The sequence below is a fragment of the Lygodium microphyllum genome, chromosome 6 (assembly GCF_053477565.2).
Source record: "Lygodium microphyllum isolate KBCC chromosome 6, Lygodium_microphyllum_v1.1.10, whole genome shotgun sequence".
Classification (NCBI taxonomy): Eukaryota; Viridiplantae; Streptophyta; class Polypodiopsida; order Schizaeales; family Lygodiaceae; genus Lygodium; species Lygodium microphyllum.
Genome location: NC_141140.1, coordinates 140,427,644 through 140,499,732, shown reverse-complemented (window position 1 = coordinate 140,499,732; position 72,089 = coordinate 140,427,644). Strand labels below are relative to the sequence as shown.

General features: G+C 42.1%; 1 pseudogene; it reads right to left on the bottom strand.

Moving 5' to 3' along the window:
- Positions 1-22,422: 22,422 nt before the first annotated feature.
- LOC148035208 (uncharacterized) lies at positions 22,423-53,087 on the bottom strand (annotated as a pseudogene).
- Between the last annotated feature and the right edge of the window lie 19,002 nt (positions 53,088-72,089).

Sequence of the window (72,089 nt, the reverse complement as noted above, 5' to 3'; positions counted from 1 at the left end):
TTGGCAGTCTTAGCTTTAGGCATCCATATCCAGGTATTTCCCTCATAATAGCCTTATGATTGCAATAGGGTTTTGGAAACCCATTACTACTTGACCATGTGTCAATTTCTATAGTGCCTTTTTTTCCTTCAAGGTCTTGAGTATGAGTTTCTAGTATTGCAGGATTGTCTGCGCATTTCTAGGGGGCATTCCTAGGTGTTTAGATACCCATTTGAATTTGGGCTCATTGGCTTTGATTGCACTCTCAATTGCATGATGGCATTGAGGCTTGCTAGGTTGTGATAAGTCATGACCCCCTCCTTAGAATTCGTTGTAGGTTTCTCTATCAGTGGCTTTGCAGGCTTTGGTGTGGTTACAATGTCCTTGCTGAAAGATGTCACCATGTGCACATGGTCAATGGTAAGGTGAATGCGTTGTGACTCATAATCCACAGTGCTATGTGTTTGCTTCTTAAACGCGCACCCTAGCAGTGATTCCTTCTTGGCATCTTTTGTGTTTAGCAATACATAAAAGACCATGGGTATGCTCTTAGACTCGATAGAGACCATGAGTTTGCACTTGCCCTAAAAAAGCATATGATTGACCCCCAAATGGGTTGAGTTTAGCATTCGTGGATTGTAGTTGTGGTTGACTAATTAGAGTCCAATGATAAAGATTTAAGATATTAGAGTCGGCTTCCTCATCAATCAAGGCATAGAAGGTATGTATCTATTAGGCAATGACCATTATGTGTACATAAGCAGGTGCTATTGCTTCCTCATCTTTGTCCTCAATCTTTGTGATTGTGGTATCTCACATGTTTGTGGGGGTTTCGGGACCTAAAATGGGCTCGGCACTGGCTATAGGAACTTTCCATGCCTTTATAACACTCACAAGACATCCCCACACAATCTCGCGGCCAGGAGTGTCCAAGGGACACACTTCCTTAACTACTACGATAGATATTGCATTTGTAGTGAAATGAAGTCCAATGATTGCCCTTCCTTATTCCTTAGAGGGCAATCCCACACATCTTGGTGTAGTACACAAGTGTGATACAAACATAAAGGGGGCACCCCTCTGACTAAATGGCATGGCCCTACTACAGCTCTCCTACACCTTAGGGATTGGCCCCAAGATGCGATGCTCTAACATAAAGCACATATGAACACAGTCTACTATTATTTATTTCAAACATTCTTGGATATAAATTTTTCTCACTTGACAATTTTCCAAAGATTCAATCGTATAAACTATAGCTTAAGTTTCCTCACAACTCCACGTAGTTCATGTGTTTGGCAATCAATTGATATGCATCCAGGAGTTACCATGTGATATGCATAATGCAATTGTGGATGATGCACCTCATGCTCAAGCATTTTATGATAAAAACTAGCAATGTGAGGTGCAAAAACAACCCTTTAATGATTTCCAAGCTACTCGTAATTGTGGCATTGCTAGAGATGAGCACTGAGTTTCCTCGTGCTACTAGTCTCTCTTAAATTTAAATGTGATCGGTTTGCATGCTATGCATAATCAAATAAATTATAATTTAAAATATTTTTAGTGACCACTCACTTTTGCAACCCCTCTTCCCTCCTACCGTTTAGGTTTTGCATTCGTCGAATAAGTGTAATCTTCATTTTTGTGTAGTTTTTCATGTAAAAATCAATAAAAACCATACTTCAACATAGAAACAAGGCTTGATTGAGGCTTATTCCTCATGCTCTAGCCTTGTTATATATCTATGAACATAAAATATATTTTTCCTAAATTTTTAGGCGCCAAAGCTAAATTTTCCCTTATTTTTCCTTTTTTTCTCTTTATTTGTGCATAAAAATATCGTAGTTTATGATTTATGTGTCTTGACTAAGCATATTGACTGAACACTGGTTTTGTCAAAATTTTTTCTCATATGAACTTCATTTCCCAATCCGAAACGAAAGAAACCCTCATTTTCCCTTTTAAAAGACGCATTTCGAGTTTTAAAGTATTAATTATCACCATGTACGACTACAAGTTCTAGTTTTTATCATGTGCAGCCCTCAAACATACTTGAAACATGATTCATACAAATTTTCTTTCCATGCGCACATCATTAAAGTGATCAAACATAAAAACAATGAAAATTTCTTTGTAAAAATTGAGCATACCGCTTACTTGCATGTTGCCTATTATTAAAAATGGTTTTGGGGCAGCCCACTGACCCATCATCAATTCCCACATAGTGCTAGACATCGTCTCTTAGCATCCTTTTGATCTTGGAGCAATCTAGTTCCATGCCGGACAAGCATTCTTTATTCCCCTTTCTTCTTGATTCTCTGTGTGTGATCAACCTCTTAGAGGAGAGAGGAGAGAGGAGAGAGAAATACTAAAAATCAAAATTTTGATTCCCTCCATGAAAATTAGAGTGTTCATGACCAAAACGAAGGCCTCATGGAGTACATTAGGAATGTGTAGTTGGTTCTTGATTATGCCTAGCATCAGAGAGGCACAATTCTCCAAAAAAAAGGGATTTTCTTTCATTAATTAAGGTTAATGTTTTAATGTTTAAAATATCTACTTCATCTCTTTGTGTTCATACTGCACAATCGAAGTGAATTTTTCACTTTTGGAGGGGCAAACGAGCTCGGATTCATCCGTCTAGCCAGATGGCTTCTTGATGTTGAAATCTATAAACCTGGGCCTTCTGATGCACTTTTCGGCTCCCAGATCATGTAGTTGCTCATAATGTGAAACCTTGCGAGGATTAAATGGGGGTTCACATAGAATGTGATCGATGAGCCGAGACTTGTTTTGGGTGCCTGGCATTAAACTCCATCTAGAAAAACTCTAGCTCATCAATCTGCAACCATTCAATTTTGCATGAAAATTTGGTCTTTGACACCTCCACGTGACTTTACTACTCCAAAAATGGGCTCAAATGCTTCAAAAATGGGTCCGAAAATTCAAGTCTCATTGGCAACCATGGGATAGGGCGACTCAGCCCATCAAATTCCACAAATTGATCTACACAAACAACAACCAGAGAAAGTATCAAGTTGCCACAAAAAATATACTTAACAAAGCACAAGAATAGCTCTCACCCTACCCCCTTGATAGAATCAAGGCATCAGAATCCACAAGGGATAGGCCCATCATAATCTAACAGAAATCCAAAGCGAGTCTCTGACCAATTGCTCTAACATGGACTGGCCAAAAAGCCTATCAAAAAGGTCATCCTAGTGGTAGTTCGAACTACCTACCTAACTTAGGACAACTAGACCAAGACCTCCTACTAGGTGAGGACTCCTATAGCTTGGATATCATATTTTTCTTATAACACATTTTCTTCCCAAGGTTTCCATACTCGATCGTGTAAAAAGGATGGACTTGAGTGTAGAGTGACCCAAGGATAATAACAGGGCATCGGTCTTAGGTCTGTCTCGATACCCAAGAGCCTATCAAGCCCTTGCAAGGAGACACTCAATCTTTTTTTTAATGCTCACTTTTATTTTCACTTCAACCTTTCTTTTCTTTTCTTTTCGGTTAGATGCTACCCCTAGGAAAACAAGGCATCAACTCATCCCCAAGAACCTACCAGGCCTTTGCAAGGTGATGAGAAACAGCTCATAACAATTTTCATTTCTGTTCTTTTTTTAAAATAGGGGTTAGAACCCCTTTTTACACACCTCTGTAATTTTTATTTCTTTAAATAGATTAAAAAATTGCTATTCTTTAATACTTTGGCAGGCTTGTCTAATTGCCTCACACAAGGAGGGACACCTAGGACAGCTACCTAGCAAGCAGGAAGGACACGATAACAAGGACTACCCTCTATCATACGTCTTTATTGCCTGACAATGTCCTAATAGGAGGTAGACAACTACTCAAATCTCCCCCAAATATACCTAATCCAACCCTAGGACTTCATGCCTTGATTGCGAGCCCCCAACAAGTGAAGAGAAAATAACCCCCATGTACACATATAACACTATTAACTTAAGGGAAAAACTTGAAAAGGCGACGATACCACTTGAAATGGCCACAAGAAGGTTCTCCGCAGCAAAGGCTCTCTCCATGCACTTCGTCCAACCTATGTGATGCAACCACTAAAATAGAAAACCATTTGAATGTACCTGCACCAAACAGACATATGGCCCTCTTGGCCTAAAGAGATAGAACATTTCACAACCAAAAAAAATGGCCCTCATGGCCTAAGGAAATAAAACATTAGAACTTGACAAAAATGGCCCTCTTGGCCTTATGAAATAAAAAATTTTACTACCATTCAACACAACACGTTGTTAAAACAATCCCTTGCTCCTAACATTACTCTACTAAAGCACAAAACCGACCAAGGATAAGGCCTCATAGACCCTACATTAAGTGCATCAGGTTATTAGCTAGTCCCCCCTGCATACACAGCAAGGGGTGTCCAACGAATATGATGATACACAATCCTATGTGTCCATAATAGAGTAGGAAGGTGCTCACTTGCAACTCATAATTCAAACTAACCATGACATCTGAAATATGACATTGGTAGATGAAAATGAGCGACCAGGGACATGATATTGCATGGAGTCAAGTGGGGTAACACATGCAAATATCATTTTTGCATTTTTCTAACACTTACCCATAGCGGGAGTCAAGTTTATAGATGGAAATCCCAAGTGGTACCATGCATATTCCACATGTGGTTGTGATATTTCAGTTTTGAGACATGTATTCCACATGTGGTGGTGATATTTCAGTTTTGAGACATGTACCTCATGTAGGAAGAGAATGGAACGTGTTCTTGCTTCTGATTTTGAGTCCCCGAGTGGAATTGTACATGGCAAGGGGCATGTTTACCATCTAGCAATTAAGGGGAAGCAAGGGACCACTTAGTAAAATAGGGGAAAAAGCAAAAACTTGAAGAGTTTTTTGGAAAAAGAAGAGAAGGGAAGAAGGGTTTGCCACAAGAGAGAATCAACATGAGAGAGAGAGAGGGAGGGAGGGAGAGGGAGAGAAGAATCTTGTAGCCCGAAGAGAAGGGAGAAATCGAAAGCTCAAAAGAAGAAGAACAATTTTTTGAAGAAAGAGGCCGTGAAGTTGAAGTTATTGGAGCTGTGGAGCATGAAGGCTATTGAAGTCAATGGGCTGATGTGAGTTCTCAGTTTTTAGATTATGGTAATAAGAGTCTTCCTTTTGTCCTGTTTTCTTTTACTACTGCGTGGGGCAGAGAGTATGCAGATCTATTATGATGTATGGATATGAGTGAAAAATAGCATAGGGTTGTTCTTCATCTTGTTGAGAGTGATGTGTGTTAGTTGTTTGCACGAGGCTTCTTGCCAGTAGAGAAGAATGGAAATAAAGGATCTCTACATTTGAAACTGGGTATGTGGCAGAGAATATGTATTATGGACAGATGTTGAATGCATGGACTTGAGTTAGTGGAAATTTGAAAGGTTTTGCAGCCAGAAAAATGACAAGTGAGAGTTCATAAGGTTTGAAAATCCCGTAACTCTTCATCAATGCAAAGTATGCTAAGATGTATCTTTTGGTATGCTAAAAGAACAATCTGAAATCAAAGAAAGTGTCCTCCCATTTCCAAGTTTGGGATTTTTGGAATAGAGAAGTTATGTTTGTTGTATAGAGTAGTAGAAATTTAGGACTGTAGATTGTGGAGAGCTATTTCAGGAAAGTAGATCAAAGATTTTGGCTCTGAGTTGTTCCAGAGATTATAGATTGGAAAGAGAGCTACAACTTTCCTTTTTGAAGCTTGGCGATCCAAGATCTGGTTAGAAAGTTATGATTTGTTATGTGTAGTGCTCTATGAGGCAATTTTTGTGCTCTATGAGGAAACAGGTGAATTCGAAAGCATCTACATCACCAACTTGGTTTCCCATTAAAGTCATCATGATTGTCCATTGCTATATCAATGCAAACTTTTTTTTGATGCAATAATAGAATATCTACAATAGTGAAATGCTTGTAGCCATTGAATTGGCATGAAAATTCACCATATAAAGCTTTGGTTACCTGTGTATTTGGATTGTGTTTATGTGTGCTCTGAGAAAAGAAGAACTGAGAGGATCTACAGCTAGTTCTGCACTACTTGAAGCAACCACACTTTGTGGGGTAGTTGCTATGTGGGGTTTCCATCCCTAAAAAATAGGAGTTATCTAAATCTGAAAGCTTGTGTTGTTAGAGTTTTGGCATCAGATTTTCTTTAAAAATGGTAAAATCTGAGCTTGAAGTTTTGAACTGTTTAAGTGTTGAGTTGAAATCTCAGTGAGGAGTGAGTGATCAGAAATATTTAATCATGTGTTTAATGGTGCTATTGCATGGGTTTTGTTGAGGGAGGATCCTCGGTCTTTACAATGTGGTGTTATCTTGGGAGTTGAGACCGACTACCCAATTCACCTACCATAGATTGGTGCCCGTGCTGAGGACCTCCCATGTTGAAGATCTCTTGCTTATCTTATTAGTTGGGAAGTGTAAGGTTTGGAAACCAACCTATACTACACAAACTCAAGCATGGTGGCTTTTGGATACGAACCCTTTTTTGGTACTCAAAATGAGGATGTTAATCAGTTTATCAAGAGATTGGAGTGGATGGCTTACCAAGATTGAAGGGACACTAATGTAGGTAAGCTTCGAATGATCAACATGCTGCTTGAAGGTTCTACAAGATTATGGTGGAACTCACTGAATGAAGAGACAAGGGCAAATTGGAATAAAGTCAAAAATTAGTTCCTTACAAGGTTTGCAGCTAAGCAAACTCTTGAGTGTTTCAGGGGGAAATGAGGAAGTGTCTAAATTTTCTGCAAGATTTGAAGCAAAATGGATAGAAATTTCATAGAGTATGGAGCAACCTCCCATGATGTTCTTGAAAAAGGACAAGTTTGTTTCATTGCTTAGGCCTAAAATTAGAGAAAAGATTCTGATCAAAGACCCTGATACATATGAAGATGCAATCAAAATAGCCAAAGAAAAGAAAAGGAAAATACAATTGAGGTCGGATCAATCAAGAGGTATTGTTGTGCATACGTTTTTATGACCTAATCAGGTTGACACTGTTGCACGAAGTGCAATACAACAAGCTGTGAATCTTCATGGGGGGCATTTGAAAGAGTGGAGAATGGAACTCAACAACGCCATAGGAAACCTGATGATGATGTGATTTGTAAACTGCAGGAACAGTTGGCAAATCTGAATTTGAATATGAGCCTATTGCATGCAAGGTAGCCTCAAATGCAACCTAGATCTAGAGGACCTCCAAGAAATAGATGGGAAAACTTTGAATGCTTTAATTGCAGGGAGAGAGTTCATATTTCTCCTAATTGCCCTTATCCAAGAACAATAGGAGGGGAGATGTACCTCATGCCACAACGGAATACTAGGCAAGATGCTAGACCTCAACAGAAACAAAGGCCACTTGAACCAACTAGACAAGAATTGGAAAGAAGACTTGGTGAAGGCACATTGGGTATGAACCTAATCGAAACCAGCATGTCTAATGATGGGGAAAATGCAGATGTTCTAGCTAACAAGAGAGTCAGAGAGAGGGATAGTGAAATGGAAACCCACAGGGCAACAAGGATTAAAAAGGGAAAACAGGTTGCAAATGATCCAAAAACCAGCAAGAAAGCTAGACAATGAAGAAAAATTCAAATGGGGGACTTTGCTTTGGGAGTAAATCAAGTTCTACAACTTGCTCAAGGATTTAAAAGGTAAGAAGACTGATGTTACATATGGTCAGCTGCTACAAATGAACTCACCTTTGAGGAGGCAATGGCATGGGTTGGTTAGCATCAAGAAAGAAAAACCCCAAATTGAGCATGTTGAAGTGGTATACCTATCAAGTGTGAAAGACATTATGGTGTGCAAGTTTGCATAATCACTGAAGAAGCAATGCTGAAAATGCATCTTAAAATGACAAGGAAGTCATTGTTTAGGGTTAAAATGGCAAATAGCTCAAAAGTGAAATATTTGGAAGTCATCGAGAACTCAGAAGTCAACATTGGAGGCCAAAGAGCATGTTTGGATTTCCATGTTATGCCTACAAAACTTGGGGCATATCCTCTCATTTTGGGATGATTAATTGGTATGAGGTCTAGACAAGACTGGTATAGATGTCAATTGGAACTCTATCTGGAGAATCCAGCTCATAAGAGGGTGATCTTTGACATGAAAATAGGGTCTGTCATTCAAAATGGACATGAAAGTGATGTTGGAGGTGATGAAAGTAGTGATTTAGAAAGTTCCAACCTTGCTGAGGAAGATAGAGAATGGGAAGCTAGCCTACTCTCTAGGGATGTTGACCTCTTTGGGTTGTCAATCTAGGGTTCTAAAAGAGAGGAAACAATTGTAAATATTGTTGCAGGACGTACATACCTCATGTAGGAAACGTGTGACCAACAACTTGAAATGAATTTTGGACTGTGCAAGCTTATGAATATGCTGGGAAATGACTTGACTAATGATAAAAGAAATGAATATTTAGCCACTTTTTAGAAATATCAGAACTTGTTTGCTACATAATATCACCAACTGAGGGGTACTAACAGCATTGTGCACCATATTAAATTGAAAGAAGGGTATAAACTTGTGGCTCAAAAACTTACGAGACTTGATACAATTTAGGAAAATGTACTTCAAGCTGAAATTCAGAAGTTGCTTGATGTAGGATTTATCTATCCTATTGATGATGCATGGCGGGTATCTCTTGTTGTAATCAAGCCAAAGAAAAATGGAAAGTGGAGAGTATGTGTTGATTTCAAGCCTCTTAATCCAACGACTAAGAGGGACTCCTATCCACTTCCGTTTTAGGATGAGATCTTGGATCAAGTGGCTGGTCGTGAATTTTACAGTGTGTGTGATAGATACTCTGGATATTTCCAGATCAGAATAACAAAAGAAGATCAGAACAAAAAAAATTCATTACCCCATGAGGATGCTTCTGCTATAGAGTAATGCCTTTTCGTCTTGTTAACCATCAAACGAACAAAGTGGAAAATCTGGAAAATCTAAAGCAGAAGACAAAGGCCAATGCAAAAGTGAAACGGAAGACAAAGGTGCGCCAAGAAAAATATGGAAGCATAAGAGATGTGATACATGTGAAAGGCATGACAACAGAGAGAATAGGAAATGCCCACTTATGCCTATCATGGCTATCCTTCCATTTGAGAAGTGGGGCATTGACTTTGTGGGTTCTATCACCCCGTCATCTACTACTCAGAAGAGGTACATTATAGTAGCAACTGATTAGAGAGAATAGGAAAAGCCCACTTATGCCTATCATGGCTATCCTTCCATTTGAGAAGTGGGGCATTGACTTTGTGGGTTCTATCACCCTGTCATCTACTACTCAGAAGAGGTACACTATAGTAGCAATTGATTATTTTACAAAATGGTCAGAAGCGTGAGCAACAAGGTAGGACAATGCAAAAGAGACTGCAAGTTTCCTCTTAGAGCAAATCATTTGCCGTTTTGGTCTACCAAAGGAAATAGTATCGGATCGTGGAACCCATTTTTTAAATAAGGTAATTAGAAGCCTGACTGAAGCTTGGAAAATCAAGCATAAAAATACGACCCCCTATAATCCGCAAGCAAATGGACAAGTCGAAAGTACCAATAAGCAACTTGTGGGTATCCTATCCAAGATAGTCTCTGAAAAGAAGCGAGACTAGGATACAAAATTATATGTGGCGGTTTGGACGTATAATATGACATTCAAACGAGCTACTGGCCACACCCCATTCAAATTAGTTTATGGGGAGGAGTGTGTTTTACCCTTGGAAATTGAGTTGCCGACCATTAGATTTGCAATCAATCATTCTCTGGGTGATGAAGATGCCCTATTTGAGCGGTTTACGACTATAGCCCACTTAGACGAGCTCAAATTGTAGAGCTTGTTGCACCAGGATGTAGCTAAATGTCGGATGAAATGGTTGCATGATCTGAAAGTGAAGAAATATACTTTTAAAAAGGGACAGTTAGTTCTATATTACGATGCGCGTAGGGAGCTATTTCCAGAAAAGTTGGAACCTCAATGGGATGGCCCTTACAAGATAGTTCAGATAGGTAAAAATAAGTCCACAGTTCTATTAGCTGATCTACAAGAGGCGAAATTTAAGAATAAGATTAATCTTAATAAGATTAAACCTTATTATTTCTAGGTATGCTAATGCAAAAAAATGCATTGCAGGTCCATGCTGGGGCTTATTGGAGACATGCAAGAGAGCTTAAATTGGTTGATGGGGCAGTTAATCCCTTATTTGGAGCACCCATATCTCGAGCAAAGATATCATCAAGGGAGGCTTATTTGGTGGAGCAAGGGATATAAAGTGATTGAGCAAGAAGATTGTACCTTTGTGTGGGAAATTAAAGTTTTCTGCCATCACTGTTTACAAATCTTGACAAGTATCCCTGTTGAGTTTAATGAAGAAGGTGTGATGGAGCCGTCAGTTCATCCTCTAAATATATTGAACTTTGACTATCATAATTACGAATAGGGGAGTTCTTGATGGCTGGCTGTGTAAACCCATTATGGACGTATATATTATACTTTGATGGAGTGTCCAGGGGTCCTAATAGAAAAGGAAGTGTTGGAGTAGTTATCCGAGATCTCCGATGTAGAGTTACAATGAAATTAGTTGCTTATCTCGGGGTAGGATTTACTAACAACATGGCCGAGTATAAAGCCCTGATTATGGGATTGAATATTGCTAAGAAAGGTGGTATTATGCGTTTGTTAATAAAAGGGGATTCCCAACTAATTTTAAATCAACTCAATAGGACATATACAGTCCAGAATCCTCTCCTTCGTATGTTTCATCAAACTGCTATAACCCTACTTGATGAATTTGAGAGCATATCTCTTTAGCTGATTCCACGTTATTGGAATCAGTTTGCGGAATTCCTTAGCTAATTTTGCTTATGAAGAGGACCTCTTTTTCAATGTGGTCCTAGTCCGGATGTTGTTATTGATAATGAGACAAGACCTGGTCACTTGTGGGGCATGTTATCCGACCACACGTTATATGGTAGGCGATGGTTGTTATGGGTAATGCAAAGAGTAGCCAAGACCCATCTACCGTTGTTATCTTGGACCCATAGGTTGATCTGACAACATGTTATGCATACGCCTCTTGTTATATATGTAGGAGGTATGGGCCATAATTTGATGCATTTAGTTTAGGGCTGAGAGCCCTATTTTTCCCCTTGGAATGGAGCGTATTTGCCTATATCTACCTTCTTCCAAGGAGGGATCTCTATGGGCTGGTTTGTTTGTTTCATTAGGCCAAGAGGGCCAGTGGCTTTAAGTAGTTAATGATTGATTTCTTTAGGCCAAGAGGACCATTTTTAGGTTTTAATAATCTATCTCTTTAGGCCAAGTGGGCCAATTAGTTTGCAATGAAATGTGCTATTTCTTTAGGCCAAGAGGGCCCTATCTCTGATTGGTGCAGGTATGTTTAATGCTTTGTTGTTTTAGTGATTGCACCATACAGGTTAACGAAGTCGCTGGAGGGAGGCTTTGCTACAAAGAAGCTTCTTGTGGCCATTCCAGGTGGTTTTCGTCCCCTTCTCGAGTTTTTCCCTTAAGCAATTAATGATATATGTGCAGGTGAGGGTTACTTTCTTTTGTTTGTTGGGGACCGGCACTTGAGGCATGAAGTCCCAAGTTTAGGTTCTGTATATATGGGGGAGATCTGAGTAGTCATTGCCTTCTGCAAGGCATTGTCAGGCATTGAAAGACCTGTTTTAGATGGGAGTTCTAGTGACCCTATTCAGCTGACCTGCTTAGACAGCCGTTCTAGGAGTTCTTGCTTAGTTGTGAGGCAGTTAGAGAAGTCTGTGAGAAAAAACTAATGATACTAAAAAGAAGAAATAACCCTGAATATCTCAAAGAAAGTATATATATACGGAGGTCTGTAAAAAGGGATTTTAACCCCTATAAAAATAGAAAAGGTAAGAAAGAAAAATCCTTGAGCTGTTGTTTATCGCCTTGCAAAGGCCTGGTAGGTTCCTGGGGACGAGTTAGACCCGGGGCCAATGCCTTGCCCTTCCTTGGGTGACATCTTACCATTAAACTTAAAAAAAATAAAAGAAGGTTGGAGGGAAAGTAAAATTGAGCGTTAGAAAAGGATTAAGTATCGCCTTGTGAGGGCTTGGTAGGTTCTTGGGTACCGAGACATAACCTGAGGCCGATGCCCTGTTCTCCTTGGGTCACTACGCTCAACTCCCTCCTTTTTACACACTCGAGTATGGAACAATAAAAGCCTAAAAGAAGAAATGCGCTAAAAGAAATATTTCTTGATCAGGCTATAGGAGTCCTCGCCTAGTAGGAGCTCCTGGTTGAGTTGTCCTTAGTTAGGTAGGTAGGTCAGACCACCACGTAGGACGACCTCTTTGATAGTTCTTTTTAGTTTGGTTGTGTTGGAGCAGTCAATTAGTGACTAGCTTCGACCCTTCTATCAGATTATGCTGGGCCTACTCCTCGTGGATTTCATGCCTTGGTTTTGTCAGGGGGTAGGGTATGAGCTATGATGTGTTGTGTTGTGTATTTTTTGTATCAGCTTGATGCTCCTTTTTGTTGTTTATGTGCAGATCTCTTCGTGGGATTCGACGGGTTGAATCGCCTTATCCCATGCTCGCCAATGACAGATGACTTTTGATGCCGAGAAGTGCTTAAAAATAGCCAAAAATTATGAATATCAAGGGAAAAATAGACTTCCTCGAAGGCGACGGTGGCAATCAATATGATTTTAAGCGGCAATGCTCGGAAAGTGCTTAAAAGAGCCATTGGACGGAAGTCGGGGTATTTTCATAACTTTTGGGCATGACAGACGAGACTTTGGGAGATGCCCGGCAGTGGAGGACTTCAAGACAGACGCCCGGGATTTTTCAGACCGCGATTTGAATACTGGACGTGGAAGAGGGAGTGCCCGGAAGGCCAAAGGCCAAAATGCGAAGTGGGAAAGGACTTTAGCAGATCCCAAAGGGTGTGACCCTTTGCCAAAAATCACAAAACATGGGGGGAAGGGGGGGGGGGGGGGGGGGGGGGGGGGTTCGTTTTTTTTCACACAAGCAAGAATGGAGACGCCATGGAGAGAAATGGAGGAGAGATGGGTTATGGGGCTAGAGAACAACCCCCCCAATTGATCTTGGGCCTATTCTTCTTCCTATCTTCACTCTCCATCGCTCCAATGTGCTCCTCCAATGGCTGCCAAGTTGTGGAGATGCAGATCTAGTCTTTCTCTCTCCTCCATCTCTCTCCTCTAAGCGGTGGTTTGCATGCAAGAAATCAAGAAGAAGAGGGGCTGAAGGATGCTTGTCCGGCTGTGATCAGATTGCTTCAAGATGAAGAGCGGGCTGAGGAAAGAGGTTCAGCATTGAAGAATGGTTATTGGTTGGTCCGTGGGCTGCCCGGAATAATTATTAAAAAACCTGCAACACGCAAGACACGTGGTATGCTCCAATTTTATGAAGAAATTTGCTTGTTTCTGTTGTTTCATGGTCCAAATGTTGTTCATATGCGATAAATGTTTGTTTCAATCTTGTTTGCATCATATTTGAGGGCTGCAACTACAAAAATGCAGAACCCATAATGATTTAGAGCCATTATTAATTTCTTGAAATCCGAAAAATGTCATTTTTCAATGGAAATGAGTGGTTTTTTCGATTTTGAGTTGGGAAAAAAGGAGTGAAAATGGAATAAACTCAAAAAAAATGTTAAGTTTCAGTCAAAATAATAAGCTAACACAAAAAATCATAAAATACCTATTTTTTATGAATAATAAATAGGAAAAAATAATTAAAAATAGAGAAAATTAGATTTTTTACACTCAAAAAATATGAAAAAATAAGATTTATGTGTGTGAATATTTGGCAAGGTTAAAGAATGAGGTCAAGCCTCAGTTTGGCCTCATCCTTTGTGTTATAGTATGTGTTTATTATTTTTTACATACAAAAATGACACAAAACAACCATTTACACCTATGCAACGCAGCAACATCTAAATGGTGAGGGGGGGGAGGAAGTTTGTGCAATGATCTAATTGTTGAAAAGATAAAAATTTTGATTTCCCTCTTTGTGCATAGAATTTAGGGATCATTCCATAATTAAATATAGGCGACTAGTAGCATGGAAGTTCCGATGCTAGTCCCTAAAGCAGCGTAGCACGTAACGCTTAGTTAAAATTCATGAAAGGGCTGTTTTTCACACCTCACATGGCAAATCATAAAATGGTTGTGCACAATCATCATAAACCTTGCTTCAAGCATGTCACATGGTATCTCCTGGAATGCATTGCAATTGATTGATAAAATTTGACCAATGCTGAGAAGACAGGAAACCTAAGTCGTAGGTTAGACGGGCGCTTCCATTGGGGAAAGTTTTGTGAGGCAAATCAAAATCTCCTGGAACGCTAAATTACAAAGGAGTGGAGTTTGTGCGAATATTATATGTGTTAGCGACGCATCTTGGGGCCAATCCCCGAGGTGTAGGAGAGTTGTAGTGGAGCCGCAGCAATCAACCGAGAGGTGCTTCCCTATGTGTGTATTACGAGGCATTATGCCTATATGTTATGGGATCTCCCTTTGAGGAGAATGGAAGGTGAACGTTGGACTACATATTGGATACAAACGCAAAATCGTCATAAGCATTTAGTGCAAAGTGAGTTTTAGATGCTCCTGGCCCGCAAGGCCGGGTGGTGGAGTTGTATGTCATATGCATGAGGTCCGGCTAGTGCCATAGCCAATGCCGGTCCATTTTAGGTCCCATGAGTGGTGCGTCTATTAGGAGCCTCCAACAAGTAGTGGTCCTCAAATCTAGGGTTTTTAGGGACCAAATAGTTGGTTTATGTCCTCTCACAAGGATTGTTAAGCCGAAATACAAAAAGCTGAACGTGCTGAGAGGGCTAGACACCAGTTGGAGATTATAAGACATTATTCTCCTCAAAGGAGCAGTCCTTTACGCATAAGTGGCAGTGCTTCTAGTAACCTAGGTGTTACCAGTAGCTCTTGAGTGCAAGTGGAAGTCTTGATACTTCCCTATTTCCAGTTAATCAACCCACAACAAGTGGGGGTATAGTGTTGCCTACACAAACTCCTGTTGTCAATCCTGTTGTAGCCATGGCACAACCTATCGCAATTCTAGCAGGTACATCGGATTTACCGGCATTAGCAGCACCGTTATCCATTTTCCACGGGTTAGTAGAAGAAGATGGAGAACTCCACATTAAGGAGTTTCAAATGCTCATATTCAACTATCGAATCCAAGACGAAGGACACCTAATGATGTTCTTCAACATGACGTTAAAAGGAAGAGCGACAATGTGGTATCACGGACTTGAAGCCGGAACCATAACTAGTAGTGCCCAATTCTTTACGGCTTTCTGTAGAGAGTTTGCCCCTAAGAAGGGTGGGCAATATTGGTTGCGCGTTCTGAATGTAACACGCCAACAGCCAAATGAGAATGTCTAGGCATATGCCAAGAAACTAAAGCAAGTTCTTCGCAAACTTAACGCTTATATTCCCATTCCAACGGCTGCACAGTTGCAATATTTCCTACATGGATTAGATTTTAATATCCAGGTGCAGTTGAGTAGTGTTGCTTTGGCCGATATTGACATTGCCATTACCCAAGCAGAAGGAGTAGAGTCATGCTTGCAAGCGGCTTATGCAGCAAGGATAAATTGGAATGTTAATAATTTGGCCTTGACCAATGGGAGTCAAGGGGACCCCATGTTAAATACGAGTGGCAAAGAGAGTATTATGTCAAATTTGCCTATGTTACCAACTCCTCCTAGCATGACTATGCCTATGGCTAGTCAGGCGGCCTCGCTAAATAGTGGTGGAAACCAAACAATGAATCCTAATGTTGTCCTAGTTGGTCAGCGGCTAATTCCTAATCAAGTGGTTAGGCCCATGGGGCAACAGACTGACGATCGCGGCTATGAGTCGAGTACTTCTAATGTCCTTGGTGAAGTTAAGGATATGATGAAGCACTACACCGATATGATCTCTGAACAGTATCGACAAATAGCTGTGGATATCAATTTTCTTAAGAAGCAACATAATTTGATAGGGAGCCGATGCCCTGAAGAGGGTGGCCCCTCAAGATTCAACTGTAAGTGGTGTGGGGGCCAACATTTCCCTAGGAATTGCTCGAATGTCAAATGTGATATTTGCGGAAAGTCTGGCCACTTAGCTACTACGTGTTGGAGTAAGATTAGTTCTCTCCACAAGGGAGTAAACAACCAGGTCCAGTTAACCATCACGCACAAGGGAATAATCTCCAACAAGATGATGGACCAAGGCAAATACTGCAAAGAGGAAAGGCTGTTGTAGAGGAGTTACCTCATGGCAGTGGAGTTAGCCTTATTGAGGCTGTACCTGTCAATGATGCTAAAACTTCTAATCTACGAGCCATAACAAGAAGTCAAAAGATTAAAGAGGGTGACAAGGGAATTGTAAAACATGTCGAGGAAAGTCTTAAACAAGATGCTAGGGAAAAGCAAGTCCTAAATCCTAATATAAAAGGTGGACCATTAAGACCTGTTGGCAGTAAAGTCGATCCCGAGGACGATAGAGGATTGCAACCCTCTTTCTGGTACACATGTTGGCCATTACTTATTTTTGTGTGTTTGTTGGTTGATTTTTACGCGCTTTTTGTATCTTTTCCATATGAACACACTCTTTTCTCATTGGCATGGCATTCTATTTGGATAGCTTGAGCTATTATTCCCCTCGAATATTTTTCATTTTTATTTTTCCTTATTTAGAATTACCAATTTTTTGTTATTAATTTTTACTTGTAATTTATTGTGTTTTATTTCTTTTTCCATGTGAACGTGCATTTATTCCATCAGAATCATGTTTTGATTGGATTTCCCTATCAAACACCATTCCTTGGACATTTTTCATTTTTGTTTCTCCTTGTTCTGTGCCTGACAGATTGTCTGGAATTAATTTTTGTTAAACTTTTTTGATGTGTTTTTCTCATTTTTTCCATGCGAACCATCCCCTTTATCATTGGAATCATGCTTTGAATTAATACCCTATCTGAATCATTAACCCGCTTGCTACATTCTATTTTGACTTTTTGTTATTAATTTTTAATTATATTTTTGCATTTTATTTTTCTATTTTTTCCATTCGAATAGGTTCTATTCTTGTAAGAACAACATTCTAATGTGATAGACATATCCAACACCTCATTATGGACATTTTTCATTTGTTTCACATTTTGTCCTACTTGATGGACTTTTCAAAATTAATTTTCGTGTACTTTTCCGTGGCCGATGTTTCAATTTTTCCAAGTGAATCCCCCTATTTGCTATCAAACGTGCCAGACGTATTTTCCGTGCCATTCTTCACGTCAACTTCCCTAGTTTTGCCTTTTATCACGTATTCATCCAATGTTTGGATCCTTTTGAATTAATTTTTTCGTAAAAAGTTTGTTCCCTTCTCTCCCCACATGTCATGTGAACAGTCGATTTTCACCTCGTAATGTGTGCCAGGCTTCTCCCTCGCTCTTGTCCATTCCCATTATCGCAAATATTTTTTACCCCCACCTGCGTTGGTGCACGAGACATGCGGGGCACACTTTTTTTTTTTACAAAATTAAAAACAATTTCCTAAAACAAAAAAGGTATATTACCTATGCCCTCAACCGTCCCGTTCTCTCCCTATCTCCGTCTCTCTCTTCCCTCCCTCTTTCTCTCTCCCCCGTCCTTGCGACTCCTCCTTCCTCTACCTCTCCCTCCATCCTCTCATTCCCCCCGCCCCCCCCCCCCCCCCCCCCCCCCCCCCCCCCCAGCAAATCATTTCCTCCTTCTCCTCCCTCCTTCCTTCTCTTCTCCTTCTTCTTCTTTCTCCCCTCCTGCCTCCTCCTTCTCCCTTCCTTCCTCCTTCCCCTCCTCCTTGGCCCGTGCCTGGTGCCAACTTCTCCTCGCTACTCGTCGTCCCCTAGCTAAACACTACTTGTTTGCTGTCATTGTCGCCTAGCATCCATGCCATCACATTGCACCCCTACCAACCAAGCCGTTGCCCTTCAACTGCCAACACGCCGCCCCTTTGCCCTTCAACCCCCCACCCCATCCCCACAACCCGCCCACGCTGTAGCCCCTGCTCACCCCCCTCCCCTCCTAATACCTTGTCCTACCCTTACCCCATTTTCCCCCCTTTCCTACCCAAACCCCTCATCCAGCCCCTATCCCAATTTCCACCCTCCCCTCCCCTCCCCCAATCCCTTGTCCCCCCAACCCCCTTTGTCCCCTCCACTCCAATTTCCTCCCTTCCCACCCAAAACCCCTTTTCTTACCCCCTCCCCTCATTTTTCACCCCCCACCTCACCTTAAACAAATTTGCCCTTTCCCCACCTTCACCATAGGAAAACAAAATTTCCTTTCTTCTGCTTTTGTCATCTTTTGACCCATTTCCCTACATCATGATGTAGGCGTTCGGATATTTTCTCATGCTCGTGCGCGTTTTGATTTCTGATTATTGTGTTCACGTGCGGGGTGTGATTTGTGATCGTCTATGCAATCGTTTACATGCAACAACGCACGTGTGATCTTATCTATGCAACAATGGGATTGTTGCTGTTCATATGCAGTCCAACCCCAAATCACGGATTTTCGTCATTTTTAATCGCAAAAAACACTAAAAATATTTAAAATTTTTAAAAATATAAAAATTTGAAATAAATTATAAAAATTACAAAAAATAGTAAAAAATCTTAAAACTCTAGAAATTTTGATAATGTATATTAGCTGAAAATATTAAAAAAATTGTAAATAAATAAAAATATCAAAAAAACCTAAAAATTTTCTCAAAATTTTCAAAAATAGTAGAGAAACTATCCAAAAAAATACCATGATCAATTTTGAACCTTTGTCTTATTGATTGAATAGCATATATATTTTTTTAAAAATTAAAAATTAAAAAAACTAAACCTAATATATCCAAATATATTTTAAAAAGAAAAAACCATTGAAACAACCAAAATAAATCAAACAAAATACACATGGTATTATGCTATTTTTGCTTACGCTATAAAATTTTCAGCTAACTGAAGTGTATTTTGGATTCAATTGCGGTTATGATCCTTTCTTATCCTATTAGTTGATTTTTATACACATTCAGACACACTTACACTCACACCTTCTCCAAGTATCCCGTTGCTTTCCTTTTTTTTTTGTACCAAACATCACAACTATTTGCTAAAAGAAACTAGTTGATCATATTTTTCACTTGTATTCATGCTACAAACACATATAATTTAATTAAAATAAACCAATCATTCATGTAACATGTGCTTCATGTGCTAAACACACTTTTTAAATTTATAATAAAATAAACTCGCTCTTACAAAGGTACGTGCTAAAAAGAAAGCACTTTACACACATTAAATTTTTAAAAATAAACCTGCATTTAGAGACCTTGAGTTGAGAATGATGTTTGGGAAATATTAAAGCACTATGAAACTTAATAAATTTTCATTAATGGATAAAATGAACCGCTATTTTTTTACTAAGATCTATCACTTAATAAAACTCACCCATTGTTACTTAATTATTAAAATTACACTCAATTAAAATTTCACTTTCGCTCACATTACACAATTCCCTTTTCTAAATGAAGTGCTACATGGGATGGGTGATGTGGTTGTCAGTATCAGTCTTTGTTGACCGTCTTAGTTGGGTGTGGTTTGGTTATTAGTGTATTGCGGTTTTGTTTAGTCTAGTTTTATTTGGTCATGTTGATTTGAGTCATATTTTTGCTTGATTATGAGGATATCGAATGCCTATATGTCTGCATAGCATGAAGTCTTCGGTTGCATAAGTGGAGAGGTCATGTTGAAATTTTTCACAATGTGGATTGCCTGGGATGGTCAATCGATTGTGTCCATGTGAGTCATTTCCTTTATCGATATCTTATATGTTGCTATTATGCTGTTTTGCAAGCATTCCTTGTGATTGTCTGTGTATATGGTATGTGTGATTCATCTGAATAGTGCCTCGTACTCCTCCCCTGGTCCAATATGTTCCATTGATTTCTCATGATTATTCGGATTTGCTCAAATTAGACCTTAATTCTAAGGCCTAACCAGAGCCACTTTTAACTAGATCGCCAAGCCAACTCCTTAGAGTTGTTACAATAGATAGGTGATAAGTGTCACTAATTTCAATAGCTTCATCTAACTTTTCAAGTATTTATGATACTATTTTGCCGTAGTAATCCAACTAATATCATTCAATGCCTAAGAACTAAGCAAATTTACTCAATTATCTTGTTTCTCTTTTCAATAATCACTTCACAGATAGGTATTTAGATTGGGCACTAGAATACTAAACTTATAACAACTATGGTTTCCCCCCATCTTTCAAGGACGGCTTCTCATAATTTTCTCTTGCCATACTCGTGGTGGTTTATCCAGGAATTTTAATTTGTTGAGCTTTAAAGAAGTTTGTTTCTAAATATAGCTATTTCTTATCTATAGTTAATCTCAGTTTAAATTCATTTTATGTCTTTCTCCACATTTGTGTAAATTAATTCTTTTTATTTGTGATTAAAATAAAAACATTTAGAAGAAATTAATCTAACATTCCTTAAAACCCATAAATCTTAATCCTGCTTCCAACACGCAACCCCTCTTCGTATTATGAAATCCATCGCTACTCTTTAATGTTTAAGTAATTAATTCATTTTTTCTCATAATAGCGTCATTGTCTCCTCTCTTTAAACTAAACATCAGACAAGATAAAAACAATTTCCTCCCTTACTCTCACATGTGCACATACACAATTCATTTTAAATCCAAGGTCCCCTCTTAATTAGTAAATTACTTTAGTGGTCCTCCACTCTTTATTTTCTCGAGTACCTTAGCAACATTTATATAAATAAAATGTAGAGTTTCAACATAGATGTTGAGGCTTTCCCTCATGCCATCATGTTAACCAACTGTAAATTTCAGTGTTATTGATGAATTTTTATCATTGTAATTATTTTCTATTAATTATTTTTTAATAAATCATAACAAACTTACCAACCTTAGCAAAAATGGAGAATACTCTTACATTCCCCTCATTACCCATATGACATAAATCAACGTAATGTGTACACTCTTAGTTTGTATAAAATCAGAAACACCATATTTTATATGAATATTTTCTTTCAAAAATAACATTAAATTGGTTTTCTTTCTCTAAACTTTAAAAAATTTCACTAAAACATCACAAATTTTACTCTTAGCTTTCCCCTGAGATATCTTAATTTTTGTTGATACAAAACATATTTTTCTATTAATAAAGACTATAATTTTCACTCAGATTAATAATTTTTTAATTTCAAAGCATATTAAATCTTCTCTAAAATTTATTTTAAAAAATTAGTAAAGTTTCAATAGCATACATAAGCTTCATAATAAAAATATTGTATCAAATAAATAATCATCCATATTTTTAAAAATTATATATGTAATTTTAGAGCCATTTTTAAGTATTTTTAATCTTTTTTATTTTAAAAAATAAAATAAATCATAAATAAATAATAACAACCATTCAAAGTGGAAAAAAAATCTTTAGCACATTAGATAAAAATTCTAAATTAAGAAAATTTTAACATCGCAATACTTATTTTTGTGAAACGAAACAAGTGCTTACTTGGAAATATGCAAGTCGTAATCATGTCTTTGGAAGCGCATTCCATAGTCCACCTAGGAAATTCAGCCCACCTAGTCATCTCGAACACAAGCTCTTCACTTTTCACTTCTCCAAAACTCCTCATTGTGACTAATTAAGTTATGGCAATGTGAATGTCCCTTATGAGTTTATGACATTAAGCTTTAAGTAAAAGCTTAATGTAAATAACTATGGCTTCCAAAGGAAGAGGCGATGACTTCATGAAGGAGGAGAAAACTAATTGAAAATCTGGCTCATCTCTCCACTGATTTGTGCATGAAATAGAGCAATTTGAAGTTGGAAAATTCTTCTACATGCCTGCAATCTCAGTTGACCCAAGTACATTGATGTTCCATATTGATGATTAGAGGAAGATCATGGTGATGGAGGAGAAGAAGAGAAATTAGCTTTGTGTCTAGTTCTTTGGCATTGTTTCTTTGCTTCTCTATTCTTTTCTTTTCTCTCCTTGGATGATTTTGATGAAGAAGAGAAGGCGCCCCATCTCCTCCCTCTCTTTATATCTATTCGACTAGATCATGGCCATGATAATCAAAGGGATAAGAGGATTAAATTTATGGCGATGACCATAAGGAACCTGGTAGTGATCATGAGATCATGGATTGCATTCCCTGTCTGCCAATTAGCAATCGGATTGCCCTCTCTTCCTCTCTTCCCTTTCCTCCAAGAAGATGATGCCTCTCCCCATCTCACGGCCTCCCATCCGGTTGCAACAACCGGCCTCCTATTTTTAATTTTAGCTTTTAATTGTTATTGTCAACCCTTGTTTATTCATTTTCACATCCAAGAAGCCTTTTCTTCATAATGTCTGTAAAACAACTCAAATACAACACAAGAGTTTACTTGCCAATCTTCTCCTCAAAGTCATAAAATTTCTCAAGTGATCGTAGAAATCCATCAATAAGAAAATGCTTGTAACCAGAAGATGGATAACAATGTCCATGATGGTAGTGATTGGAGAGGAGAACTAACTTTCCTTCCTTCATGATCAGCTTCCCTTCTTACCCAAGACTTGTCCCATTCTTTATTTCATTTTGGAGCAAGTTTCCAATAGATATATGTGTGTACCCAAAGTCCCTCATTATTGTTTGCATTGAGTCCCTTTTTCACTACCAGGTGCATCTAAAATAAATGAATGTGCAATGTCTGAATGCAATCATGTTTCTTATGCACCAAAACACTCTTGGTCTCTATACCAAATATCTCCTTAAAATGTATTACAACTTTCAAAAATACCTCCAATTTTGTTATAATGTTCCAACTTTGATCTTCCTAAACCATTGAGGATGTAAAGCCCCAAAGTGTGAAACTACATGAAGATACTCAGAACACGAAAGTATCCAAATCCTTTGGATAGTCTCAAACTTAACATCTACTCTCTCACCTCTTTGTGTATGATATAGAAACCTTTCCTCTGTTTTCTCACTAAGACACTCAAGTTAAACCACCATATCCACAGACCCAACATCTTTCTCAAAACTAATTGCTTGTCAAAATGTCTTAGGATGCCCATCCACTACATCATCGAGTTTAGTTTTTATGTTAGCTTTCAAGAGACTCAAGGGGATGTCTTTTGAAACCAACTTTCCTTCACAAATTCTGACACTTGCTTCCCTATAATAGTATTCTTCTTTACTTCTATTCTAAGTAAATCCCCAATGCCTATATGTAGGGACTCATACTCATCAGTCTTTCTTACACATGAGGAAACTTTCCCAAATCCAAAAATCTAAATTACATTTGCCTCTCATACAATAACTTCCTTTGAACCAACATTTTTCATTTTTCTTGGACTATGAAGACCGTCTTCCAAAGACAACAACTACGACTTCATTTGCATAGAAGTAATATAAAATTTTGGTAATAATGTGCTAATTGTATACAATTTTGTGTTTTTTTTTTGGCAATATTTGGCACGTTTCTAAGGTGTTGTCAAGGTCGGGTTATCCAAATTTTTTGTCCTTCCACTACCACATGTTCCTAATAATCCTGACATGTGTGATCAGTTCTTAACTTCTTACAAGAAGAGGTCTACCTCTGTCCATGACATAGTTATCCTCATGACGCTTAAGAGCCTAGGCAAAGCTCTTTCTTTACCCTACTATGGGGAATCTTATCTTACTGCCCGCGTCAAATTTTCTGAAATGAGGACATTTTGAAGCTTTTGCAAAAGCACACCATGGATGTCTTGGATCTTAAGTGGGTCATTACTACTTCGAGAGTTAGTGTGTCCAAGATTTCTAATCCTTTCTAGAAACAATTGTGCCAATTCCTTTAGGACATGTTTATGCCTGCCAAAACCTCTTGTAATTATCTCTCAAAGGAATTGTTTATAGCTTCCCACATGGTGCTAAAGGGTATCACTATTGATTGGAGTTCATATCTTCTCGCTAAAATGGATCAATATTTTATCCAAGTAATGAGGAGTAATGTGACGAATGTCACATTTGGTTCCTACCTTTATGTTTTCTTGACATATATGCTGCCCCTACTAAGGGAATTCCCTCACTACCGATTGATCCTCCAATGGTTCCTCCTCCTTCTACTGAAGCTCTTGATGTCATCATTGTAGATATTGATCCTCCTCCTTTGGTCATTCAGAGGAAACATCTTAAGCAAATGACTAAATTAGTACTGAGTTCCACTCCTTTAGTTCTAGTTCTTGTCCAATCTTGCAGTACATTGCTTGCTTTCCAACAACACCCAATCTTTTCAAAGCACATAGAGATGGTATTCTAGATATTTCAATTCCTTCTATGCAACATCTAGTGACAAGAGATGCAATTCCATTTCTATGCAAAGTGTAACGTGCCCCCTCCTCAAATCGCGGGACACATCTTAGTAGTCCATCGAGAGATATATCTAGAAGAGGCCACCCGGCATTCCCAAGGAATGATATGGGGTTTGCCAACTAGGGTCTCTCGAGTCTGCCCCAACGGAACTTATCCGGCTATTCCCACTAGGATCAACCTGAGATCCAGGTTCCTAGCCAACATTGTCTAGGGTCATAGACCAACTTCCCTAACATTTCCTTTTAGGAAAGCTCTCGGCTAACCGAGACCACCCTTCCGTAGGATAGACCCATTGTTCACATCCACCACGCTTCCCTTGGGGATTGTTTTAGTTATCTAATTACCTACCACATTATGTTGACACATAAAAGCAACTTCCTTAATTAACCCATTAATCATAGGTTCCTTTACGTAATGTAGGGCACTGACATGAAAGCAATATAAAACAAGATCAAATACTTCCTTAACTTATCTTCATATTAATGTTTGTCTCCCACCCATATAAGAGAATTAAGTGTCCCTTTCTACCTTCGCAGAAAAATCCTTCTGTCTTTCGGCAATAAAAACCTGAAGGTTTATCCTACCAAGATTCCGCCTTGTAACTAGTATCAAGGCTTCGAGATCCCATCTCGAGTCACGTAGAACGCTTGTGTAGAGCCCGGAGGCATTGGGATTTACGGCCAGAGTCCCCCACTGGCACCCAAGTGTCCTCCTACTCCAAGTAATTTCCATGGAGAGACCTCTCGTGGCGAGTTTGGTCCACATTCTTGGCGCGGATTCATAACCCCCTTGGTTATAGTTTAGCAGTTTGGAGGGGGTAGCTAGCACCATCCTTCCTTAATTATCCCTTTCGAAAATTAATCACAGCTGAAACAACTAGCTTAAAAACAATTATGTAACGTGCCCGCCCCTCAAATCGCGGGACATGTCTTAGCAGCCCATCGAGAGATCAATCTAAAAGACTCCGCCCGACACTCCCAAGAAATGACATGAGGTTTGCCAACTAGGGTCTCTCGAGTCTGCCCCGCAACGGAACTTATCCGATCGTTCCCAGTAGGATCGACCTGAAGTTCGGGTTCCTAGTAGTCGAGTCTTCCTAACAGCCTTCTAGCATCAGTCTACAGCCACTCCACTTTGCGTAGATACAACTGGACCCAAGCAGACTCATACTGCACTTGGTTCAAAGAGAATGGGAAACGAGAGGGACATTGCTTGACCTCTCTGCCCGTAGGGCATAGTCCCATTCCGGTCCCCTAAAACGGTATGAATCAGGATTCTAACCAACATTGTCTAAGGTCATCGTCCATCCTTCCCTAACATTCCTCGTTAACATTTCCTTTTTAGGAAATCTCTCAGCTAACCGAGACCACCCTTCCGTAGGATAGACCCATTGTTCACATCCACCATGCTTCCTTTGGGGTCGTTTTAGTTATCTAATTACCTACCACATTATGTTTGACACATAAAAGCAGCTTCCTTAATTAACCCATTAGTCACAGGTTCCTTTATGTAATTTAGGACACTGACACGAAGACAAGATAAAACAAGATCAAACACTTCCTTAACTCATCTTAAGATTAATGTTTGCCTCCTGCCCATACAGGAGAATTAAGTGTTCCTTTCTGCCTTCGCAGAAAAATCCTTCCGTCTCCCGGCAATAAAACCCGAAGGTTTATCCTCCCAAGATTCCGCCTTGTAACTATTATCAAGGCCTTGAGATCCCATCTCAAGTCACATAGAAAGAACACTTGTGTAGGGCCCGGAGGCATTGGGATTTACGGCCAGAGCCCCCACTGGCACCCAAGCATCCTCCTACGCCAAGTAATTTCCACGGAGAGACCTATCGCGATGGGTTTGGTCCACTTTCCCGAGGCGGATTCACAACCCCCTTGGTTAGGGTTTGGCGGTTCGTGGGGGGTAGCTAGCGCCATCCTTCCTTAATTATTCCTTTAGGGAACCAACCACAGCTGAAGCACCCAGCTTACAAACAATTACTAAGGAAAACATCCCTTTCATTTCCAATCAAGAAAATATCATTTTCTACATCAAGAAATCACTTTGCTTATAAACCATTTGTCCTTAGTAGGATCTCCTCTTACCAAGGCAACCGGCCAAATTCACTTAGAAATATTCTTTTCAAGACAACCAAGCATAAGCCTTGATCAACATTCCATTTAGAGTCAGGTTACTAGCCTAGCTTAAACTAGGAGGGTATCCACTTCCAATAATCCAAGACAATATCATTAAGAACAACTCTCAGCACGTGTGTTTAATCACTCAACTTCTTTTGAATCTCTCTTTCCCTTGGGTTTTATCCTAGGGTTCCAAGTTGTGAACCCTCGATTCTTTGCACGTCTTTTAACATACTTGGTAATCTTTAAAACATAATATATTGCAAGACTTGTCATACATTCTTTCCATCATCTCTTAGTGCGATGCTATGCAAAATTTTCTAATCAAACTTATCTCGCATGCACATGGTGCGTTTAATATATTAGTGCAGCCTAAACAATCTTTAACTCTCTTCATATCTGGCAATGAGTACTTGTTCCTAAAGTGCAGGGTCCCATGTGACTTGAGTATATAAAAGTTTAAACTCAATTCACTTATCACCTCTATGCTCTGACATAGGTAAAAGATAATCATATAATGCATAAAAAATCTTTCCTTGTAAGCGATCCATGAAAGTCTAAGAACCTATAGTATTCTAAATGCAATTTTAGCCTAATATTTCATGCGGTCTCCAAACATAAACATTGGTTATCATAGGATAAGACAACCTATTTGTGGTAAGCAAGATCAAGGCCTATCTTCTGCGCGGAATGCAAGATAGATGACAAGTTCTCTATGCTTCTGTGCAGTTGCATCCTATGAATGGAAACTAACATTTCATGTATTTATTTTAATCATGGAAGTAGACCATAAATTATAGTTAACAAATCATGCACTAAACTAAGTGAAAGTCTATCATTTTATGTGACATATTATGAAAACCTTATCATTTCATGTGGCGGAATGAAATCAATAGTTCTTCCCTAGGCCAAGGAGAACCTGGTTCCACGAGACGGGGTCTAGAATTGTGCTAATTCCCGCATTGGCTATACGCGGTGCTCCATTAATGGCCGCAATTCCAACGGCTCCATTTGCACCATGAATTCCATCTGTACTTGTCCCTTGAGCAACTATGGTAGCTCCCGCGGTCTTCACTCCTTCGCGACGCTTGGGGGCCATGGTGAGTAGCTAGCCAAAAATTGCGGATGTGATATCAAGAGGGTAAGGTGATGATGATAGTCAAGAGGGAGGATAACAAAATCTAACTCTATCCCTGTCCCTTATCTCTCTCTTTCTCACTATCAATTCACTCTCCCTACCTCTCACCTTCTCCCTTTATTTCTGCCTATTTGTTTTTCTTAACCTTTCTCTCTATTTTATCTCCCCTAGACTCTCCTCCTTTTCACTCTCTCCCTTCTTCTTATCCTTCTCTTCCTTCTCCTTCTCCTTCTACCCTTCGCTCTTCTCTCCCTTCTCTCTCTCCCTTCTTCTTCCCTTCTCTTCCTTCTCTTCTCCTCCTCTTCTCTCTCACCCTTCCTCTTCTCCTTCTCTCACTCTTCTTCCCTTCTCTTCCTTCCCTTCTCCTCTTCTTCTCTCTCTTCTCTCTCACCCTTCTTCTTCTCCTTCTCTCCTTCTCCTTCTCTCACTCTTCTTCCCTTCTCTTCCTTCTCTTCTCCTCTTCTCTCTCTTCTCTCTCTCCCTTCCTCCTTCTCTTCCTTCTCTTCTCCTCCCCTTCTCTCTCTTCTCTCTCACCCTTCTTCTTCTCCTTCTCTTCTCCCTCCTCTTCTCTCTCCACGATCGCAGGTGGGTGGGCTGTCGTTCGGACATCAGGGGGAAAGGGTTGCGTGCTGCAGAACTGGGGGGGGGGGGCGCTGTTATCGCCAGCAGGGGAGGCGCACACTACTACGTCAATGGAGAAGGGGCCGAACCACCAACAGAGGGGGGGAAGATTCATTTGCCAATGGGAGAAGGGGGCAGCTTGATAGTGAGGAGGGAGGAGGGGGGGAGCTTCCGCTCCTCTCTGGGGAGCCCCCATGGGCTTTATGGAGGTGGTGTGGTGTGGGGGGGGGGGGGGGGGCGAGGCGACGTCCTCCCGCCACTTGGGGGGCTGCATGCCCCCCTCTCTTTACCTCTTCACACACACACTCTCTCTCCCCGCCATGCAGTCGGCAGGGGGAGAGAGAGGGAGTAAAAATAATTTTAAAAATTTTGAAATTTTCCTAGGGGGTTCCTATGGGGAGCTCGAGGATATTACAAATTACTAGGGAAAACATCCATTTTGTTTCCATGGCAATCAGTCATCTCAAACCCGGCCATGCAATCATCAATCATACCCCACTTGGGTTAACATCCAAAGCCACATTAACAAACAATTGAATGCACAACCTCTTGCTTCAAGGCATCGCAATCCCATTGCATGCACAATCAGAATTTAACTTGGATGTATCAAAACACTTGCTTAAGGGATTTACAACCTTTTCAAACCACCAAGCATAACTTGGGTCAACAATCCATTTAGGGTTAGGTCACCAACTTCAATTAAGCTAGGAGTGTATCCATTTGCGATAGTCCACGGCAAGATCGATAAAACAATTCGCATGCAATTATACTTATTCCTAATGCATCGGATCTCATGAAGGTCTAAGTTTCTACCCATTGGTGCAATTGCATCCTATGAACGGAATCTATCATTTCATGTGTTTCTTTTAGTCATGATCGTGAAGCATGAACTCTAAATAACTATTCTTGCACTCAACTGGTTTAAAGGCTATTATTTAATGTGAAATAATGTGAAAACCTTATCATCCTATGTGTGCAAAAGCTATCATTTCAGGCATATAAACTTATGCAAACTCCATACTTTATCATTTCACGCATGCAACCTAGCACCTAAGACTCGTCCGTGTTCCATGCACATAGCTAACCCCTTCATTTCTTTCACAAGAAATAAAACATAATTAATTACAAAGATTAAAGAACCTAGGTTTGATTTATGATTGTAGGGGCATTCGTTACGTTGGTCGCTCTGCTCGCCTCTCCTACATTACCGGTACCAACAGTAGCTTTGGCACCTACACTTCCCGGGACTTTCTTCTTGAGAGCCATTTGCCCCGTACCAGTACCAATGGTAGCTTTGGCACCTATGCTTCCCGCGACTTTCTTCTTGGGAGCCATTTGCCCCACGAAGCGGCCTTCAAGACAATAGGCGCGGGTAGGGAAGATCGTTAGATGGGGGTCCTTCGCTGGGGGAGGTTTGAGTGTGGCTCCTCGAACCTTCACCTCTCTCTCTCTCTCTCTCTCTCTTCTCTTCTTCTTCTTCTTCTTCTCCTTCTCTCTCTCTCCCTCTTCTTCTTCTTTTCTTCTCTTCTTCTCCCACTCTCTCTCCTCCTCTTCTTCTTCTTCTCTTTCTCTTCACCTACTCTCTCTCTCTCTCTCCTTCTCTTCTTCTCTTCCTCTCCTCTTCCTCTTCTTCTTCTTTATCTCTTTTTCTCCTACTCTCTCTCTCTCTCCTTCTCTTCTCCTCCTCTTACTACCTCTTCTTCTTCTTCTTCTTCTTCCACTACTTCTCTCTTCTCTCCTTCTACCTCTTCTTCTTCCTCTTCTACTTCTCTCTCTCCTTCCCTCTCTCTCCCTCTTTCTTCCCTTCTCTCTTTCTCTCCTTCTCTTCTTCCCTCTCTCTCCCTCCTTCCTCTTCTCTCCTTCTCCTTCTCTCCCTCTTCTTCACTTCTTCTCTTCTCTCTCCCTCTCCTCTTCCTTCTTCTCTTCTCCTTCTTTTCTTCTCCTTCTCTTCCCCTTCTCTCTCTCCCTCCTCTTCTACCTCTTCTTCTTCTCCTTCTCTCTTCTCTCTCTCTTCCTCTCCTTCTTCTTCTCCTCCTTCTTCTCTCTCTCACCCTCTCTCTCTTATCATCATGACGGCCTGATCATCACCTCTTTTTTTTTGCAAAAAGGCTATGCCTTTATATAGTGTTTTAACGGGAGGATCACCGTGGCGGCCACTTGTTCACGATGGAAGGGGGGGGCACTATCAGAAAATGGAGGGGGGTCGTGCTGCAGTAGGGGGGGGAGCTCCTCGCCATTTGGGACTGCATGTCCCCCATCTCCCACACTCCACTCCCCCTCTCTCTCTCTCTCTCTCTCTCTTCCTGCCATGCACACGGCAAGGGGAGAGAGAGGGAGAGATTTAAAAAAATTGAAAAAAATTAAAGGGAGGGGAGTTCCTATGGGGGGATAGTACGGGGGTCACGGGGGGGGTGTGGGGGGCTGACATTACATCCTCTCTGAAAGGGAGCGACGGATCGAAGTTTGGACTCAAGAGCTATGGCAGGAGAGCAAGAGCAAGAAAGGGAGAGACTGGAAATGGGAACTCCAACAGCCACAATGTGTGACCGGGCCTTCATTTATTCAAACTGTCACTAAAAGAATAAAGAATAAAGTGATGGTGACGGGCACCCGCCACTTGCAGTGTGCAGTGGCGGTGACTATCAGTGTAGTAATACACGGTGGCTAGGCAAAGGCGCCTTTACGCCCAAGAACCAGTGTTTTAACGGGGGGGGGATCACCGTGGCGGCCACTTGTTCACGATGGAAGGGGGGGGCACTGTCCGAAAATGGAGGGGGGTCATGCTGCAGTAGGGGGGGGGGGAGCTCCTCGCCATTTGGGGCTGCATGCCCCCATCTCCCACACTCCACTCCCCCTCTCTCTCTCTCTCTTCCCGCCATGCACACGGCAGGGGGAGAGAGAGGGAGAGATAAAAAAAAATTGAAAAAAATTAAAGGGAGGGGAGTTCCTATGGGGGGATAGAACAGGGGTCATGGGGGGGGTGTGTGGGGGGCTGACATTACATCCTCTCTGAAAGGGAGTGACGGATCGAAGGTTGGACTCAAGAGCTATGGCAGGAGAGCAAGAGCAAGAAAGGGAGAGACTGGAAATGGGAACTCCAACAGCCACAATGTGTGACCGGGCCTTCCTTTATTCAAACTGTCACTAAAAGAATAAAGAATAAAGTGATGGTGACGGGCACCCGCCACTTGCAGTGTGCAGTGGCGGTGACTATCAGTGTAGTAATACATGGTGGCTAGGCAGAGGCGCCTTTACCCCCAACAACCTCCCACTTAAAGGCGAATCTACCCCAGTGAGGAGTGAAAAGAAAAAAGAAAAAAGACAATACAACATGTACACATGTACAACAGGATGAGGAAAGACGTCATCTCATCGCATGCCCATCAACCTCCTGAGGAAGGCAAAGCGCTCTGTAGAGAGGCTTTTCGTGAGCAAATCTACAGGATTCTGGTCAGTCGAGATCTTGACAAGGTCAATAGACTTGTCCTCAACGACCCTATGTATGAAGTGATACCTCACCTCAATGTGTTTCATCTTCGCATGGAAGATCGGAATCGGTACTTGGTGTGCTCTTCCTCTAAGAACTAGGATTTGGGCTGCCTTCTCAAGTCCTTGTTATGGAAAAATAGCTCACAATTAGCTCCTTTGAGAGTAATTTTTGCAAAAAAAGAAAATTTTAGGATCGAACATTATGGAATGGTGCGATGTTCCAATGAGGAATGTAAAATTTTTATACTTCAAGCAATCCACACATTCCAAGCATGAATTTCATAAATATTTTCTTCAAGTACAAGTTTCATTTATTCATCCTTTTTTTATTTTGAACCTTTTTGGTTTTGAAATTTGATTTGAAGTTCTAAAGTTCAAGTCATGTTTTCTTTTCCACCTTAACCCCTCCCCCCTAAGGATGATGAAAATCCTTCCAAGGATTGGAGAATTCAAGGTTAAGGGTATGAAGTGCATGTGTGTTGTGCTTTACTTTGTCATGAGCCAATTGTAGAAGTTTGGGTTATACTCTGAGTGGGAGTGATGATCCATGTCATGAGGTTCTAATGCCTATGTGTGTAATGTAGGTTAGGACATCAGTAAGGAAGTCAATAGAGTTCATCTTGATAGCAATATATAGTTCTTCCTTGGTCATGATTCGATTGAAATAGGGGTGGGCCATGACATATTCCTCTAAAGGTCATTTGGGTTGAGAAGTAAGCATGGGAACTCTCCTTATACTGGAGAGGATAAGGGTAACTGGGTGTAAATGGACTGGAGGACAAGGGAGCAAGGGGAAACCCTAACTCTAACTTCTCTAAAGGCTATATAAACAACCTAAAGTACACACTCCAAGTTGAGGAGAGTGTACTAGTTGTACCTTGAACAATTGACTAAGCAAGATCTAATTCTTGTACTTGAGCTCTCTCTCTCCCTCTTGTGCACACTCTCTCATGCCTCCAACTCTAATTTGCAACATGGTATCAAAGCCATCTTTGATCCTTTAGGTTCCCTAAACCTCATCTCAAACTAACTACACAAGAAAATCTTCATTCTCTCATCTTGGACCTTCAACCTCCATAGCCAGCCAATACCTATCTTCATTGGAGGAGCTCGTGTGAGAATAAGAGGGCATATCAACCTCCCATTTCTTCAAGAGAAATCTTCCCTTTCATCAAACGCTCCTCCCTAGAACCACAAACCCCCACATTGGCCACATAGTAGGATGGCATTGTGGAAAAATATAGATTCAATGCAGTTTCTGATAGTGACATGCCACAAGCTGAATGACGACTAGTGGAAGGTGCAACCATTGGGGACACCATAGGGCTTTCATAGCCCCCTCAGTGGGTCATCTCCTTGTAAGAGGGTTTGACAAATTCCTCATGTGTTGGTTGCTATGAGCCAACCCTAACTATGGATTTCTGGCAGCCATAGACAGGAAGCTTCAAGCTCACTCATTTTCATCTTTTTTCAAGTTGGGCATTATCAATAGTGATTTTAATCACTAAAAAACCCTTGTCAAGATTTGTTACTGCCCTGTGGAGCTTAAATTCAGAGTGCTTCTCATTCCATGGGCAATATTAAGCTCGTAAAGATCAACCTACATTATGAGTACTAGAATGAAAGTTGGTAAGAGTGCTCCTTAGCACTACTAATGCATTCAACTGATGCTCCTTATCATTTGCTACTAGTAAATATGAGAAATGAGTGTTATTGTACTCTCCTCTGACTCATCCCTAGCATAGAGTTGATTGATAAGCTATGCTCCACCAAGAACTCCTCTAATAGGCCACATTATCAGGAGGAGCCTGAAGTTCAGTCAAAGCTTCCCTCATTCAAACCTAGGAAAATAATAAAACTTAAATCAAGGGTTGTTCGAAGAACATGACCTCCAAAATCCTATCTTGAGATATTACATATGTATGATTTCCAACCTTTTTCATCTCTACAGCTTTAAATTTGGTTATCGTTTGTAGGCCTATCAGTTTTGCTATTTGTTTCGTGCTTGGCCACTTGTAAAGGACTAGACATTGCCATTGCCTAAGGCAATAGGTAAGACCTTCCTGTAATGGCCATGGCCTATGCACATGTAAGGCCTCAAATTCAGAAGTTCAATGGAAAAGATTTCCATCCTTAGCAACTGAGAGCTGATTTTTGACCCCAAGAAGTGCTTAAAAATTGCCAAAAAATCCTTATTTCAAGGAAAAATAAACTTTGTCAATGGCGGTATAGGTAATCGAGTCGATTTTAAGCAGCAAGCATCGAGATCCTAAAGTGATTTAAAGATACACCAACTAACACATTATGGATTTTTAATACTTTTTTCGATTTGTGGATTGGATCTCGAGAAGTGCCAGGTAATGTGCAACCTCAAGAGAAAAAATTTACAAATCTAAAATCTGACGCCAAACACGAGAATGGGGGTGCCCGAAGGCCAAGACCAAAGAGGTTTAGTGTGAAAAGTACTAGAAGGGGAAGGAGGGTGACCCTTGAGGTCTCCCACCCCTCAAAAATTTGAAGAATGCAAAGGGGGGGGCATTTCTTTTTGTGAAAAAAAAGAAGATGAAGGCGTGTAGGCGACAATTTCATGAGGAGAGGGGGGGAGACGGCAATGATCACCTCAATGTACCCCCATAAACTGATTCCAACAAAGAACTACACTCTTTCTTCTCTCTCCATCGCCGTCTCTGGCCCGTGAAATGGCTGCCTGGATGGGAAGATCAGAAATCAGTATTTCTCCTTCCTTCCTTTTACCTATACAAACTCTTGTTGTCGATCCCGTTGTAGCCATGGCACAACCCATTGCAATTCCAGCAGGGACATCGGATTTACTAGCATTAGCAGCACCTTTTCACATCTTCCATGGGTTAGCAAAAGAAGATGGAGAACTCCACATTAATGAGTTTAAAATACTCATGTTCAACTATATCAAATCCAAGACGAAGGACACTTCATGATGTTCTTCAATATGGCATTAAAAGGAAGGGCAATAATATGGTATCACAGTCTAGAAGCCGGAACTAAAACTAGCATTGACCAGTTCTTCATGGCCTTCCGTAGAGAGTTTACCCCTGAGAGGGGTGGATAGTTTTGATTGCCTATCTTGAATGTAACACGCCAAGAGCCAAATGAGAATGTCCAGGCCTATGCCAAGAAACTAAAGCAAGTTCTTCGCAAACTTAATACTTATATCTCCATTCCACCAGCTACACAGTTGCAATATTTCCTACATGGATCAGATTTCAACATCTAGGTGCAGCTGAGTAGTGTCGCTTTGGCCAACATTGACACTACTATTACCCAAGTAGAAGGAGTAGAGTCATGCTTGCAAGTAGCTTATGCAACAATGATAAATTGGAATGGTAATAATTTGGCACTAACCAACGTGAGTCAAGGGAACCCCATGACAAATGCAAATGGAAGAGGGAGTATCATGCCAAATTTTCCTATGTTACCAGATCCTGTTAGTTTGACTATGCCTATGGCTAGTCAGATGGGCCTACTGAATGGTGGAGGCCAAACAATGAATCCTAATGTTGTCCCAGTAAGTCAGCGGCCAATTCCCAATCAAGTGATTAGGCCGATGGGATGACCAACAAACGATTGCAGCTATGAGTCCAGTGCCTCAAATGTCCTTAGTGAGGTTAAGGATATGATGAAGCACTACACTGACATGATTAGCAAATAGTATAGACAAATAGCCATGAATGTCAATTTCCTTAAGAAGTAGTAGAATTTGATAGGGAGTCGACACCCTGAAGAGGGAGGGTGCCCCCTCAAGATTCAACTATAAGCGGTGTGGTGGCCAACACTTCCTTAGGAATTGTCCAAATATCAAATGCGATATTTGTGAAAAGTCTGGCCACTTAGTTGTTACCTGTTGGAGTAAGATCAGTTCTCTCCAACAAGGAAGTAAATAGCTAGGTCCAATCAATCATCGTGCACAAAGGAATAATCTCCAGCAAGATGATGGACCAAGACAAATACTGCAAAGAGGAAAGGCTATTGTAGAGGAGTTGCCTCATGACAATGGAGTCAGTATTTTTGAGGCCGTACATGTGAATGATGCTGAAACTTCTAATCTACGAGTGGTAACAAGAGGGCAAAAAACTAGAGAGGGTGAAAAAGAAAATGTAAAATCTATCGAGGAAAACCCTAAGCAAGATACTAGGGGAAAGCAAGTCTTGAATCCTGATATGGAAGGTGGACCTCTCATGCCGGTTGATAGAAAGAAGACAAAAGTTAAAAAAGAGGCACTAAAGCCGGTCCAAAGACCAAAGGAGATAATGGTTTGGCGAGAGAAGAGAACTTTGGCTAACTACCACGACTTTGATTTAGAAATTTCTCTCTGCGAAGTTAAACTAGATGTGAATCTCCTACAATTTATTAAACTGTCTCCAAGAGTACACAAGGAATTCAAGAAAATCCTATGTATTGGGTATATTGTAGAGCCTTTGGGCATAGCTAGAGTGGGAGAAGATTGGTTTGATCCTCTGTCAATATCATGAGTTCAGACTTGATGGAGAGGCTAGGTCTAGAAATCCAAAAAGACGGCTCCACACTTCTTAGGATGGCTGATGACAGTCTAAGGCAAGTAGAAGATTGCATCACTAAAGTCCACGTTACCATTGCAAGCATGGAATGCTATCTAGACTTTAGGGTGATAAGGTTTGCAAGACATCCTAGCTATCGAGTTTTACTAGGCAAGCCATGGATTTTATGAATAGATTGTCAAGTCAATATACCCATTGGTTGAGTGATTTTAGGTAGAGGTGCCAATCTTGTAATAGTGGATGCTTACCTTGAGTCTCCTCAGAGTGAGAGAGCTTCTTTATCCTCCATGGAACTAGAAATAGTAGATGATCCATCTGGTAGTGAGACATCATCAAGCAATGGATCTAAAGAAGGGTCCACTACAGAAGACATCTATCAGATAACATTGAATGAGCCAATAGAGCCTCACGATCGAATAAGAGATGCGGATCTTATTGAGCTGGACCTTGGTACGCCAAATGATTCACAGCCAATTAAATTAGGTTCCATGCTCAATTTGGAAGAAAGAGAGGACTATGTGTCCTTAATTCAAGAGTTTCGTGACATCTTTGTTTGGAGCTATGCTGAACTCAGAGGCATCCCTCCCAGCCTAGCTATGCATACCATTCCACTAAAGGAAGGAAGTCGGCCCATACATCAAAAACTAAGGTGCATGCCTTTTGAACTAAGGGATGAGCTGTTCAAGGAGCTATAGAAGTTGCAGAAAGCAGGTTTGATCTTCCCTGTTCAGCATACTGAATGGTGTTCATCAATTGTGATAAGAAAGAAGAAGAATAATCAGATCCGGCTTTGCATAGACTTTAGAGAGCTGAATAAGCAGAGTGTTAAAGACTACGACCTATTGCCATTTATTGACCGAATTTTGGATCACCTAGCAGATAGAGAAATATGTTCGTTCATGGATTGCTTTGCGGGGTATAACCAAATGGCAATTGCTGAGCAAGGCAAGTTGAAAATGGCATTTATTACTATCTTCAGTACCTTTGCGTATCATGTGGTCATTTGGTTTATGTAATGCACCTGGTTCGTGGCAAAGAATAGCCGATAAGACCTTTGGTGACATCTCCTCAGAGGAGTCGAAAGTATCCATTGATGACCTCGCCAGCCACCACAAGAGAAAGGTAGTTGATTATTTTGTGGAAGTGTTTTGAGAGTTGCAGACAATTTTGCATAGCTCTTAATCCGCGGAAGTGCGTCTTTGGAGTGCCTTATGAGCTATTGTTAGGTCATGTAGTCAGTTCAGTAGGGATTGCAACTGACCGTGAAAAGATCAAGGTCATAGTCGCCATGAGTCCGCCGCATACTCCAAAGGAAGTACATAGCTTTCTGTTATCGGTAGGGTATTATCAAAGGTTTATCAATGCCTTGACAGAAAGAATGTTGCCATTGACGAACCTATTGTCCTTTAATTGTCAGTTTGCAGGGAGTGATGCTTGCAAAGTATCTTTCGACGATGTGAAGCAGGATCTTGCCAAAGAACCTATTTTAAAAGCACCTAAAAGGGGCAAAATATTTTATATATTTTCAGTAGCCACCATGTATAGTATCAACTACTATTTGGCCCAAATTTGGGAGGAAAAGTGGTACCATCCAATTGCTTTTGCTAGTCAGAAGTTGAGTGTATCGGAAATTAACTACATCTATATGGAGAAGTTGTGCCTTGCGATGGTATTTGCGACCAAAAGTTTCAGGCACTACATTCTTTATGAGAAGGTGGTTTTTTATACGAAGGCGAAAGGGCTTTGATTGTTTTGTTGAACAAGTTATAGTCACCTGATTATTTAGCAAAGTGGTTAATCACTTTGCAGGAATTTGATTATGAGATTAAGAGCAAGCCACCGAAGCTTCAGGGCATTGTAGAATGTCTTGTGGATTTTGGAGAACCAAAAGAGGTCTTGGCTGAAGGAAGTGACATAGAAACATTGTTTAAGATTGATAAGACATCTATTCCCTCCTGGTATGCTGTTATAATGCACTATCTATCTACAGGAGAGACTAGAGAGCTACTTTATCAAAATCCAAGAAAATGAAAATTAAATAGCAGGCATTGAAATTTTCCTTGATCGCAAGAACACTATACCGGCAGGGTGTTGATGATATCTATCACTGATGTGTGATGCCTGACGAGGTTCCATTTATCCTAGAGGAGTGCCATGATTCCGCTTGTGGAGGGCACTTTGGTGGGCGGTTGATAGCACAGAAGGCCTTAAGAGCTGGATATTGGTGGTCGTCCATCTTCCAAGATAAAGTATGCTAAGAGATGTGATACTTATCAAAGACATGACAATAGAGAGAATAGGAAGCGACCACTCACTATGATTATGGCTATCCTTCCATTTGAGAAGTGGGGCATCGACTTTGTGGGTCCTATTACCCTGTCATCTATTACTCAAAAGAGATATATTATAGTAGCAACTGATTACTTTACAAAGTGGTTAGAGGCACGGGCGATGAGGCAGGATAATGCAAAAGAGACTACCAGTTTCCTACTTGAGCAAATCATCTGCTGCTTTGGTCGACCAAAGGAAATAGTATCGAATCGTGGAACTCACTTTTTAAATAACGTGATTAAAAGTTTGACTGAAGCATGGAAAATTAAGCATAACAAGATGACCCCCTACAATCCACAAGCAAATGGGCAAGTTGAAAGTACCAATAAGCAACTTTGGAGTATCCTATCCAAGATAGTCTCCAAAAAGAAATGGGACTAGGATACGAAATTGTATGTGGCGCTATGGGCATATAACATGGCGTTTAAACAAGCCACTAGCCACACCCCATTTAAATTTATTTATGGGGAGGAGTGTGTCTTTCCCTTAGCAATTGAGTTTTCGACCATAAGATTCGCAATCAATTATTCTTTGGGCGACGAAGATGCCCTATTCGAGTGTTTTATGACTCTGGTCCACTTGGATGAGCTCAAATTGCAGATTCTATTACACCAAGAGGTAGCTAAGCATCGGATGAATCGATTGCATGATCTAAAAGTGAAGAAATATATCTTTAAGAAGGGGTAGTTATTTCTGTATTACGATGCACGTAGGGAGCTATTTCCATGGAAGTTGGAACCTTGATGGGATGGCCCTTACAAGGTAGTTAGGATAGGTAAAAATAAGTCCACAGCTTTACTAGTTGATCTACAGGGCATGGAATTTAAAAATAAGGTTAATATTAATAAGACTAAACCTTATTATTTTTTAGTATGCTTCTTTGCTCTAGATATGGGTACTCCAAATAAGGGATTAATTGCCCCATCAACCAGTTTAAGCTCTTCTGTAGGTCTCAAATCAACCCCAGCATCATGGACTTGCAATGCATTTAGCAAAGGACACAAAGTGATTAAGCAGGAAGATGGTACCTTTGTGTGGGAAATCAAAGTTTTCTACCATCACTGTTTACAAATTTTGACAAGTATCCCGGTTGAGTTCAATGAAAAAGGTGGGATGGAGCCATCAGTTCATCCTCTCAGTATGTTGAATTTTGACTATCATAATTACGAATAGGGGAGTTCTTGATGGCTGGCTATATAAATCCATTGTGGATGTATACATTACACTTTGATGGAGCGTCCAAGGTCCCTAATAGAAAAGGGAGCATTGGAGTAATTATCCGAGATCCCCGATGTAAAATTACAATGAAATTAGCTGTTTATCTTGAGGTAGGATTCACTAACAACATGGCGGATTATAAAGCCCTGATTATGGGATCGAATATTGCCAAGAAAGATAGTATTCGGTGGTTATTAGTAAAAAGGGGATTCCTAGCTAATCTTAAATCAACTAAATGAGACATACACAATCTGGAATCCTATCATTTGCATGTATCATCAAACTGCTATAACCCTACTTGATGAGTTTGAGAGCGTATCTCTTCAGCTGGTTCTTAGCCAAATTTTCCAATGAAGAGGACCTCTTCTTCAACTATGGTCTTAGTCTGGATGTTGCTATTGATAATGAGACAATACATGGTCTCTTATGGGGAATTTTATCAGACCACGCGTTATATGGCAGGCGATGGTTGGTATGGGTAATGCGAAGAGTGGCTGAGACACATCTATCGCTATTATCTTGGACCCATAGGTTGATCATATGACATGTTATGTGTACGCCTCTTGCTATATATACAAGAGATATGGGTCACAACTTGATGCATTTAGTTTAGGGTAGGAGCCCTATTTCCTCCTTGGTCCTCCTTGGGCTGGAGCATTTGGTTGCCTATTTATAAAATTTTCCAAGGAGGGCTATATATGAGCTGGTTTGCTTGATTTATTTAGGCCAAGAGGGCCAGTCAGTTTTGCAGTGACACGATCTATTTCTTTAAGCCAAGAGGGCCAGTTAGTTTGTAGTAGAATGTGCTATTTCTTTAGGCCAAGAGGGCCCTATGTCTGTTTGGTGCATGTACATTTAATGGTTTTTTATTTTAGTGATTGCATCATACAGGTTGACGAAGTCACCAAAGGAAGCCTTTACTGCGAAGGAGCTTCTTGTGGCCATTCCAGGTGGTTTTGTCCCCTTCTCGAGTCTTTTCCCATTTCCCTAAAGCAATTAATGATACATGTGTATGTAAGGGGTTACTATCTATTCATTTGTTGGGGACCAACAATCAAGGCATGAAGTCCTAGGTTTAGGTTAGGTATATCTGTGGGAGGTTTGAGCAGTTATTGCCTCCTGCAAATGCATTGTCAAGCACTAAAAGACCTGTTTTAGATGGCAATCCTAGTGACCCTATTCTGCTAACTTGCTAGGCGGCCATTCTAGGAGTTTCTGTTAGTGTGAGAGGCAGTTAGAGAAGCCTGCCCTTAAATATCAAGAGAAGAACAAGCTCTGAAGCTATCTAAAAATACATATACAGAGGTGTGTAAAAAGGGGTTCTACCCCTCTATAAAAATAGAAAAGAATTTAAGAAAGAAAAATCCTTGAGCAATTGTTTATCACCTTGCCAAGGCTTGGTAGATTCCTAGGGATGAGGCCGATGCCTTGTCTTCCTAGGGGTGGCATCTAGCTAAAAGAATAAGAATAAGAGAAGGTTGGAGCAAAAATAAAAGTGAGCATAAAAAAAGGATTAAGTGTCACCTCGTGAGGGATTGGTAGGTTCTTGGGTACCAAGACAAGTCCTAAGGCCGATGCCCTATTCTCCTTGGGTCACTACACTCAACTCCCTCCTTTTTATACGCCCAAGTATGGAAAATAAAGGCCTAAAAGGAAAAAATGTGCTAAAAGACTGCTTCTTGATCCGATTATAGAAGTCCTTGCGTAGGAGGAGCTCTTGGTTGAGTTGTCCTTAGTTAGGAAGGTAGTTCAGACCACCACTTAGGAGGACCTCCTTGATAGTCCTTTTTGGCTTGGCTGTGTTGGAGCAGTTGGTTAGTGACTAGCTTTAGGCTTTCTATCAGGTTATGCCAGGCCTACTCCTTGTGGATTTCATGCCTTGGTTTTGATAGGAGGTAGGGTGAGAGTTGTGATGTGTTTTGTTGAGTATTTTATGTATCAACTTGATGCTCTTTGTGGTTGTGTTTATGTGCAGATTTGTTCATGGGACTCAATGGGCTAAGTCACCCTATCCCGTGGTTGCTAATGAGAGATGACTTTTGAACCCAAGAAGTGCTTAAGAATTGCCAAAAAATCTATATTTCAAGGGAAAAAAAAACTTTGTCGAAGGCAACATAGGCAATCGAGTCGATTTTAAGCAGCAAGCAGTCGTTGGGTTCCTAAAGTGCTTTAAAGATACACCAACTGACACATTATGGATTTTTCATAAATTTTTGATTTCCAGATTGGATCTTGAGAAACGCCAGGCAATGCGAGACCTCAAGACTGTCGAGCAGAAATTTACAGATCTAAAATCCGACACCGAGACACGAGAATGGGGGTGCCTGGAGGCCAAGACCAAAGAGCTTTAGTGTGAAAAGGACTAGAAGGGGAAGGAAGGTGACCCTTGGGGTCTCCCACCCCCCGAAAATTTGACAAATGGGGGGGTGGGAGGGGGGGCTTTTTTTCGTGAAAAAAAAGAAGATGAAGTCGTGCAGGTGAAGATTTCATGAGGAGAGGGGGGAGAAGGTAATGATCACCTCAATGTACCCCCATAAACTGATTCCAGTAGAGAACTACACTCTTTCTTCGCTCTCCATCGCTATCTCCAGCTTGTGAAATGGCTGCCCCGATGGGAAGATCAGAAATCAATCTTTCTAATGCTTATCTGATGTGGTACCAGATTGCTTCCAAATCGAGTGAGGCTGAAGTTGGATGATTGGAGAAGGGATGAGCATCAATGATGGATTGTTTTACTATCTTGAATCAGATTTTAAAAAACCCGCAACATGCGTATAAGCGATATGCCTCATTTTTACAAAGGAAAATTGCTTCTTTTTGAAGTTTGATGGTCTAAATGAAATTCATATGGAATAAAAATTTGTTTGAATCTATTTTGTATTATGATTAAGGGATGTGCATAAAAGAAATGCAGAACCATAATAATAAATAGTTGCAATAATTAAATTATAACCCGAAAAGTGTATTTTTAGAGTAAAAATGAAGATTTTATTGGTTTCGGGTGGGAAAAAGAGATGTGTATGGGATAAAAGTCTGATTAAAACCATTTCTCAGTTTTCATAATGAGTCACTAATCATAGAACATATAATAACCTATTTTTATGTATAAATAAATAGTGAAAAATAGTTAAAAATGGGGAAAATAGAGTTTTGTGCTCTTAAAAAATAAGAAAAAATATGATTAACGTCCGTGAATGTTTGGCAATGTTGAGGCATGAGGTTAAGCCTTAGATCATCATTTTCTTTATGTTTTAGTGCATCTTTATTTCTTTTTATATCAAAAATGACAAAAAACGAAACCCTACACCTATGCAATGCAGCACAACCTAAACGTTAGTAGAGGGAAAGGGTGATGTTAAGAGATTAAGAGGGTTGATAGGGTTTGAATCTTTGAAATATTTGATTGTGCATTCATTTAGATTTGCGATATTTTAGTTTAAGGGGCTAGTAGCACAAGAAATTGATGCTAGTCTCCATACATCGAAGCATACGTTTAGTGAAGATCATGAAAGGGCTGTTTTTTCACATCACAAAATGCAAATTTGATAAATATTGTTTGTGCACTAGGATCATATTCACTATGCATTTTGCACGCCACATGGTATTATCTCCTAGATTGCATAGGAATTGTCTTCCTAATATATGACTTATACGTGGAGTGGAAACGAGCCTAAGCTATAGGTATGTTGTATAGTTTTGTGGGAGCTTTCGCTCAACTGCCAAGACCCACGGACCGCTTATTGTTCAAGCGTTTCAAGCGAGCCCTAATGGCTATCTCTCACCTAGCCGACGCGCCGTCGATCCTACGAGTGTAGTGAGCTTACCTTGATGCCCGATCGAGTACCCTCCTTTCTCTTGCACTCCGGTAGCTCCACGATTCTTGATGCTAGCTCAAGCATCCTCAAGCCTCCTCCATCTCCAAGCTCCATCCTCCATAGCCGCGGGCGCAAGAGAAGAGAAGAGAAGAAGAGAAGAGGAGATGGTGAAGAGCTTCACCCTCTTGATCCCTCACTCTCACACACACTCACTCCCTCACACTCTCACACTCCCTCTCTCAAGAGCACACACAAGCAAGAAGGAGAGAGGAAGTAAAGACTCTTTTTTCCACACACCAAAGAATGAGCTTCTCATTCACTTTTCAACTTTATATACAAAGCCCTAAATCCTTTTTGGGCGGTCATCCCCTTTTCCCTCTTTTACATGGCCGGCCGTAGCCTAGGCCCTTTTTCCCATTTCCCACCATTCTAATTTATCCTATTCCCAGCTAATGCATACACTTTGCATAGGAGCGAGCCTGGCACTCTTTTACAAAGATTCGAGGGCGCTTCCGCATTTTAATTCTTTTGTTGCCTCGGGCTGACACTGAAGTTCTCTGAGGGTCGTGCCCAAACATTTGAATTTTTCAGGGACTGGCTACCGGTTAAGGCGCGTTTTTCTAATTTTATCCTGCGCCTTTTTTGCTATTTCCCTTTTTTCCATTTTCCGCTCCTTTGTGCTGCGGAAACACGGTAACATTACACTTTTTTCCATTTTTCGCTCCTTTGTGCTACGGAAACATGGTAACATTACCCCCCTCCTAGCCAACTACTAGTCCCATGGCACTGCAGTGGGACGTAGTGGCTAGTTAGGTCGACTGCTAGGCGGAACAAGTATGTGGGCGGTTGGGAGATTGACAGGTGATGGAATTTGGGGACGATGACCAGGAAAGATTCCATCGTGCTTTAGGTTCCATGAAGGCACTCAGCATCAGTCACATGGTTGTGGTGCTGGTTATGTAGCTGGTCGTCTTTGGAGTATGAGAAACACTTGAAGCAATAAGCAATCCCTTAGGATGATGGTATTGGAGGGATTTAGTCTAGAGAAACCCCTCGAACGTTGTTTATCTTGAAAACCCGTGGCTTCGATTGAAGATCCTTGTCTTTGAGTTGAAGGTCTTCAGTTTTGAGTTGAAGGTCTTCAAGCTTGTGGAATCAATAAGCAATCCGTGGATCTTGAGGGGTTGGGCATGGATCTTTGGATGATGCAGTTCCAAGATCTATGCCAATGGCAGTTCTACCTTGACCTGGTTCAATCATGGTGGCCATTAGCAGGCGGATGGCTGGATGCCGGCATGTTTGGGTCATTAAAGGGTACCGTGGGTGATCCTCTTCCACGAGTAGCCATTTCTTGAGAGTCAAACGTAACCTACAAGAAAAGTTATGCACTCCCTAAGGGGTGTGTCTACTTGTCGTGTAGTGTGTGGTGCTCGTGGCAGTGGAACTGGGAGATGGATCTAACCTTGGGCAAGCCCTTGGTAACGTCCCACACTTGAGGACCCAGCTTGTGCTTCGTTGGAGGTGCGGTGTGAACCTTAGGGTGACAGGTCTGAAAGTCCTGCCCTTGATGTGCCCTAAGCATGAAGTGGGGGAGGGGGCTAGGGAGAACCCTAGGTGCAGTGATTGTGGTGCTTTCTTTCTTGCTTTTCTTTTCTTTTCTTTTCTTTTTCTCTTCTTCTTCTTCTTCTTCTTCTTCTTCTTCTTCTTTTTGATTGAAATGATACATAGGCCTAATTGTCTTGATCGAATGAGGAGGAGAAGGGGGTCAGAGAGACTTGCTCAAAAATTGGCAACTTTGCATGTAATCTTTTAGATTCATGCGGACATGAAGGGAGGTGGTGGAGAGAAAGGGGTGGTTGCATCTAGTGAATTGGCTGTCATTCATGTCCTCTAGGAGGGCTAGGCAAAAAGAGAGAATGACACTAGCCCTCATCATGAGACGAGCCATAGCACAGTTGTCTATAGCGTTAGGGTCAAAGAATAGGGGAGGCAAGCCGCGCTCTTGTGGAGTCGGGTCCTGCTTAAGAAGTAGCCTAAGTAACCTAAGATAATTACAAGTGGTTATAAAAGCGGGGTCAGGACATGAGGAAAAGTCCGCAAGGAAGCGCATCATAGACTCGTCTAGGCTTTCTGCGGTAAAAAGAAGGGCGTTCTCAAAGGATACTACAGTGGAGTTATAGATAACGGGAAAGTCATACCGCCCGTGGAGGGTGGCATCAAAATCTACCCCTACCCTTCGAGGGTACACCATGTAGGTGTTAGAATATCAAGCTCATTTAGTGTGTGTTGACCGACATGAGCTGGACACAGCTAGTCTAGCCATAGTAGTTAGATACATTAAATAAGTTGGTGCCTTTGGTGTGAATGGTCTTATGACCATAGGTTGTATCTTTCACTATTCAGTGTGGTTTGATTATTGTGTGTGAGAGAGGAAGCTTGTTGCTTCACTCTGCCTTTCATCACTCTGCCTCTTTGAATCTGAACATGGTATCAGAGCCATGAATGGGCTCACTGGTGGAATGCACTCAATAAGAAGACTTGAAGAGTGAACTGAAGAGCAAAAAAAAAAAGAAGAGGACTGACTGCCATCTCCATAAAAGGTCACACTAGAGGTATGTACAGTGAAGCATTGGAGTCTTCTGGCTTGAAGAAGGGTTGTTGCTTGCTGAGAGGTCCTCCAAGGACTGATTGAGCATCAGTGAGTGTATCATTGTCATGGTAATGAGCAAGATGTGCAGCAGCACAGATTTGCCCAGCCTGTGTGTTTGCGCCTGCTGAAGGCATGGCTTCTGCTGAAGCAAAATTGACATGAGCACTGTACAAGAGGTCATCAAATGCTAGTGAGCAGACACTGGAAGGTAGTTCAGGGTTACAAGAAGTCATTGCTTGTGTTGGAGTTCTCTTATGAGCTAAAATCAGAGTACACAGACCTGGAACAGAAGGCTGAACTGCTGTATACAGTGTATATACAGCATATGCAATACTTTGGAAGAGCCTTGAAGCTCTCTGACATGCTTTATGGACCTCACTAGAGCCTAGGAGCATTCTAGAAGACATAAGTATCAGTTCTCAGGACTTTGAGCTGAAGTTCCTTGAAGAAAATACTCAGATTTGGAAGTGTAAACAGGCTGGAAACCTGTCTCAGAACAGTGGGCAGCAAGCATTAGCTTTCACTGAAGCACTACTTGACACTTGGCTGGGAAGATTGCATTGCAGACAATACAAGTCAAGAAGTTATATGTACTTGATGTGAAGTACTTGAGCTAAATTTTCTCAGTAAAATATTCAGATCTGAGAACTGTTCACTGCTGAAAACTGTCATGTACTGTCAGTAATAAGCATTAGATACTACTAATGCAATACAGGTCATTTCTAGAGCTCTATCACCTATGAGAGCTGTCACATACATGCTGGATGTATGGAGGCTTGAAACATTCAATGAGTATCATTGAAAATTGAAGTCCAGAGCTGAAGTGAATGCAGACATATTGCCTTGGTCAAGTACAAATGGTTCATGAGGTCTTATGCTTTGGTCAGTGAAAATAGGTTGTCTATGTATACCTAGATGCTCATGTATTGACCTCACCATTACGAAGTAAATGTATGACATGATCGGGAGACAATTTGGGGCTGATTGGAACTTGATATGCTGAACTTTGGTTGATTGTAACCTGCAATTGAATTTGTTGGCACTTGTATGTGCTGGTTATGCACTGTTCTGTGTCTCTATGCTTATGTCTGAAGTGGCATATGTACCAGCAGTCAACTAAGCAGTTTTGGAATATGCATTACGTGTATTCAGTGGGAGTTTGACTTTGGAAAGGCTGCTGTAATTGCAGTTTACAGGTTTGGACTGCATGCTTTTGGAATCTGGCAGTGGATCTGCAGGAGTTAAATCTGAACCGAACATCAGACATATGTATTGGCAATTGTCTGTATGAGTTGGATGAACCGATTGGGACGTTGTTTGGGCTGATATTTGACTGAAATTTACTGGTTTTTTTCCTGCAATTAATTGCAGAAAACTATCATAAACAGTTCCGGGCTGAAGTTGAACTGTTAAGAAAATCTTGGTTTGCAGGTAGTGAGGCAAGGTCTGCAACATGGCAAATGCTGATAGAACTGATAATGTAACCCAGATTGTGGGAGAAAAGCTTGATAGCAACAATTATGCAATATGGAAGTTCCGCATGGAGAACTTTCTGATAGGCAAAGGATACTGGGACTTAGTGATAGGTGTTGAGGCTGAACCTGAAGTTCCAGATAGGAATCCTACAGCTGATCAAAGACGAGCACATCGGGCTTGGACGGAAAGAGCTCGCAGAGTTTTACATTGGCTATCATTATGTATCTCGGATGCTATGGTGATGCAGATCATGAACTGTAAATCCCCAGCAGATGCATGGAACATATTGGTCAGGTACTATGGCACAACTACGAGTGCCAGGAAGATACAACTGAAGCAAAAATTCAACAACATAGAGAGGAGGAACAGATCCATACAGGACTATGTCACGGAAATTAAAACCTTAGCAGATCAGCTCGCATCTGTTGGCTCACAGGTAGAAGATGAGGATATGGTTGCAGTGACCTTAAATGGTTTGGGTCCGGAGTATAAGTCCTTTGACACTTCAGTATCTGTGCGGGCTGAGATGCCTGATTTTAATGAGCTGGTTGCATTATTGATTCATGAAGAGGTGAAGCTTGGCTTAGCTACAGGGTCAAGCAGCTCTAAGAATAAGGATGCAGTTTTTTATTCGAATCAGCGTGGTCGTGGTAGCCGTGGTAGAGGCTATGGATCTGGCAGAGGAGGCCAGCAGAATGCATCCTATAGTAATAGCAATCAGCAGTCATCAAATGCAAGAGGTAGTGGCAACTTTCGAGGCAGGGGGAGATCGAACTCCCGTGGCAGAGGCTCATGGCAGCAGCAGCGTCAGTCAGACAATCCAAATAAGGACAAGGATTGTCACTACTGCGGAAAGTATGGGCATATTGCAAAGGATTGCTGGAAGAAGCAGGGAAATCAGAAGGGCAAGCAGCATGGACATTATGCTACGTCCAGTCAGGCAGATGACTCTGGTGATAGACTGTTTGCCATGCAATATGTCAAAAATAAGGCTGCTGAAAAATCATCTGATGATGTAGTGTGGTACATTGACTCGGGGGCGTCGAATCACATGACCCCTCATGGTGATTGGTTCACGGATATGGTGGCTGAAAAGCATGGCTATGTATGCACAGGTGATGACACGCAACATAGCATTGAGCATAAAGGCAAAGTGCCTCTGGTTGTACATGATGGCAGGAAGAAGAATCTTCATGATGTTTTGCATGTTCCTTCGATTACGAAGAACCTACTGTCTGTGGGCCAAATGACAGAGCAGAACTTGAAGGTTCGCTTCAATAAGCATGGCTGCTTTATTGAAGAGTTTGGCAATGGATGCAAGTTGATCGCGAAAGGCCACAGAAATGGAAGAATGTTCACTCTTGATGCTACACTGCCAGAGCTGAATTCCGCTATGTTTGCTCAGGGTTCTGGCACTATCAGGGACTTAGAGATTTGGCACAAGAGAGTGGGGCATGTCAATTTGCAGAGGCTGCAGACCATGCAGAAGAAGCAGCTGGTAACAGGGCTACCTAGATTCCAATATTCAGATATTGGTCATGTCTGCGAGGCTTGCCAGTTTGGTAAGCAATCACGATTGCCGTTTGTCAGGCATGTAAGACAGAGTACACGACCACTGCAGTTAGTGCACTCTGATATTTGGGGACCAGCTCATAATGCATCTATGGGGGGTTCCAGATACTATGTATCCTTCATTGATGACTACAGTCGATATACCTGGCTTCACATATTGAAAACAAAAGATGAGGTCTTTGCTGTTTTTCAAAAATTTAAGGCACAGGTTGAGAAGGAATTTGAGTGTTACATCTCTTGCTTGAGATCTGATAGCGGTGGGGAGTATGTCTCCAATGAATTTGCTGATTTTTTGGCTGAAAATGGCATTCGTAGGCAGCTAACCTGCAGCTACACTCCGTAGCAAAACGGAGTAGCTGAAAGGAAGAACAGGGTTCTGATGGAAGCTGCTAGGGCCATGATGAATGAGAAGCATATGCCGCTCTACTATTGGGCAGAGGCTGTTGTGACAGCCGCATATATTCTAAACAGGACTCCCACTGCAGGCATTCATGACATGACACCGTTTGAGAGGCTCTATGGCTATAAGCCGGATGTAAGACACATGAAGGTCTTTGGCTGCCTTGCTTATGTGCACATTCCAGATGAGAAAAGGAAAAAGTTGGATCCCAAAGCGCATAAGAGTGTGTTCATTGGATACTCGCAGGAGAAGAAGGCATACAAATGTTATGATCCCTCTACCAGGGAGACTTTGGTAAGCAGGGATGTCATCTTTGATGAGCTGGGCTCTTGGTATGTCTCACCAGTTGCAGTGCCATCCGATTTGCCTTCCACTCATGTCTCTATAGTTGATATGCAGCAGAGCACTGCTATGACAGGACCTATCAGTCAGACAGTATCCCCATGGACAGGGAGATTGAGGAGCTCACCGTCCACTGACACGGGTATGTCAGTGAGGGGGAGACATGATGTCTTGGACAGCAAAGGAAAAGAGAAAGTTAGTGAGGATGGTATGATGACACCTGGCAGAATGACTTCGGGCTATGAGTCTAGTGATACTTTAGACAGCGAACTTGGTATTCCGACTGTCTATACGCCTGGCACGAGGCAGAACAGGTACATTCCGCCTCATGAGAGAGGTGAATCGAGTAGTGCACCACAGCCTAAACGATCGCAGAGGGTCAGATACCCTGTTGACAGGTTGACGTACTTTGGTTATTCTGCAAAGCATTATGCATACATGACAAAAGTGATGGAGATCAAAGAACCAGGTACTTATGCTGAAGCAGCAAAGGATGAAAACTGGTGTATGGCTATGGACGAAGAGATGAAAGCCTTGGCTGAAAATCAGACTTGGGATTTGGTACCACTGCCTGAAGGAAAAAAGCTTGTTGGCTGCAAATGGGTTTATAAAATCAAATGTAAGTCTGATGGCAGTGTAGAAAGGTACAAAGCAAGGCTGGTCGCTAAAGGATATGCTCAGCAGTATGGCTTGGATTATGATGAAACATTCAGCCCGGTTGCAAAAATGGCAACCATACGAACTATTATTCCCTTGGCTGCTGCAAAAGGTTGGAAATTGCAGCAGATGGATGTTAAGAATGCATTCCTCAATGGTGATTTAATAGAGGATGTATACATGGTTCAGCCGGAAGGGTATGAGCACCCTGATTTTCAGCATTATGTATGCAGGCTGAAAAAGGCAGTGTATGGGCTGAAGCAGGCTCCGAGAGCCTGGCATGCTAGGATCAGTAGTTACTTGCAGAGTCTTGGATTTGTTGTTGGCAGGGCTGATCACAGCCTGTTTACAAAGAAGACTGACAGTGGCTTGGTAGTGCTGGTCATATATGTTGATGACCTGATAATCACTGGAAATGATGACTTGGGAATTCAGCATGCTATGAAGATGCTGAAATCTGAATTTGACATGAAAGATCTGGGAGATCTGAAGTATTTCTTGGGTATTGAGGTCGTACCAGCTGAAAATGGCTTATGGCTGATGCAAAAGCACTATGCCATGGAAATGCTTAAGAAGTATGGCATGGCTGAATGCAAACCACTGGATACACCTCTGGACCAGAATGTAAAGCTAGACATGAACACTGGGGCTGAAGTAGAAGATGTGACTATGTACAGGCAGATGGTCGGCAGTCTGATTTACTTGACCATCACTAGGCCTGACTTGAGCTATGCAGTAGGGCTGATAAGCCAGTTTATGCAAAAGCCGAGAAAGCCGCACTTGGATGCAGTTAGATGCATCATGAGGTATGTTAAGTCCACTGTAGACTATGGGCTGTTCTATGTCAGAGATAAGCCCTTGATACTGATTGGATACACAGATGCAGATCGGGCAGGATGCTCAACTGACAGACGATCTACGAGTGGCTATGCCTTTGGCTTTGGTAGCGGCATGATCAGTTGGAGCAGCAAGAAGCAGCCTACGGTTGCTTTATCTAGTACTGAGGCAGAGTACAGGGGGGCTGCATTGGCAGCATGTGAGATTGCTTGGCTGCTCAAGCTTATGGCTGACTTGGATATTCAGGTTGATGCTCCAGTGAAACTGTTATGTGATAATCTGAGTAGTGTACTCCTGGCCATGAATCCAGTTTACCATGCCAGAACAAAACACATAGAGGTACACTACCACTTTATTCGTGAGATGGTCCTTGCAGGAAAGGTTGATCTTATGCATGTGAGGACTGATGAGCAGGTAGCAGATATCTTTACCAAGTCTCTGGGTAAAGATAAGTTCTGTGGTTTTAGACAGCTACTTGGAGTACATATGCTGTCTTGAGCTTGAGGGGGAGTGTTAGAATATCAAGCTCATTTAGTGTGTGTTGACCGACATGAGCTGGACACAGCTAGTCTAGCCATAGTAGTTAGATACATTAAATAAGTCAGTGCCTTTGGTGTGAATGGTCTTATGACCGTAGGTTGTATCTTTCACTATTCAGTGTGGTTTGATTATTGTGTGTGAGAGAGGAAGCTTGTTGCTTCACTCTGCCTTTCATCACTCTGCCTCTTTGAATCTGAACAGTAGGTAGGGTCGTTCCGCTCGAACGGCAGGGTATTACAAAAAGCCATCCAGGCGAGCATGCTTATGTCGCATACTCGCCTCCTCCACAGGGGTTGGCTCTTGTAGTTTTGTACAGTGTGGGGGATTTCAAAAACCTTATATTGCCAATAGTAGACTGCCTCGGTGCCCCAAGTAGTTGGGGTCTTTTCCTGCTCTTCCAACCACTTTTTCCCCAACCAGTCACCGACCGCGATCACCTCGTCCATCACTTTGAGAGGCAGGACCCTCCGCAGACTGTTGGGTAGGAGGAAACTGAAGGAGAATGGATCCTTTCCTAGTTCTTGTACCTCCCACACCACCAGTTCTGCGTGGAATCCTGTGGAAAGATCATCTGGGCATGGAGAGAGAGGCGCGAACAGTAGCACAGCTAGCTTGGCTCTCAGTTTTTGTCTGGCCTCCTCCACCAGCTTTTTGCGTCTCTCTTTAGAGACGGCTTTTCTTTCTGCAGCAGCAGGGTCTTCTTGTGGCGGGTATTGGGCCTGCGACGAGGGGGGTTGTGGGACTACGTCTTCCCTGAATCGATTCACATCGATTTTCAGCTCTGCTTCTTTCCCCTGCCGTTCTGCATGTGCTGCTTCTTCCTCGAATCCTAGGGCGTCTATCTCCTGGGAGGTTAGGCCGGCCAGCATTAGGTATTTTCGTTGTTCATCCAGACTCAGCCTAACCTCCGCAAGTAATGGTGGCAGCTTATTCGTCGTAATTAGCCGGTGGCATCATCGTTGTGTGAATGGGCGAGGTTGAGGCTTCGACTTTTTGCTTTTTGGGCTCTTGCCTGGACTCTGCATCCATGGCTGGCCTCTTCTGTCATGTGGCCATAGTCTCCATGCTCTGCCCCTGGCCCACCTCCTTGTTGATGAAATACTGTATCCACGCCACGAAGTTTGACACATCTGTGCTAGTGGGGATGTTGGGGGTGATGGTGGTGAGTTCCGCGGAAGGCACCAAGAGGGTAGGGATCAAATGGAGCGGGGCCTTTCCCTTGCCTTCACGGATTGGAGGTGGCACGAACTTTGGCACCTGCGTGCTAGACCCTGGCCCCTCTTCCCTACGCGGGCTCAGGTTCCTTAGTTCATCTACTCAGCACTGTTGTTCAATGGACCGGCAGGTGGCCTCCACCAGGTCCTCTTCCTCCTTTCTTCGTAGCTCCTCCTCTTCATCATCCGCTTTTCTCTTCCTTTCCTCCTCCCTTTTCTTCTGCTCCTCCTTCTTTTTCCCTTTCTATTCTCTTTCCCTCCTTTTCTCCTCTTCAACTTCTTGTTTTGACGCCTCCTTTGCTTTCTGTAACTCCTCTTTTTCCCTCTCCTCCTCCTGTCTCTTTGTTCTCTCTCTCTCTCCTTTGCTTCTTTCAGGGATTCCTTCTTTGCTCTTTCCAAGTCTTCCCTTTCCTTCTTCCTGCCTTCGTCATTCTTCTTCTTCCTCTGTGCCACCTTCTTCTTCGTTGTCCTGATTGTCTTCTTACTAGTTTGTCCCTCCCCTTCTTATGTTTATGTCCTATCGGTGGACCTATCTTTGTCCTGTCGAGGAGGCGACCTCTCCGGCGTTTCTCCTTCTCCCTCCTCCACCTCCTGTGCTGCCTTTACTGCCTCCTGAATGAGTGTAGTCAAGACTCCTCCGTATCCGATGAAAGAGGCCTTGGAGGAGGCTTTCTTCCTTTCCGTTACCTTAGAAGCCGGAGATTCTCCTCTTGTTGGTGCACTTCCCAGGGCTAGCGCCTTGGCCACTTGATCAATCGTCTTCTGCACGTAGCCATTCCAATCCACCTCGTCTAGGGTGTGGGCTGCTACATTCTCCAGCATTGGCACTCTAATTCGATGCATTAAGGAATTGTAATGTTGGCTCGAGAAGAGCACGTGCACCAACTTGGCATGCAACCTGGCTTCTGTGTTAGGGATGTCCTGGATGCTTATGCCATCGTTCGTGAGCACCTCTTAATTCTTCATTTTTAGCAAGGCATAAACATCCCTTTTTTGTCTCCTTTCTGTCCTTGGTACCAATCCCAAAGCCTTTTCCACCAAGGCTGGATCCAACCGGACTTGCATCTACTTTGCACCCTCTCCTCGGCCCATTGTTACAATGCCACCTTCCTGGTCCGGATTGTATGTTCTGAGGAATTCTACGCATTTTAAGTGATCCGGCTCCTACGAGAATTTTTCAATATACTTTGTAAGGTTGCAATGTTCCACTACCCTCCTGGCTGCCTCCTCCTTGGCCACCACGACTTCGATGTTGTGGATGGTTCAGAACTTCAGCTGGCCGAAGGCGCGGTTCTCTAAATGGATGCGATACTGCTCCCTTTCCTCATCTGTGAAAGGGAGTCGATGGGCGTGGCCTTGCTGTGACATTTTCTGCTCTTGCCATAATTCGTAACTTTCGTTAGCATTTTCCACATATCACTTTGCTATTTATGTGAGAATAAAAACTCTTGACTAATTTTTTTAGGAAGCCATTTTTCTCATACTATATGCTTATGCTTTTCACTACCTTTACTTTACTATACCCCCTTTTTATTCATTTCCTATCTGATTCTTTTCACCTTCACCACATACCCACATACCCCCTCCTCTTCCGACTTAGAAAAGAATCCTTCCTAGGATTGGGGGTTAAAAGGTGAAGGGCTTTGGGCCTGTTGGGGTAGGTGTTTACGTGTGAAGAAGCCATGTGTAGAATTTTGGATTGTATTCCAGTTGAGCATGACAATCAAGAGCACATGGTTGGATGGAGACTTGGGAGATGTAGGTCAAGACATCGTGAAAGAGATCTCCAGTATTAAGGTGGCTGGCAACATGTAATTCCTCTTCCGTGAGGAATTGGTCAATGTAGGGGTGAGCGAGCACATGGTTGTCTAAATGCTGATTGCGGGTGATGGCCAAAACCCTAAACGAGATAGGTGCCACATAAGTAGGGTCATATTCGATGGTTTTAACTACCCTGCATTGCTCAGCATTGGTCATTATTCGGCAATCTTTTTTCTCCCATTGGATTCTCAGAGCAAACCACTGCTGCAAGAACGTGGAAGGAGAGCTTGCCATCTGCGTGAGCTCTTGCAACTCGTGTTCAAAAATAGAACGAGGAGGCTTAAGATATGAAGTGATGAGTCTTCTGAGGGCAGCTTGCTCCTTTGAGATTTTGTCGTTTGCTATCAGTTAGGTAGCAATTTTGGGGAATTTAGTGGTTATAAGTTCGTATTCTTCCCAAGTGCATGATAATGCACGAACATCCGAAGCAAGTGTTTTGTCAAGAAGGCTGAGGTCTAGCCTCTCATAACTTCTAGCGAATGTAGTGAAAGTTTCGTCCAACATCTTGATGCAGGTTATTAAATCATCCCCAGAAGTCCCGGTGAGGTCCTTAGCCAAGGAGAGGAAAGGTCGTATCGCGTAGGAAGGTTTAAGACCTGCTGGTGGGGATGGTGCAACTGGATTGGATAGTGGTGACTCCATCATCGGTGCCACAGATTGGGCTTTGCACTCCGAAGCACTTTGAGGTGTTGTAAGAAGCTCTGGGGGCATGGAAGTTGTGTTAGGTTCTGAGTGAGCAGTCATAGGGGCTTTTAAGTTCTCTGGATTAGGTAAGTTTAAGGCTTGTGGCGTTTGCTTTGGTCGATAGATGAGCTGGGGCTTACTAGCCACAGCTAGCAATGGTGTGCTGACTATGTTCTGGGCACCACGTGTGCAAGCCTCCCTCACTAGGGTGAGATTGCTTGTAGATGAGCTTTTTAGCTGGCCATTTTTAGGCACCCAAATCCAGGGGTTGCCCTCATAGTATCCTTGTGCTCACAAGAGATATTTGGGGATCCATCGTGGAGTGGTTGTGTGTCTACGTCGATAGCGTCTAGACTGCCTCTTAGGCCGTGATGGCGGCTGATGATTTTAGTGTTTAGGATCACGTTTGGGTGGTCTACCCGGATGTGGTTTTTTCCATTTTGGCACCCATATAAGCTTGGACTCCTTGGCCTTGTGAGCACTCTTGGTGGGTTTGGGCCTGGGGTTGAGAGCCTGGCACGAGGCCATAGTTTTCTTGTGTTTAAACTTGGGCTGGAGCGTGGTCGTAGGGGTTTCTACCGGTGGCTTCATAATGGTGGAGGAATCATGACAGCCCTTGCTGAAAGTCGTCACTATACGCACATTTTCGATAGCAAGATGAATGTGGTTTAGGTTGTAATCCACATTACAGTTCATTTTCTTCTTGAAAGTGCGACCCAATAGTGACACATTACCGGCTCCTTTAGTGTAAGGCAACACATGGAAGAAAGCTGGTAAACTTTCAGACTCGATGGAAACAACTACCTTGCACTTCCCTAGGAGTGAATAAGCAGTACCCCCAAACGGGGTGAGTTTGGCATTAGTGGGCTGTAGTTTCGATGGACCAATGTGTGTCCAATGGTCATGCGTCAAGATGTTGTAGTCCGCCCCTTCATCAATCAGGGCATCGAAAGAATACATCGCTCTTGCTGCGACTGTGATTCATAGATACGCCGATGCCACTGCTTCTTCAACCTGATCTATAAGGTCGGTTATAGTAGCCATGCAGACGTTCATTGGGGGTTCTAGCAAGGGTGGCTCATGTAATGGATGGGAAGGAGGATAGTACTTCTTTATGTGGCTGCCGTTAAAAAAGCCTATTCCTTCACCTTCAACTGTCTCCAACTCAACATTCCCTGTTCTACCAATCATGCATACTCTAAAAGGCCCTAGCCCCCAAAACTTCATTTTTTGTTTATTTCCTTTTACAGAGTATAGCAGAACAAGGTCCCCTTGTTCGAAGTTTCGCTGTTTGACATGCTTGTCAAACCACATCTTTCGTCCAGCCTTCTCACAAATCAGAGAGTGAGTGGCGAGGAGTCGGGTCTCCATTAGGCGCTCTAGCTCCACTAAGCAATTGGTCCAAGCCTCTCTTCCCTCCCAACGCTCCTGGACTGCTAGCCTTAAGCTAAGGATGAAGAATTCTAAGGGCAAAATGGCTTCAGTTCCGTACATCAGCCTAAAAGGCATCTGTCCTACAGCCGTTTTATAAGCTGTGGGATAGGCCCACAAGGCCGCCATTAGCTTGTTGTCCCAGTCACTTCTTGAAGTAGACACGACCTTTGTAAGCACATTGACTAAGATTTTATTTGTGGATTGGGCTTGGCCATTAGCTTGAGGGTAATAGGGAGAGTACTTCCGATGAATTATTAGGAAGGTAGAGAGCAAGTGCGCAGTTACCTCATTAATGAAGTGCGTGCCTTGGTCGCTTACAAGTTCGATTGGACAACCAAACCGTGAAATGACCTGCTCCCACAAGAACTTTGCAGCGACATGCTCCCCAAACCGTGAAATGACCTGATCGGTCCAATAAAATCGATGCACCATTTTTCAAAGGGTTGTCAGGCTATGACAGGGGTCAACTCCATCTTGTCTTTCCGCACAGGCACTTTGGTCCTTTGGCACTCATCGCAGTGCTTTACGAATTTAGCTGCATCACGGAAGAGGGTGGGCCACCATAGTTGGGAATGTAGCACCTTTCGGGCTGTTGTGTCCCCGCTAAAGTGTCCTGCAGCAATTCCACCATGTGCTTCGTTCAATGCATCGTGCATCTCGTGCTCACATACGCATCTGCGCAATAAACCGTCTTGTCCCAACCTGTAGAGTTGGCCGGCTATCAGTTGGTATGGTTGAATTTTCAGGATAAGCCTTCTCAGCCTAGCCTTCTCAATGGGTCACTCAGGTAGTCCATTTTCTAGCACTTGCACTATGTCATCGGCCCAATACGGCATCAGATCAGCTTTAAACAATTCTTTCTCGCTAGACAGGTTAAAGAGATGAGCATCCGGTAAATCGTCAGGTATGTTTTGTCCAGCGGCTTCTCCTGTGGGTATGCGGAACATGTGGTTAGCCATGTAATGCTACTTTCCTTTGCGTACAACCACAGAGAAGTCAAACTCCAGTAGAAAGAGTAACCATCTAGCTATGCGTCCCGTAGCACAAGGCTTGTTCACAAGATACAGCAAGGCTTGATGGTCAACAAAGAAGACAAAGGGAGTGGCCAACAGGTAATGCCTAAATTTCTTTACCGCAAATACCATGGCCAACCCCTCCCTTTCTATCATGGAATAGTTCATCTCGGTCTCTGTGAGTTGCCTGCTGGCAAAACTCACCGGGTAATCTAAGTTATGTTCACCACGCTGGCATAGCATTGCCCCAATAGCGAACTTCATAGCATTGCCCCAATAGCGAACTTAGAGGCGTCTATGTGTACATGGAACGTTATGTTCCAATCTGGGGCTCATAAGATTGGTGCAATCGTAAGAGCCTTTTTCAACTCCTCATATGCGCACTGGCATTCCTCCGTCCACTCGAATACTATCAGCAGCTTGTACAATGGTCTAGCAATTAGTGCGTAATTTAGTACAAAGCGTCGATAATATCCAATGTGTCCTAAGAAGCACTAAACTCCCTTGTAGTTATCGGGTGGCGGTAAGTCAACAATGACTCTGACTTTGGAAAAGTCAGTGGCAATGTCGTTCCTTGACACTACGTGCCCTAAGATGCATCCGTGTTTCACCCAGAACTGGCACTTTAAGGGGTTCAATGAGAGGTGGTACAACCTATACCTTTCAAAGACAGCTCTCAATTTCTCCAAGTGTTCGGTCCAACTAGAGTGTAAGCATAAGTCGTCTACAAACACTTCCAGTTCACGCCTAAGCATGTCCTTAAAAATAGTGCACATTAGGCATTGAAAAGTTGTAGGTGCATTCATTAGCCCAAAAGGCATGACAAATGTAGGCAACACACCCCATTCTGTGGCAAAGGCAGTCTTGTGCCTGTTGTCGGGGTGCACTTGCACTTGATTATAGCCCGAGAAACCATCCAAAAAACTGTAGGCTTCTTTTGCACTTAGCAGAATCACCACTCTGTCATCCTTTTTAAATTTTGTAAACCATTTGGGTAGATCCTGCGGTTTCTTTTGCCTTTCTTCTTCTGAGTCCCTTGCTTGCTTCCTGGCCTCCTCTTTTAGCCTCATGTGCCTCAGGTGGATTGGCAAGTCTCCCTTGGTGCGTTTGACCTTAAAGGGTTGCGGTATCTCGGGATCGCTCTCAGTGCTGACTTCCGACTTTGAGTTAAACTCGCACCCACCACTTGAGGAAGGTGTTTCCCCAAGGGGTCATAGTTCAGTAGGTGCATCCGTCTTGAGCACTGGGATTACCCACAATCGTGCCACTCCGGCTTGCTCGTAATCCACGGCTCCTATGTGTTCTAGCCAGGATCTGTCACACTCCATCTGCATGACTCCTTTTTTGTTCTGACTGGTCCTTCCTTTCCTAGGCCTTGAGTCTGCCCTGATTTGTTCTATCGCTTTTCCTTCCGTGTCGTACTCTATTGTATCTATCTCTTCTTCACTCTCTTCTCCCGTAGAGTGACAGTCCTCATACTCCTCATCATCCGAGTCATGTCCTTCTGACTGCTCATCATCCCCTAAGCTTTCCTCTTCAATCTCCTTGTCATCAGTAATAACTAAAGCCTAGTTATATAACAAATTCAGGTCGTGGACCTTGGTCCATTTCCATTCTGGCTTAGCTAGAAGATCATGTAGAGGTTTTAAGTTAGCGGCCAAATTTCCTTCCAATTTATTGGTCAGATACTCTACGATTTCCTGAAGCTCTAGTTTGTTGTTGGGGATGTGGAACGAGGCTGGTTTGCCCGGGTTGAGTGAACTCCCTGCCATCATGCAGAGTGGCACAATTGGCTCCTCAGTTGGCATGGTTGCGACTTTAGCTGCCTGTCGATATGGTTCTTCCTCATCCGAGAATGGTAGGTCAATGGTTGCCAAAATGTGCATCCAGTCCCTCTCATCCTCAGGGCAAGGAATATATTTAGCGAGTGATCCATAGGGTTTGGTCGTTTGAGTATCACCTTTCAGCATAGCCGAGATGGCAGCTAGGTCAACAGGGGTCGTCTTCCAAGTGTCCATCTCTACCCTTACTGCACTAGTTCTGTTCCCTAGGAAAATCAACCCATTGCCCCAGTCCTCTGTGACACGCGCATTCCTCATCCAAGGTCGGTCTAATAGTATGTCGTAATCCACTCCCTTCATGACAATGAAGTTTATCGAAAATTGCACACCGGCAATCTTTACTGGCCAATTATTTAAGACCCCGAATGGTCTTACCTTCATTCCATTTGCTAACGTGACGTTAAACCTGGCAGTCTCTACAAGAGGGTTTCCCCATGCCTCTAAGACTGCATGGTTTAGTACGCTAACACTTGCGCCCGTGTCTACAATCCCTTTTCGCATCATATCTCCTAAGGCTAGGACAGGCAAAACTGTGTGCTTTTCAGTGCCTTCCCAAAAAGCATTGATGTGCATAGACTTAGGATTTGAGTGTAGAGTTAGACTTGGGATCTGTGTAACTGCATCATGATCTTGCGGATCAGCACCCGCAAGTCCTGTGTGTCCCTCGATCAAGTCTTTTAACTCCTGCCACAAGGAATGATTTTGTCTAAGCAGATCTTCCAAGCTTAGGGTTACTGGAGTAGACAATAAGGTTGTGAGGAGGTTACTGGGCTCTTGTCTTCCCCTGAGGCTAGAATTTCTAGGCCATGTGTTCTGTCTGCCTTGGCAAGTTTCCCCCTGGCCTTGCTACTGAGTCATTCCCAATGGTGCAGGTATGCTTGCAGCTTGGGGTTTTGAAGGTGAGACTGGTGTGCTCACACTAGAGAAGTCGTCCATAGGATCTTCTAATATGGGTTCAGCATCCTCGAGGTGCTTTTGGGCGTCCTTGACCCACTCCATGACCTTGGCTATAGCCTCGAGTTGCCGTTTGGGGTGGGGAGACTCCCCTACCTTGGCACTCCCTAGCTTAGCTGTCTTAGGAGCTGAGGTCTCTGCCTCTGCGTCTGTGACCTTCTTTCTCGTTACTAACGTAGTCGCTTCCTCGGTTTTAAGGGTTATCTTTGCATCAGTTCTCTTTTTCTGTCTCCTCCAGCTTTTCTTCCCTATTAAGGTTGCATCAAGGTTACTTGGCCCTGGCAAGGAGATGCCCGCCTGCTTTGTTTGAGCTCGCGTCATGGCATGTAGTGGGATGGGCGTATCCTCACTACCAAAGGTTTCCACTCCAAAGAGCCCCAAAGGCACCGATGGCATGTTGGCAGAGTTGGTTGATGGCTTCCGCCTAGGACAGTCAGGAAACAGATGTGTGATTCCACACTCTGTGCATTGGAGATCCACTTTGTCCTTGTTAGCTTGTTCTTGTTCTGGGCAGTGTGATGAAATGTGGCCTGGGTGGCCGCAAGTCCAGCATGTGATTGGATACTGGCTGGGCCCTCCAAAGCCTCTGCCTCTTCCTCTTCCTAAAGCCATCACCGACACTAGTCGATAGTCCATTAGGACTGGGTTGCCCTCCTCATCATAGGATATGTACAGGTTGACGTATGTTTCTTCCTCATTAGGCTCCTCCACAAAGTGAACAGGAGCATCGCTAGATGGGTGGGTTACAAAAGGCCTTGGTGGCATGGGTATACTAGTTGGGTTCATCTCTAGCCTAGGCACGGCAGGTCTTGAGTCAGTCGGTGCTGGAAGAGCTAACTGGGCTCCCCTCCCAAAGAAATTGGGTGGCCTATTACCTAAGTATGGAGGGTTGTACTGCTGTGCATATGGGAATCTCCTCGGCATTCTGCAATGCACTGCATCATGCCCAAATCTACCGCAATTTGAGCATGGCTGAGATCTAGGATCTTGGCACTCGACTGGGAGGTGATTGTTGCCGCAGTATATACATTGTACATGCGATCTCACAGGCTTCCTCACGAGCTCTTGCAACCGTGCAATCTCCATTCTCATCTCTGACATCCCTTGGTCGTGGTCTACACTCTTTCCTTTATCCTGCACACTAGCAGTTGCTTTTTCCCCCAAAGTGGCTGATCTCTCAGGGTCCCTCTGGCTTGCACTTTCTTGGTTGGTAGTCCTCATGCTGTGTTCCCTGAGTTGATCATCTACGGGTATTGCCTCCTCGAAAACTCTAGCTAGCACGTCTCATTGCAAGGTGGAGTTACTGGCCAAAGCCTTGTAGAGCTCCTCTCTCCGAATCCCGTTCATGAACACTGTAGACACTGCCCTCTTGGTATGTCGCTCATTGGCAAGGATTCTCTTGTAGAGGCTACGCACCTGAGTGACGTAATCCCTAACGTCCTCCTTCTCCCTTTGACTGATTTTCATCAACCTAATGATGAGGTTATCCGAATACCCAGCCTCTGAAAACCTCTTGATGAATAGGCCCTTAAGACGAGCAAAGTTCGTATGTTCTGCATCATCCATACTAGAATACCAGGTCCTCCCCTTATCGCCTAAGCACAGACCGAAAGCTTGAGCTCACTGTGCAGGGTCAGTAAGACCATTTGCCTCACATACTTGCTCGAACTGCTCCATGAAGCTGTACGGGTCACTACTAGGTTCGTATCTAGCTAGTTGTTTTGCTACTATGGGGATTCTAGCCTGCCCCTTAGCCCCTTGTGTGACTCCCAATCCCGATAGTAGCGTGGTGGCTAGGGCAGTAGCGCTCTATTCCACGAACGTATTATCCATGAGTCGCTTTGCTACTAGTTCACTCAATGTCATGTCAGCCTCTGCTGCCCGTTCCCTCTCTATGTTCGGTCCGGATTTGGCCGTTCCAGCTAGGTCTAGCACTCGTCTAGCCTCGTACATATCAACATCTTGCTGTAGCCTTTTAGCCCTTTGTTCATGGTTGTAGGCAATTATGCCTTCCAGCGCTCTCTTGATAGCTCTTCTCTCTTCTTCCAGGTTAGCTATCACTTCCTCTATAGGTCTACCCTGGATCACGGTCTTAGTGAGTAGGTCGTAGTTGTGGACCAGTTCCTGGACTGAGGTTGGAAATTCTCCTAAGTCTAATTGGTCCTCTCCTCGTTTGCCTCTTGATTCCGACATTGTTTCTACTTCCAGCTCCACGAGGTTGTCAATAAATCTAGGCAGCTCCGACAGCGTCCAATCCTCTATCTTGTTGCTTTCCGTGTCTTCGTGTCTTCGTGTCTTCTCCAGGTCCTACTAGTAGGGCACTCAGGCACCTGTCTAAATCTTGGGGTCTTCTCCTACTAGTGGGTTCCTTAAGCGATTTATCTGAGTGAGTTCCTTTGATTATTGAACACAAGCCTCAATTTATAGTCACTTGGTGAGTGTGTTGTTTCTCGTGCACTTGTGCCCAATCAGGTTTTCAGCTTTCTTACGTGTACTTCAAGTGCGGAAATTCAATGTGAGTGCTGCAAGCAATTCCCCGACGTCTTACTCACTCTCGCTCATCTTGGGCCTGATAGGCTTGTAGGTCCATTTTCTGGCCGTTTAGTCAGGGTTTAGGGTTTCCTTGTACATTGCCTCGTTCACTTTCAGTCGATCAGGTTTTACGATTCATCGGCTCACATCCGAGTCCTTGGGTCCCTCAACTGTCTACTGCTAACCGCTAAGCAGCTGTGTACTACAATTTCTCTTATCACGTGTGCCAGAATCAAGTTATGAGTGCCCGAAGGGTTTTGACAAGTTGCGCTAATGCGTATTTGCCGGGTCTAGTCAAATTTTTGACAGATTTGACAAAAAGTTGCACTCGGACCAACTGGTCCGAATTGCAAGGTCCGAGTGGGTCACTCGAACGGGCCGAGTGGCACGGGATCAAGGGCCGAATATCCAGATTTGACTCGGACGATTTTTATTCGGACGGCCGAATGGCAAGTTCGGACAGGGTAATTCGGATGGGCCGAACGGTGGTTAGCCGAGGGCCGAATCCCGGGTGTGGTTGAGTTTCGAATTTGGGACCCGGACGAGTCGCTCGAATGGGCCGAATGGCAAATGTGCCACGTGGTAAGAGCTTTGACTCGGACGGCCGAGTGGGTTGACTTGGACCATTGCCTTGGACGGGTCCGAGGGCCGACTAGGGTTTCGGGCCAAGTGGCTGAATGGTAAGGGGCTGACGGCCAATTCTGGGACTCGGCCCAAAAGCGACCGCTCGGACGGGCCGAACACGGCGCGACAAAAACAACGCGATGTCGATCTCGCTCGATTCTTGGGATTTACACAATCATACCAAGCACAACCCTCCAGATCCTATCTAGGGGGATAGAGGAAGGGATTCATATACCTGAACGGGTTGGTGAGTGCATCGATGATGCGATCGAATCACACGGGCTGGCGCTCTCTAGCTCTCTCTCTCTCTCTCTCTCTCTCTCTCTCTCTCTCTCTCTCTCTGAAACGGCACAAATGAGCTTTTGGCCTCCTGGCTCTTATATGCCTTCCCAAATGTGGCATTGACGCCCCCAATCACTCTCTTGTCGATCTTAGGCCTCATTAGCGAGCATTTTACGCATTTCACAAGATTTTTCCCCTGTTTTGCCCTGTTTTGAGACAGTAAACCCTACCCTTTTCCGATTCGATTTCCTAACTCTAACCTACGCTAAATGCAACGAAAATTGAAGGCAAAAAACTGAAATAGATCCTCCATGCTTTCCAATCATCAACCAACCAAAATATCCCAAAATACTTACTTGTTTTGAAGATTAAAAACACCCAACTTCCTACCTATCTTAAGCTCCGTTTCGGGGATGAGTACCCTACTTCGATGCTCGATGTGAGGTGCGTAAGTGCTCAAGATTAAATCCGTTGGTCCCGGCAATAGAACCAAAATGTTGGAGCTTTCACTCAATCGCCAAGACCCATGGACCGCTTATTTTTCAAGCGTTTCAAGCAAGCTCTAATGGCTATCTCTCACCTAGCTGACGCGCCATCGATCCTACGACTGTAGTGAGCTTACCTTGATGCCCGATCAAGTACCCTCCTTTCTCTTGCACTCCAATAGCTCCACGATTCTTGATGCTACCTCAAGCATCCTCAAGCCTCCTCCATCTCCAAGCTCCATCCTCCATAGCCGCGCACACAAGAGAAGAGAAGAGAAGAAGAGAAGAGGAGATGGTGAAGAGCTTCACCCTCTTGATCCCTCACTCTCACACACACTCACTCCCTCACACTCTCACACTCCCTCTCTCAAGAGCACACACAAGCAAGAAGGAGAGAAGAAGAGAGGAAGAAGAAGACTCTTTTTGCCACACACCAAAGAATGAGCTTCTCATTCACTTTTCAACTTTATATACAAAGCCCTAAATCCTTTTTGGGCGGTCATCCACTTTTCCCTCTTTTACATGGCCGGCCGTAGCCTAGGCCCTTTTTCCCATTTCCCACCGTTCTAATTTATCCTATTCCCGGCTAATGCATACACTTTGCACGTGAGCGAGTCTGGAACTCTTTTACAAAGATTCGGGGGTGCTTCCGCATTTTAATTCTTTTGTTGCCTTGGGCCGACACCGAAGCTCTCTGAGGGTTGTGCCCGAACATTTGAATTTTTCAGGGACCGGCTACCAGTCAAGGTGCCTTTTTCTGCTTTTATCCTGCACCTTTTTTGCTATTTCCCTTTTTTTCATTTTTCGCTCCTTTGTGCTGCGGAAACACGGTAACATTACCCTTTTTTCCATTTTTCGCTCCTTTGTGTTGTGGAAACACGGTAACAAGTTTCCTTGGGACTGTTTGGTGAGGATCTATATACTCCTGGATCATACAAAATAAGAAAAGAGTGGACTATGTATTGTGCATTTTATATGTTAGGCAGTGCATCTTGGAGCCAATCCGCTTGATGTAGGAGAGCTGCATTGGAGCCGCTGTAGTCAGCCGAGAGGTGCTTCCCTATGTTTGTGATATAAGGTGTTATACTTATATGTTATGGGATCTCCCTCTGAGGAGAAGAGAAGTTAATGTTGGACCGTGTCCTATTACAAATGCAAAATCAATATTAGAGTTCAGTGTAGAGTGATTTTTAGACTTCATGAATTTTAACTAAGTGTTACATGGTACGCTACTTTAGGGACTAGCACCGGAACTTCCGTGCTACTAGTCGCCTATATTTAATTATGGAACGATCCCTAAATGTTATGCACAAAGAGGAAAATCAAAATTTGTATCTTTTCAGCAATTAGATTGTCGCACAAACTTCCTCCCTCCCTTCAACGTTTAGGTGTTGCTGCGTTGCATAGGTGTAAATGGTTGTTTTGTGTCATTTTTGTATGTAAAAAATAATAAACACGTACTATAACACAAAGGACTAGGCCAAACTGAGGCTTGACCTCATGCTTTAACCTTGCCAAATATTCACACACATAAATCTTATTTTTTCATATTTTTTGAGCGCGGAAATCCCAATTTTCTCTATTTTTACTATTTTTTCCTATTTATTATTCATGAAAAATGGGTATTTTCTGATTTATTTGTGTTGGCTTATTATTTTGACTGAAACTTAACATTTTCTCTGAGTTTATCCCATTTTCACTCCTTTTTCCCAACTCGAAATCGAAAAAACCACTCATTTCCATTGAAAAATGACATTTTGCGGGTTTTAAGAAATTAATAACGGCTCTAAATCATTACGGGTTCTGTATTTTTGTAGTTGCAGTCCTCAAACATGATGCAAACAAGATTGAAACAAACATTCATCGCGAACAACATTTGGACCATGAAACAACAAAAACAAGCAAATTTCTTCAGAAAATTGGAGCATACCGCGTTAGAACTATCGGCGAGTGAGCATCTTGTGTGTTGCATGTTTTTTAATAATTATTCCAAGTGGGATTCTTATTCAAAGCTCCTGTTGAGACTAGAGGTTGTTGGTTCCCGTTTGTAGGGTTCCATTGTTGTTGAGTTGCCATTGGGGAAACTATTTGAGGCCACTGTTATTGTGGTTGAACCATCATTTCAGCTATTATTGTTTGTGGCTGTGGATTTGGTGTGTGCACTCTATTGTGGTGCTATTTCCATCTCTGAGGGTAGAGATAGGAACAATCTCTATGACTGCATTTAGTGGATATACCATTCTTGGCATGGGAGGAGGTAAGACTCATGTTCCTGAGGTCATCGACAACCTTACTTTAACTTCATTATACAGTCTTGCATCTTCCATTGTAGCTTCCAAGTTGACTAGTTTTCTCAATTCCACAAACTTAAAAACTTTTGGTTGTAGGCCCCTAAGTAAAGATCCCTTCTAGATGCCTTCATCCAAGTACTTGGATGGTTGGTCCATCTCTTCAGTATGGATTCCATTCTAGAGACATATGCTTCCACCCACTAGAGGACTCATAAACTCCTCTTGCATCCACTCTTCAAAACCTTATATGCTTGAATTTAGTGAGAAAGGCCAACTTCAGGTTCCTAGTGCCAAAAGTTCCTAGTGCTTGTCTCTCATACCACTGAAACGTTGTGCCTTTGAACATGGCGGGGAATGTTGCCAACCAATGCTCAAGAGTTCTTGCATTATTGGTTATACATGCCATCATGAACGCGGCTACATGAATATTAGGGTCTTCATTGTACTCTCCCTTAAATATGGGCAACGGGATTACATTCATTGGCATGCCATCAATATTGTCAGGATGGATTTGACTAGAAAGAGGGCCTTGTATCGCCATGGGAACTTTTGTAAAGAGTGTCACAAGGGTGTCAAAGGAGGCTTCTACTACTACTAGCTTGTTCTTGGCTTTGATTTTTACTTTTTCTCTTCTCACATACCTCCGGACTCATTCTAGTATTTGCCTCTTGATTGCAGCATTCATCAAGGAGTTACCTCCACCCAGTTTGTATGTACTCAACAGAAGAGAATTAGAAGGGCTCCATTCTTTGGAGGACTCTCTTGCCAATATTTCTTCTACTTTCTTCTTTTCAATGTCTCTGAATTCAGCTTTTATTCCACTATAGAGGGAAATATATTCGGTTTTGAAGGTATCAAAATTCATTCTTCTGAGGATCACCATAGTGCCATTGTCTTGATAATACCAACTTTGGAGGGTTTCAATATCATAGGTTGTGAAGAACACTTTGTTTAATATCTTCCAGTGGGTTGCTAATTGGACAAATAGAAGGTTATTTGTGCACTAAGCATCCCACGTATCTTGTTGTTGATCATGCACGAACAGATTCCAACTCTGTTCCTTCTTATTCTTATGAATTTAAACTGACCATGACTCTTGAAGCTTCTTCACAATCTCCTGCTTGATGATATCTGGAAATTCTTTAATGAAAGCCAAATCTTCCATGGATGGTCATTCTCTCTATTTCTGCTTCTTTCTTCAGTTTTGTGGGAAAGAATAGCAACTATTGTGATACAACTTTCTGCAGCTTCAGAAGATAGTGGAATCAATATGTCATATAGGGCTTGCATCAAGATACTGACATACTTCTACCATTGAGAGAGGCAGTTCTGTAGAAAGAGGATTTGCAATGAAGATTGAAGATCTCCAATTCTTTAATAGTAACATGAATTCTACAATCTTCTATTGCTTTTCTTTCGGTCAATAGTCCACTTCTTCCATTTTCAACATCTGCTTGGTGCTTATTATTAATGATAGTATTCCCCAGCTGTGCACAAAAAACATGGAGCACCAAGAGAAAAACCAAGAAAAAGGGGGAAATCTACTACAAGAAAATCTATCTTTATCATCAACAAGCATGTTCTACATAGTTTAATTGACCATAACAAGAAAAACAACACCAATCTTCACATAGCATCATATAACAATTCTCCCATAGATTTATCACAATAGAATTTCAACACATTCTTTATATTCTTCATAAAAACGATTAAAAGAATAAGATAACACAAAATAAAGATCAATTTTGAATGGAAATCGTCACATAGATTTAATCTTTCATAATCTTCATAGTCTCTCTCATGTAGATACAATATTTCTCATGGAAAACTGGCTATCTCTCATACTCTATCTCTCACACACATGCTCTCTCACAATAGTACATTAAAATAATTAAATAATAAATATCCATAATTTCTCTTTGGTCATGGATCTCCCTCCTAAGAGGTATGTCTGATATGAAGGGTCACCAGAGCCACTATAATGTCCTTTCGTAGCCCAATAGTGTCACTGTTACTTCAATCTTTACTTGAGTCTTCAACAACTACTTCTTTTACTTTGAGCTATTTTGTACTTATATTAGTCTCTTTCCAAGACTAGAAAAAATTTTCCAAGTTACACATTCATCCCATAGAACACTTACAGAGACATACATAATATAAACAGAATAGAGACAGAGGCTTTACAAATGCATAGAAGGTCATCAGGAAGCATTTAGCTCAACTAAAACCATTCAAAACCATCAAGAATCATTCAATAAGATTCCAAACACAATTAACTCCATCAATAATCATTGCAACTTTTCATACAAAAAGAAATGAGAATAAAACAAAACTTAAATAGAATTAATAAGAACCTATGGGGCACTCAACAAAACCTTTCAACACATAATATCTTTACTGAAAAACATTATGACCTTCTCAAACCTATTCAAACTTATACAAAACTCTCCCAAAACACTTTCAAATGAATTAATCATCATTACCCAAAAATTTAGCAAAAAACAGCCAAAAGCACAGTCATATCAACCCTCAATATTCATATTTTAATCAACCACAGAAAGAAAAGTAACACAAATCTTAGCAAATCTCTACTTAGCATTATGTAACAACTCTCTCATGGATTTATCACAATAGATCTTCAACATATTCTTCAAAGAAACCATCAATACCACAATAACACAAAAGAAAGATTAACTTTGAATGAAGTACATCACGTAGTATTTATCTTTCATCATCTTCATAGTCTTCATAGTCATTCTCATGTAGATACAATGTTATTCGTAGATAATTGGCTATCTCTCATACTCTGTCTCTCTCACACATGCTTTCTCTCAATAGTTCATTTTAATAATCATGACTTAATCTCAATAATTCTGAATTGGTTGTAGTGACAAATGATTTTTGATGCCGAGAAGTGCTTAAAAATAGCAAAAAATTACAAATATCAGGGGAAAAATAGGCTTCGTCGAAGGCGGCGGTGGCAATCAGTACGATTTTAAGTGGCAAGTCCCTAAAGTGCTAGTACTAATTTTCATGGAAAATCAAATGGTGGTGGATGGCCGAGCTGGAGTTTTCCTAGATGCAAAACGATGTCAAGAATCCAACGCAAGTCTCGGATCTCTATTCCGAGGTCGTTTGATCCCCCATTTAATCCCTGCAAGGTTCATGGTTGTGAAGCAGCTACTGGATTTGGAAGTCAAGAAGAGCATGACGGAGCCTAGGTTTGTAGATTTCGATGCCATGGAGTCAACTGTCCAATCGGAAAGTGAATCGAGTCCGTTTGCACCCCCAAACAGGCTGAAAACCTTTCCACAGTAGTATGAAAGTGGTTTTTTTTTAAGTGGACATTTTATAAATGAAATGAAATGAAAACTTAAATGAAGAAAACATGCAAAAACATGTCATGATGCAGGGAGGGGCGTTTTTTGATTGACGCCCCATTTTTTGGGGATGTATGTGCATCTTGGATACTCAATCATGTAGAGAGAGAAGGGAAGATCCCTGATCCATATGTAGAGAGGACAAGATTTTGATGGTAACCATGTGCAATATGATGAAGGGAATGGAAATATAATTTTTATTCTTTCTCTCTCCTCCCTCTCTCTCCTACATAGAGGCAATTCATGTGCAAGAAATCAAGAAGAGGGGCTGAAGGATGCTTGTATGTCTATGATCGGATTGCTTCAAGATGAAGAGGAGGCTGAGGAAAGAGGTTCAGCACTGAAGAATGGTTGCTGGTCAGTTTGTGGGCTACCTAGAATAATTACTAAAAAACCCGCAACACGCAAGACATGCGATATGCTCCAATTTTATGAAGAAATTTGCTTGTTTTTGTTGTTTCATGGTCCAAATGTTGTTCAAATGCGATGAATTTTTGTTTAAACCTTGGTTGCATCATGTTTGAGGGCTGTAACTACAAAAATGCAAAACCTATAATGATTTAGAGTCGTTATTAATTCTTTAAAACTCGCAAAATGACATTTTTAGTGAAAATGAGTGGTTTTTTTAAATTTTGAGTTAGGGAGAAAGGAGTGGAAATGGAATAAACTCAGAGAAAATATTAAGTTTCAGTTAAAACAATAAGACAATACAAATAAATTAGAAAATACCTATTTTCCATAAATAATAAATAGGAAAAATTGGGATTTTTGCTCTGAAAAAATATGAAAAAATAAGGTTTATGTGCATGAATGTTTGGTGAGGTTAAAGCATGAGGTCAAGCCTCATTTTGGCCTCGTCCTTTGTGTTATGGTACGTGTTTATTATTTTTTATATACAAAAATGATACAAAACAACCATTTACACCTATGCACCGCAACAACAGCTAAACGGGGGGGGGGGGGGGGAATGAAGTTTGTGTGACGATCTAATTGTTGAAAAGATATAAATTCTGATTTCCCTCTTTGTGCATAGCATTTAGGGATCGTTCTATAATTAAATATAGGTGACTAGTAGCACAGAAGTTCCGGTGCTAGTCCCTAAAGCAGCGCAGCACGTAACGCTTAGTTAAAATTCATGAAAGGGCTGTTTTCTGCACCTCACATGGCTATTTTTTTAAATCATAAAATGGATGTGCTCAATCGTCATACACCTTGCATCAAGCATGCCAGGTGGTATCTCTTGGAATGCATTGCAATTGATTGATAAACTTTGACCAACGCTGAGAGGATAGGAAACTTAATCTGTAGGTTTAGAT